This window comes from Myotis yumanensis, unplaced genomic scaffold (genome assembly GCF_028538775.1).
Source record: "Myotis yumanensis isolate MYYU_CA2020_CCGP unplaced genomic scaffold, mMyoYum1.0.hap1 SCAF_1, whole genome shotgun sequence".
Taxonomy (NCBI): domain Eukaryota; kingdom Metazoa; phylum Chordata; class Mammalia; order Chiroptera; family Vespertilionidae; genus Myotis; species Myotis yumanensis.
This window is the reverse complement of record NW_027223752.1, coordinates 121,071,025-121,143,113: the sequence shown is the minus strand read 5'-3', so window position 1 is coordinate 121,143,113 and position 72,089 is coordinate 121,071,025. Positions and strand designations below refer to the sequence as shown.

The window sequence follows — 72,089 nt, the reverse complement described above, 5'->3', positions numbered from 1 at the left end:
GTGAGCACCAAAACCCCATTGAAGCAAGTCTTGCCCCGGAGGGGTGTCTCCAGCACAGAAGGTCTCCCACTGCAGACACAGCTGATTCTCATAGCCAATTGGCCGGGAGGTCAATTCCTCCCAGTGATACCTACAACAATCAAGGCTTAACTACAACAAGACTGTGCACAAAGACCAAAAGGGGGTGCACCAAGAGTGTCCTCCTCAGGTAATTGGGGAGGCTGAATCACTGGGCCCTATAGGACACTTACCACAGAAAACCCCTTTATCAACACAGGGAAGCATTAAAAATGCGGAGACAAAGAAAAAGGACACAAATGACAGAAATGGAGGAAAGCAAACTACTGGATATAGAGTTCAAAACCACACTTTTAAGGTTTTTCAAGAGTTTTCTAGAAACTGCCGATAAACTTAATGAGATCTACAAGAAATCTAATGAGACACTCGAGGTTGTGATAAAGGACCAACTGGAAATTAAGCATACACTGACTGAAATAAAAATATTATACAGAGACCCAACAGCAGACTAGAAGATCGCAAGAATCAAGTCAAAGATTTGAAATACAAAGAAGCAAAAAACACCCAACTGGAAGAACAAAAAGAAAAAAGAATCCAAAAATATGAAGATAGTGTAAGGAGCCTCTGGGACAGCTTCAAGTGTACCAACATCCGAATTATAGGGGTGCCAGAAGATGAGAGAGAGCAAGATATTGAAAACCTATTTGAAGAAATAATGACAGAAAACTTTCCCTACCTGGTGAAAGAAACAGGCTTACAAGTCCAGGAAGCACAGAGAACCCCAAACAAAAGGAATCTAAAAAGGACCACACCAAGACACATCATAATTAAAATGCCAAGAGCAAAAGACAAAGAGAGAATCTTAAAAGCGGCAAGAGAAAGAAAGGCAGTTACCTACAAGGGAGTACCCATACGACTCTCAGCTGATTTCTCAACAGAAACTATTCAGGCCAGAAGAGAGTGGCAAGAAATATTCAAAGTAATGAATGCCAAGAACCTACAACCAAGATTACTTTATCCAGCAAAGCTATCATTCAGAATTGAAGGTCAGATAAAGAGCTTCACAGATAAGGAAAAGCTAAAGGAGTTCATCACCACCAAACCAGTATTAAATGAAATGCTGAAAGGTATCCTTTAAGAAGAGGAAGTAGAAGAAGAAGAAGGTAAAGATACAAATTATGAACAACAAATACACATCTATCAACAAGTGAATCTGAAAATCAAGTGAAAAATCTGATGAACAGTATGAACTTGTGATTATAATAGAATCAGGGGCATAGAAAGGAAGTGGAGTGACTATTCTTGGGGGGGAAAAGGGTGAGGGGGATGCGGGAAGAGACTGGACAAAAATCGTGCACCTATGGATGAGGACAGTGGGTGGGGAGTGAGGGAGGAGGGTGGGTAGGAATTGGGTGGAGGGGAGTTATGGGGGGAAAAAAAACACTTTGATTGCCCAATGCCCACAGAACAGAGTACTATATTTTGGCATTCAAAATCCTCTTCAATGACTTTCTAATCTTATTATTTGTACTTTCCAAAATGAACTGTCTGCTTTAGCCTAATAATTACATTTAAGACCTTTTTCAAATACTTCTTTAATTTTCTCTTCTGTACTTCCCCAAATGAACTGTCTTCTTTAGTCAGTGATAATATTTGTTCTTCCCTACATGGGCCTTTGCTGTTCTTAGTCTTCTAGCTTGGATCCTCACCTCCCAGCCTTGCCTCGGGAAGTTGTGTCTGTTCTTGTTGGCTCATCTTGAGTTCCATCCTCTCTGCTGATCTTCTCAATTCTTAGTAACATCTTCTTTCTCTTATAAACCCCAGTCCTTGATGTATATGCTCTTTTGACTTAGCACAGTGATGGCGAACCTATGACACGCGTGTCAGAGGTGACACGCGAACTCATTTTTTTGGTTGATTTTTCTTTGTTAAATGGCATTTAAATATATAAAATAAATATCAAAAATATAAATCTTTGTTTTACTATGGTTGCAAATATCAAAAATTTCTGTATGTGACACAGCACCAGAGTTAAGTTAGGGTTTTTCAAAATGCTGACACGCCGAGCTCAAAAGGTTCGCAATCACTGAGCATGTGTGTGCACACATGCATGTGCCTCTAGGCTTATGATATTTCTTTTTAAATGTGTACATGTCCTTTTTATCAGCAAGATTGTGAAGTATTGAAGGTATTTTAGTTATATGTATTTTATGGCTCTCAAAATTACCCAGCACAATTCCTTTCTCTATAGATTTTTGTTTACTTATCTGTTATCCTTAAACATTCAAAAGTCTTCCATCCTGCTGTAAGCCAAAGTCCTCACTGGTTTCCCTTGCCGTGTTGACCCTGGGATTAAGAATGATGGCTAGTCCCCTGAGTTTTGTATGGCTCTTCTCTCACCTACTACAGCTGTCTTCTCTTCTTTTTTTAAAAAAAAATATATATTTTTTTATTGATTTCAAAGAGGAAGGGAGAGGGAGGGAGAGATAGAAACATCAATGATGAGATAGAATCAATGACTGGCTGCCTCCTGCATGTCCCCTACTGGGGATTGAGCCCACAACCCGGGCACGTGCCCCTGACCAGAATCGAACCTGGGACCCTTCAATCCATAAAAAAAAAGAGACAGAATTTGGCTGGAGATCCTGGCAAGAGAACCTGGCTAGGCTGCTGATCAACTGAACGCTATCTCTGTGTCATTCCTTCTTCACTGACTCCGTCCACACCTTTGGGAGCCCCTGGACCTGCTGGGGCTGGACCCCAACAGACCACACTTCTTTAGATAATCATGTAATGTCCCTTCACAGGCATACTCCATAAACAGGTATACCTGATGGTTGGTGTTGATAACTTCAAATAATTTTGTGATGTTCATGTGGTTTAGTTCTTTAAGACAATAAATCTCTTCAGCCACGTCTGCGGGATGTTCACAGCTGATAATTTTCACGGCCGCCTCCATGCTGGTCATGACGTGCCAGGCCAGTCTAACCACGCCAAAGGAGCCCCTCCCAATGTTGTTGAGGATGGCATAGTTGCCAATGTGCCACTCCACTTTGGCAGAGGTGTCTTCAAAATAATCACACATGTTAATCTAAAAAAATAGTATCTTTTTCCACTGAAGGGGATCAGTGGGAGGAGGGGAGGAGGAGGAGGAGTGGGAAGAGGAGAAAGAGAAGGAGAAGGAAGAGGTAAAAAGCAACAACCAAACAATCCACCAATCCACTACTACCAATCAATCCAACCAACCATTACTACCAATCAGCTTCCTGGGCTCAGCCAGCACCTTATACAGGAGTAGTTTGCAATCAATCACAATGGTGCCTTATGAGGTCAGAGCAAGAAATGGACTAATCATGGTTGGGGATGGGCCACAGTGGTTTTCTCACTTTTTGGTCCCATGATCCTTATACTCTGGGGAAAAATAAAATGACCACAAAAGAGCTTTTTTAAAATGTGGAATATTAAAGATTGATGTTTACTTTATTAGAAATGAAAATCTGAAGGAAAGGAAGGAAGGAAGGAAGGAAGGAAGGAAGGAAGGAAGGAAAGGAGAGGAGAGGAGAGGAGAGGAGAGGAGAGGAGAGGAGAGGAGAGGAGAGGAGAGGAGAGGAGAGGAAAAGGAAAGGAAAGGAAAGGAAAGGAAAGGAAAGGAAAGGAAAGGAAAGGAAAGGAAAGGAAAGGAAAGGAAAGGAAAGGAAAAGGAAAGGAAAGGAAAGGAAAGGAAAGGAAAGGAAAGGAAAGGAAAGGAAAAGAAAGGAAGGAAAGCCTGACTTATTCTCATGCTCCAGGTCTCAGTTCAAATATCACCTGCTTAGTGAGCTTCCCTGGTCCATCCATTCCTATCTGCCTCACCCAGCCCATCACATTTGTCATCTTCATAGCACTGACAACAGTATGGCTGATTCTTGTTTACTGACTGTCCTTCCCATGAAAAAATATGGCCAACTATTTATTTAATAAAAGTGATTCCTAAAAAAAACCCTAAAAACCATCATGTTCTGTCCTCACTTAGGTTTGGGGGCAGATAAGATAGGAAAGAGGAGGGCTGAAGTCTGGTTTCCCAGGAATGTGGTCGCTCGGTGAGACTGAGGAAGGCCAAGTGGTAGGAGCCTTGCTGTAAAGATGAAAGATGATGATTCGTCCTTCCAGTGGTACTTGCTAAGGATGCAATAAATTTGGAACCGTAATGAGGCTGCAAGTATTTTTACACTTTGAAAATCCAATACCAGATGACACAAAGGACTTGTCAGGTGACCCTGAGTAGGCCATTTAGGTGAATTTCTGTGGTACTTAAATGAACCATCTCTGGGACAGAAGTGATGCTGAGGCTTGTTAATTTACATTTGTGAAAACACTGAAACCTTTGTATGGAAGACATTCTGCATGGGTACAAAGGGTGAGGTAAGATGTTGGGGCAAATTCTACCCTTTATGTAGGCAGAGATGGAGCAGGCAGGCTTGGGGACACTTAATCTTCGAAGAAAGCTCCCTACTTTCAGTACATTGAGTGATTTAACCACATGTATAAGTTATTATTCTAGTAATTACTTGAACATTTCCCTTCTAAAGTCTCAGCTCTGTGTAAAGGGACTCTTTAGAGGGATTAGCCTGTGAGCTTTTCCCTCTACTGCACTTTAGTTTGTTACTTTTACTACGTCAGTGATGCTCAGCTCCTAAGCATGACAGTCTCTCCTGCTGAGCTGATTGGGACCCAAATGGGGTCATTTCATCAATTCTAGACAGCTGTTCACAAGTTCCAGTCAGAGATTAGAATAAGCTCAGAAAGGAGAAGGAAGAATTTCATCAAAAGCTGCCACTCTATGAGTTAATTGTATCCATTTATAAAAAGTGGTATTAGTAGTTAATAAATAATACCAATAGATCATTTTCTTATAATAATTCCTTTCAGCAAGGTTAAGACATTTAACCTTTTGCATACGCAAAGATAAGACATTTAATGTAAAACTGTCAAATCAAAAGCCAAGCTTTTAAAAAACAACAAACAGGCTATCATCTTTTTCAATATGCTACATCAGTTATCTGCTTGTGATTGTGCCCAAATGAGCATATAGTTTTATTATGTTTTTTTTCACCTTGTAATTTGCTTCGTTTTGGAGGGAGGTGGGCAGTAAGTAATTTTACCACTTGTTCTCAGGAGTAAGAAGGATGTTTTGCTTTACTGTGCCTGGCTCTTCCTGAATGAGGACTGCGCTTCCTGACCTTTTCAATGGATTCAGACAAGTCCTAGGAACTGCTCCTTCAGATCTTGATGCTCTTTTCTGTTCATTGTATCTCCTGGGATTTCCTTTACCTGCTTTACCTCTAAAGTCTCTTCTTCCTCAGGAGGTAGCAGGGCCCCTTCTTGCTGCTCAGAGGCCATGCAAGGTTACGTTCTTTCCAGGGCCAGTCCCGCATGTGGCCGTGAGCCTACACCAGCTCATTACGGGGTCCTTCCTCGACCTCAGCCAAGGTTCTGGCTAGATGAGTACCACGCATGGAGCCACAGGAGAGACTGCCCATATCCAGCCTTAGGACTTCGGATTTCTTCTTGTCTCCTCATACATGAACTATGTAAATGCCATGGGGCCATTCTATTCATTGGCCACTGAGTGCCCCAGCTCATATTTCCTCTTTTTGTGCCAAAGTTTTCTCAGTTTTTGAACTAGTTTTCTTAAGGGAGGCCTATCACTCCAGGCTGCCTGGAAAGATGGAATGCAAAGACCCTAGGGACTGATTTGTAAACTCCTGTCCCTCTGATTCATCACCTGACAATATAGAATTAAACATTATAACATAGAAGAAAACAACTGAATCACTAAATTACGCTGGGCAAGGCATCCTAAACAGTGACTAGGATACCAAAAAGAAAATGTTTGGCATTTCAAATTAAGTGGTTTTTTGATGTCTTCAGTGTTTTCTCTAGTTTTTGATAGGGCACCTTTGTGTTCTGTTTGATTTGAAAGAGCCCGAGGTTCTTGACTAGAAAGAAAGCAACTCAAGGTACCATCACTATCACCTACTCAGTCAACATCAAAATTGATTGAGCAACCACTCAGTGTAAAGCATGTTACACTACACATGCTAAGAAAACACTTCTTTCTCTTCACACTATAAAGGATGAACCCAAACAAATGGAAATACTCATTTTTTAGTCACTCCTATGAGCACAATTCAAATAGACAGGTGTGGGGTATATAGAGGGGACTTGTTATAAGGTCTTCAAATGGCCATATCTTTGCATCCAGCTACTGGTTCTATAAATTGTCTCAGAGACTCCTACATGTAATATGGCCTCAAAATCTTGCAGGAACTGTGAAAAAAGGAAACAGGGTTCACCATTTGTTTACAAGAGCATCTCAATATGATACTGATCAGGCAGCATCTATATTCATGTCTAACCTGCTAAGCCATGGACTATCCTCATAGTAATATTCTTAGTAACTTTTTCTCATCAGTAAAAGAGCCAAACATTTTATAGGAATTGTACTTGATCAAAATCCTATGATTGGTTTAGAATTTCTTCTTTGGTACATGTTGGTACAATATTCTTTTCCAAAGTTAAAGTTGATTTGGCCTCTTCACTAAATATCATAAATTCCTTGGGGCAAGAGTCAATACATTCAAAATGAGAAAAAAGAAGGTCTTTTGTTTGAGTTGCCAGTTTTTGCTCAATATCAAGGAAAGTGATTTCCTGATAATATAGTGAGTGTTAGGATAGGCGTTTGCCAACCAGATTGGTTTTCTCCAGAGACCTACCCAGGCCTCAGATACACAGGTCAAGATACAAGTTGTTAACCTAAAGACACCCATAATCAGCCACCTACTTCTTCAAGTCCCAGGTAGGAACCAATGTAATGGTGATTTGGTAAAAGCATAGCAGATAACAACACTCTTTTAATCCCTGAAAAAAACCCACCCAGGAACCTTTATAGGAAAATACTGTTTTCTAAAGTTCTAAATATAAAACATACTTCCAGGTTTCATTAGCATTTCATTTGGTCTTGATTTATGATTTTCCCCCTCACTTAGAGACATTTAATCTCTAGGGTCATGTACCTTCAAACAGCCATGATCTCAAATTATAATAAAAGACACATTTTTAGTAGAGGAAAAGCCTGTTATAAGTCCCTCACCACTCAACAAACATAACATCTTTAGAAAACTACAGAAGATGCCCAAATAGTCCTCTTTTTAAGAAAATGATTGTTATTTTCTATATCCAAATGTCTGCAACCAGTTTGTTTTTGAACAAAAAGAAGGGAAGGGTGGTTCCAAATATAAAATTACACAAAATTGTTTCTTATTTTTTTAAAAATTCTTTATTAGTTAAGTTCTTTATTACAAATGTGTCCTCATTCCCCCCCCCCCCCCCATTAAACCCCCATCCTCCCCTCCCCCCACTCATGCTCTCATCCCCCTGTTGTCCATGTCCATTGGTTTGGCTTATATGCATGCATACAAGTCCTTTGGTTGATCTCCTCCCCTTGCCCCTACTTTCCCTCTGGGAATTAATAGTCTGATCGCTGTTTCTCTGTCTTTGGATCTGTCCCTGTTCATCAGTCTATGTTGTCCTCTATATTCCACAAATGAGTGAGAACATGAGGTATTTATATTTCTCTGACTGGCTTATTTCACTTAGCATAATGCTCTCCAGTTCCATCCATGCTGTTGCAAATGGCAAGAGTTCCTTCTTTTTTTACCACAGTGTAGCATTCCATTGTGTAGATGTACTACAGTTTTTTAATCCGTTGATGGGCACTTAGGCTGTTTCCAAATCTTAGCTATGGTGAATTGTGCTGCTATGAACATAGGAGTGCATATATCCTTTCTGATTGGTGTTTCTGGTTTCTTGGGATATATTTCTAGAAGTGGGATCACTGGGTCAAATGGGAGTTCCATTTTTAGTTTTTTGAGGATGTTTCTTATTTTTGAAGGAGAAAATAAACTTGATAAATAGGCAATCAGCTTGATGAGCAAACTTGTGTAAAGTACCTGCTTTGTGCAAGTCATAATTCTGGGAATGGAGAAGATACAAGAACACATAAAGCATCATAGTCCCTGATAGGGCATTAATTATAGTACCCTCGCTATTTTTATAGATGATGATGATTTTCAGAACTGATGTTTACTGACACCCAGATTCCAATATTACATGGCTAGGAGAGAAGTGATATATGGGATATCTATCCATAGTATATAATTGTTACATAAGTATGTGATGCTAACAGATTGGCTCTACCTGAAACTGGGGCGGGGGGGGTGGGGAGGGATAGGAGGAGAAACCATGCTGGTTTGAGGATAAACATGACAATGAAAGGGGGTTCAATGTGGGAAATTGTGAGACAACTATGCGCCTAATGTGTACAAGACACTGTATTAGATGCTGAGAATACAGTGGCACACTAATCAGATAAGATAGCGCATGGGGCAGGAAGGGGGAAACAATCAATGAATGTATAAACAAATGAATGAGCAACTTCAGAGGATGAGAAAGGCTAAGAAGACAATCATGATTACAAATGAACTTTCTGAGGAAATAACAGGGAGGCTGCAAGCTGACTGATCACACACAGTCTCTGGTACCGAAGAAAAACAGTGGGAAGAGTATTCCAGAAAGAGACAAGAGTAGTAGCAAGTCCCTAAGACCTAAATGGTCTTGACATGTTCACAACACCGACATAAAGGCCCTATAGAAGTAGCATAATGTACGAGGAGAAGAGTGTTACAAGGTAAGTTGGGCAGGTAGGATGTATAGGAAGGGCCTTGGAGAGTGTGGTAAGAAATTATTAGATTTTATTCTATATTCAGTGGAAAGCCACTGGGTAGTTTTAAGTAGGAGAGTGACTTAATCTGACTGCATGGTCAGAGTCTTTGATAGGACCAAGTCAAGAGGCAGAGTCTTTATTAACATTATAACACTGAGGTTTTTTATTTTTGTTTTTAAGAAAGTCAGGCAATATTTACTTTTAAAAAGACATTCCACAATGGAGACTGACATCTCAAATTCAGTATGTCCATGATTGCGATGTCTCCTCAGCAATCCTCCCTCTTTCAGAAATAGAAGCCTAAAGGTTCCAAGCCTAAAGGTTCCTATAAAGGTTCCTGGGTGTTTATAGGCTTCTAGTTTTCAGAACAAAACCATGAAGGCTTCCCTGATGCATCCAATTTGTCAGCAAAGCCTGAGCCCATTTCTCACCTTCTTCATTGCCCAAGGTTGCCTAGGTGGTAGGGTGGCTAAGTGGGGATTTGAACCCCTGCCTGTCTGGCTCTGAAGCCTGGGTTTTGTTCATGACACCCTTCATGTGGCTAGAGTAATTTTTCCCCCTATGGGGCATTTGGCAATGTCTGTAGCTATTTTTGCTTTCCTACTGGGGCGGGTGCTGCTGGCATCTAATGAACTGAGGCCAGGGGTGCTGCTAATATTCTGCACTGCGCCAGACACTCTCACAGTCACCCTACCGATGTCAGCAGTGCTGAGGCTGAGGAAGCCTCCTCTAGAGTGGCAGCAGCCCTGGCAAGACTATGTCCATTTACTCAATGAATAAATGTTGGCTATTTTGCATAAGTCATTGGGATAAAAATAAGCCACATTTGGCTTTGAGCTATATTCATTAAATATTCATTTAAAAAACAAAATATTGGTATATCCAAACAAATAACTTCTTACTTCAATTTAGAATATGAATTTCAGTAAAATCCTAAAAGAGGGAAAAGAAAAAGCCTTATGCATCTCTATAGAATATATTTTGTGCAGTAGGGCCAGGAAGAGCTTAGGGTCTGAGGTGGGAGGATGCATGAATGTTCAAAGAGTAGAGTAAGTGAGCAGAAAACTGGCAGGAAATGTGGGCAGAAAGGTAAGTGGGAAAGATGTTGTCAAGCCTCCCAGGATATTATGAGGACCTTGACTTTGACTCTGAGATAAGAGAACAATGGATGGTTTTAGACAGAGAAATACTCTCCTCTGACTTTTATTTTCACAGGCTCCCTCGAGCAGCTGTGTTGAAAATAGACTGAAGAGAGACAAGGTTGAAAACAGGAAGATGGCTAGGAGCCACTGCAATGGTCCGGGCAGGGGATAGACTCGGGCCAATCAATGCGATCTGAAATTATAGGAAAGAAGACTGAGCCCGTCGCATGTTAGTCACCAAATTGTTTAGCTATAATCACAATGATCATTACCTTTACTGATAAGTCTCCACACTCAGGTCATGATCACCTGTCACCTGTAATGACTACCTGCTGTCTCAAAACAGCCTTCCAGGTCTTTTACATGGAACCTGGGTCAGTTTCACAGCTCAGCCTTCCAGGCTGCTCCCTTAGCCACAATCCTCCCCCTTCACCAGCTGACATAGGCTTCTTGCTGCCATGTACAGAGCCTTGGGAAGCTGCAAGGTCCTCCGGGAGATGCATGGAGTGGCCTCAACCGTCAGGAATAGGCTGCATTATTCAAAAGGAAAAGGAGAACCAAAGTAGCCTCACAGGCCCACCCTGAGAGGGAGTGATGGTGATATGTACCAGTCCAAGAGGATCAGAGCAAACACATACCCCAACTTGATTATTTGGTCAATGCTGTACAAATCACACTCACCTACATTAGCTTACTAATTCTTCCAGCAACTCTGTAGGTTAGGTGTCACTATCTCTATCCTATAGACAATGAAACTGAGGCCCAGAGTTGTCAGGTGACATATCACAGGTCCCAACTAATGGAATGGCAACATGAGAAAGCAAAGTCCCATCTTCTTTCCTTTCCACCAAAGGTTCTCAAACTAGAGCGTGCAGTAGAATCCCCCAGCGGGCTATTTCTGGGTGACGCAGGTTGCTGGATCCTATACCTAAAGTTTCCCATTTGGTAGGTCTGAAGTGAGGCTGGAGAATTTGCATTTCTGAACTGTTCTCAAGTGATGCCATGCAGCTGGTCTGGGGCCACACTTTAAGAACCACTGACCTATATACTACTGAGTCATTGGAAAAGTAAAGCTCTCACACAATTTACAATAGCTAAGATCTGGAAACAGCCCAAGTAACCATCAGTAGATGAAAAAAGCTGTGGTACATTTATACCATGGAATACTATGCAGCAGTAAAACAGAAGAATATCTTACCCTTTGAGACAGCATGGAGGGACCTGGAGAGTATCATGCTAAGAGAAATAAGTCAGTCAGAGAAACACAACTATCCCATGATCTCACTCATATGTGGAATCTAGTAACAAAATAAGCTGATGAACGGAGTGGATCCAGAGACGTGGAAGCATGGAACAGAGTGTGGAAACTCAGAGGGAAGGCAGGGGAGGGTGGGTGGGTGGGAGTTAATAAACCAAGGATCTTGTATGCATATATGCATGTCCCATGGACACAGACAATGGGGCGTGAAGGCCTGTGGTGGGGGGACAGGGAAAGGCTGGAGGGGGTCACTGAGGGATAAAAGGGGACATATGTAATACTTTCAACAATAAAGAATTATTTTTTAAAAAGAAAGTGAAATAAAGCTCTCATTCCTCATCATTTTTCCCCACCTCCTGCTCCCCGAAGCAAACCTTACTCAACCTTGCCCATACAAGGAGAAAATGTTCTCAACTTTTAGCCTCTTTGTCTTTAAGATATTTTTCTAGATAACTAGGAATGAATATCTTGAACATTAAAAGCTGCTGAACATTCTTACCCTTAACACTGAACCCAGTTTCCCAGTTGTAAAATGGGAGTGACCGAGTTTTCTTTATAGAGATGTTGTCAGTATTAACAAAGATTATGTGTGCATACATACACAGTTTTTAAAAGAGGAACAGGCAGTACTGGCATACAGTAGGTGCACAATAAATGGTGATTATGATTTTCAACACATATTAACTCAGTACTTTGTGTCTGATCCTACACTAGGCCTTGGAAATACAGTAGTACAGAGTCTGGCCAGGGAAACAAACAGTAAATAAATCTTAAAATTATTAAACTACAACCGTGTGGCAATGAAAAGCACAGACTATTAGGAGAGACTATTAGGCCAAACTAATCTAGTCTAGGAGTAAGAGAAGGTTTCCTTGAGTAAGTGACATACAAACTGAGACCTCAAGGATGAGTTGGACCAGCCACGTGGAGAGGCCAGGAATACATAAAGTGGAGGAAACAGAGTATGTGCAAGCTATTTGCTAACTATTATAACATTATACCAAACTCTTAAAGGAGTAGTCAAACAGCTAAGAGGTAACTCCAATTCATTCTCTTAATTACCACCCAGACAACTTTCTATTTTGTATACTGAAAGAATCAAACTCATGTAGGAAAGCATGGTTCTAAGAAAAATGGAAACATGCTGAGAAAAGAAGAAAAATGTGAATAACAGACGCAGTAGTTACTGAGAATAGTCTATAAAGAAAAATAACTCCGATAGCATGACTATGCCAACAGCCAGAATTCTCATTTCTGACTGAGACCCCAGCCTGGTGGTCTGAGTGTTCAGCCCTAATGTTCATGGAAGCAGAGATGGTCCCTCCTCTTTCTCTTCCTGGGCTAACCTGCTCAGTGTTGACCAGATGTGAACCTTAGCCACGCACCCTCCAAACACATAATAATCCCTCTTTATCTGACAGTTGCAGAGTCTTTTCTTTAGTGTGAGATAGCATGATGTCCTAAACATCTAGGCAGTCATTATTTGATGTGCTAACAAAACCACATTTAATCCTGCATGCACTCAGATTTCCCCAACAACACAGCTGTAGATAACAGGAAGTTGGACAAGCATGCCCTTTGGGCTGTGGTAAGGGATCCATGGATGTGGCTCTAGCCTTGGAAGCTGAACAACAGTGCTCATGTGGGAACTGGGCTCTCCCCGAGAGCAGGGACCAGCCTAATCTGGTCCTCCAGGCCCCCAGGGGCTTCTGTGTGAAGACAAAGGTTCCGTGTCCTTCCCCATTCACTCCCCTTTAGTCCAGCATCCGCATGTGAGGCGCAAACACTTCTTCCTCCAAAAGCGACACTGAGAAATCACACTGCATTTCGAAACTTATGCCAGCATCTGTGGCTCTGGCAAGATAAAAAATGGCATGAAGGCCATTTATCCTCTGGCCATTCTTGCCAAAGACAATAGAACCCACTCAGAGGACTAGGTTAGTTTCAAATGCACGGCACTGAAGCTCTAAATTGGCTTTACTTTCCAAACATCTACCCATCCTTAGATAAGCTCCCAGGTCAACTTCCTCTAAGAACCTTTTCCTGACCAACTAAAGTATATCTTGTGTGATGCAGCTTTGGGAGAAAGAAAGATAAACAAAAACAGAGAGAGAGCCTAGGAACTACATTCTTATCTGTCTTGGAGAAGGTGCTGGATGAGCAGGTTGACAGGTTCTGTTGCATCCTGGCATGGAGCAGCAGGAAGTCCTGTATCCCTGTGTACTGAGGAAGAGGACAGAGAAACAGCCCACAGGCATGTTTCCCCTTAGCATCCCAGACCTCAGTGGGTTTGTAAAAATGCCCTAAAACTTCTAAGTCAAGGATCCAAATTGTTCTGCCTTCATAGGAGAGGCAGGACTCTTGCTTAGGAATGAATACATATATTATCTCAATGAGTCTTGCACTTCATAGGAGATGAAACTAAGGTTTAAAAATATAAATTGTTCATGTCATATACCACCTTGTGTATTAGATCTGGTTGACCCCAAAGCACTGAAATATCATTTCTCAGATCTGAAAAAGCTGAGCATTTTGGGTAAAGATTCAACAGAATCTGAGTACTCTGGATGAGTCAAAGATTCTCAACTTGCTGTGAATTAATTTCAAATTCCATCTAAAGAAGAAAAAAATATTGCAAAAGTCCCTCTTATTCAAGAACAACTCATAACTTCCACTCCCCAAAATATCTGTTCCTATTCCCATGTTTCCTTTCTCAATGAGTGGTACCAACACCACCTATTTCTGCCAGTCAAGGATGTAGAAGTAATTCTGGACATTTCCAGACACAGACACACACACACACACACACACACACACACCACATCCAGTCTGTCACCAAGACCTGCCAATTTTGGCTCCTAAATATCTGTCAGAACTATGTAATTTCCTCTATGCCTGCTGCTACTGTCTAATCCAGGCTACCATCACCTCCCCTGGACAAGCGCAGCAGGTTCTCAGTACCATCCCTACATCAACCACAGCCTCACCCAGTCCCTTTCACTTCTGCATATTGCAGCCAGAGTCTTCTTTTTGAAATGTGAACCTGGTGACATACCCACTCCACTGCCCCTTCCACAGTTCTTAATACATACCAAAAGCTTCCCATTGTTAATAAGACAAAAACCTTAGCATGATCCTGCATGGACTGACTCTGCTACTTATCTCTCCAGACTCATAGCAAATTATTCTTTCTTTCTGTGTGTTCCAACCACTTATAGTATTATTTGTAAAAATATAGTATTATTTGCAGTCTTCAAACATTCTATGCTTTTTCTCTTCCTAAGACTTTTACCAGTATATAGAATCCACCCAGAATATTTCTCCTCACGGTTATGGCAGAAATCAGGTTGGTGGAAAGCGACAAACCAAACGTGCTCGGAGGTTCAGAGGAGTGTTTAATTGCACCAGTGCTGGCTCAGCGGAATCCTCTCTAGAGGCTGCACTCCGAACAAAGTGGGGATTGGCCTTTTATATTTTCCTAGGCTCTTTGTCTCCCATATATGGCATACATACACATTTTAGGCATTCTTTCTATGTTACACGTTAAGCTTCCAGGTATCTGTTGCAGTTTGGGGAGGAGGACCGTAACCTGAGACAGTAGAAGCTTGACTAGCAGCAGACCCTACTGGAGCAGAAGCAGAAGAAGCAAACGGGATTACAGAAGCTGAGGCATGGTTATGGTGATGCAAGCATGGAGGGGGCTTGCCATCTCCCCCTCCCAACCAACTGGAAACTCCTATCCAACCTTCAAGTCTCAGCTCAAATGCTGAATTCTAGTAGAAGCCTTTCCTAAGTCCCCAGACTAAGACAGGGCCTCTTGTTAGATACCCACAGAGCATCCTGTACCTTCTTTGCATGGAACTTATAAAGGTTTGTCATTAGACATGTATTATATAATTATTTTTTTTCTCTCTCTCTCTCTCCTTCTGTCAGTTGCAAGCTCCCTGAGGGCAGGGCCTGCATTTATCTGCTTCTCTCCTTGGAATCTCTAATACCAAACATAATTCCTGAGACCTATTAGGTGCTTAGTAAATATTTGTAATGTCAGAAGGAAAGATTAAAGGAACAGAAGGAAGCAAGAAGGAAGAAACATGATGAAGACAACTAAGTTGTAGCCTGAATCTCAGGATTGGCTTGGGGAGTGGGGGGGGGGGGGGGGGGGGGGGAGGAGGAGGGTGAGTGAGCCCAGCTGCTAAGAGCAGGAAAAGACTGGGTTATGAGGAGCTGCTACGCTCTCCCTGGGAATCCACCTTCTTGGCCTCCTGTGAGGCTATCCTATGTGAGCCAGAATCTGCCCAATAGGATGTCTTCTAGCCTTTGTCCTACTTTTGTGTCAGGTGAAATCAGACAGTAGGTAGGAGCTGAAAAAACATTACTACCTTGCACTGGCCTACAACCCTGACCACATTTATGTAAGCTGTAGCTGTCCAAGAAAGGTCACTGCAAAGTGCATGGTGAGGTTAGTGTTGTGCTGCTTTTTCCCACTGAGCTGTTCAGATTAGCATATTCTATATTTCTGTATCACCTGGTTGTTTGTAGTGTTTCACAACTGCCTTAGAATTTCTCCCAGAGTCATTCCCTTTCTTCTTCTCATATTTCATAAGAAGTCGGCTGTAAGCTAACCTCATCTAGCTTTACTCCTAACTCCTCCTGAGCTGCTTTCCGGCTTACACCTGTTCCTCTATGAAGTTGGCTCCTGGTGGTGATTTTAGAAACGCTGACTTGCATAAAGGGCATAACAAGCTGCTGGGCTGCCACGTCGGCACCATGTCAATCCTGCTTATGTGCTCAAAGGATTCCTGCGGCGAGTTAGTTACAGTCCAAAAGCTGAAATCCTGAGTTTACCACGGACAGAAAGGAATGTTCTAGGCAAGCTCTGGCACCTGCTGCCCCTGAGCCCTCAGTCCTGCCCAGTTTAGAGGACCACTTGAAAAGCTACTGCCAGTGGCTCCCTACCAGTGTAGCTAAGCAGCACATTTTAGAGACTCCAAAAAAGCTCATGCCACTGGCACAAAGACAATCTTTCTGGGAATCAAAGAGAAAGAGGCTGGAATGATGCTGGCTGTACTCAGGGCCCTTCACTTATCTACTGATTGCAGAACAAATGAGGGCTTAAAAGAGAAGAAAGTATGCTGAAAAGTCTTGATCCACCCTTTAAAGTGGAAATAAAACCTCTTCATGTCAAGCAGAGGTGAAGCAGTAACCCCATTAGATTATAGCCCCACTTTCCTACACCCATCAGTACAACCTGCAGGTGCATTACCAGGAATTAAGAGACCACCTTCAGACTGAATTCCAATCCCAGAAGCCTTGGTTTGAGTAGACAAAATGCAACTGCAGATGCAACAGCTAAAAAGAGTGTTTCTCCTGTACTACAGGCTTGAGGATCTTCCTCAGAAAGAACATTAGGTGGAAGAACGCTCAGGTATGATTTTGGTGAGGCCCCTGCTCAGTTCTGGAGGTGAAGCTACCAGGAGAACATAGACTGAGTAAATGTGTTCCCACTCTACATTGGTTTATAGCCTAGTGCTTACTCCATATGGCCCGAGAAGTAGGACTAACACAAAAGGACAGAAGCTACAAAGAACAGATTTGAATTCAATATAAACAAGAACTAAGAGCAGCATAAAGGTGGGGTTGGCACCCCCTCCTCATGCTAGGACCAAAGCTGGGCCATGCCTGGATGAGTTCTTGCTGGGGTATCATGGAGGTATTCAAGCTTTAGGTGAATAGTTGGACTTCATCAGTTTTCAGCTAGAATTGCTAAGCCCCCAAATTACAAGTCACATTTTATGAGTATGTACCCCTATACTTTTTTCTGGAGAATTGACTACTTTTAACAGATTCTAAACAGTTATGCTCGTTTAGATAAACTTCAAAGCACCTGTTCATTCTATCAGCATGTTTAATATCACATACAGTGGGGCCTTGACTTACAAATTTAATTCGTTCCGAGACCAAGCTCAAAAGGAGCTCGTTAACTCAAATTACTCTGTCAACTCAAAGCAAAAAATTGGCAAAGAGACAGCTGGTATCTCAAAAAAATCGTTAGTCGGGACACTCATAAGTCAAGGCCCCACTGTACATGGATATTTGGAAATCTTTCTTACTTGGTATTAGATAATCAGAACTTTAAAGTTGTATCTAGTATTAGCTCTTGCTCTCTGGGGGACTGGTAGTAAAATAAATGGATAAATGTTCCTCCTACTAAATGATTACACCGTGGCTGTATTCAGGCATTGGAGTGTTATGAAGCCCAAGGAATGAAAACAACTTAACGCCAAGTATTAAGTCCAATCCCAGGGAGGGTTCACGTGGTGTGTATACTGAGCATTTGCCCTTTTCCTTCTCAAACTGCTTTCCACTTTAGACAACTACCTCAATTTTTATTTGGGATCAGCTCCCTCTCACTCTTGAATAACGTGATCTGGGTTGGCTCTTTCTTCAGTTGTGCGGGTGAAGCTCCTTCAGTCAGAGTCATACTTTCCCTGGCCACATGGCTGGGGTAGGGTTGGCAGGACACCTAATCCATTTGAGTCCTGGTGACTCTCAGGGATAATCCTGGGAATACTGGGACAAAGACTCTTGCTTTTTTCACCTGGATTTAAATCTCTGAGTGGCTGACAGGCACCTCAGCCAGGTGAGGTCCCAAAATCAAGCCAACACTGGAGAAGCAGATCCAAGAAATGGATAACAGGAACTCAGTTCTTGGTAATGTGATTTAAGCATAAATCAAGGCACACTTGAGGTTAAATTACATCTCATTCATGTGTGCCAATAGACCCCCTCTTTTAAACAACACAAGACAGTTTGCGTTGGGTTTTCTGTCACTTGCAACCAAACGACTTCTGATTGCAAGTGAAAATGCAAAACTATGGTTTGACAGTTACCACTTAGAGTCCCCATAAAATAAAACTCTATCAATTCAAATGGCTTTTTCTAAGCACACCTAATGGTGAAAGAGTATTTTTACCTGCTTTCTCCTCACTGGTGTCTTTGCTTCCTCTCCCCTCTTCTAAAGTATCTCCAAGATAACACAAATTCCCTCGAGGATCATATTTCCATTTAAAACATGCTCTGAAATGCAACCAGCTCTTAAAATCATTTCACAGAAACCTTAATAAGACAAAGCAGCAAAGGGAATGCAAAATGTAATATAGCCATGGTGTTTGAACATAATGGGGAACATGACTTTATAGCATAATGAGGAAACAGAACTCCTTCCAGTTCCATTTATCCCAAGAAGCTAAAATCAGTGTGAAAGTTAATGTCACCCTTTTTTATGAAAATAAATTAATATTTTCATGGGGGAAAATGGGCTTTATAACCTAAAACCTAATCCTTTGTTTATAATTTGTGAAATTATAATTCTAATAGCAATTAGCAGGTAACCAAAACTTGACACCATAAGACTTGAAAGTTATGTTTTAGCAGGGGCAGAAACAAAGTCAGATCAATGGACAACTCTTTGCCTGGTTTGTTCAATGAGTCCATGGGTACTTGGTAAACCACTATTTAGTACAGTCCCTTCTTTAATTATTGAAACCACATACAATGTCATGGTGGTAAGCCAGGCACACGTAATCAGACCTAATTTGAAATTAGACAAGTAATCAATCAATAAATGAAACTACTTGCTTAATAGAAAAATGATTTTTGTAAACAATTGAAATAGCAGCAAAAGGAGCTCAGGATTGATAAGGTACAGAATTCTGCACATTGTGAAACTGGAAGTAGAAGAAAGGTTATTTGATAAAGTAGCTGTAAATACCAAAAGCAGTTTGAACAAGCCTTCTAAAATGTCTTCAGCCTGAACATAATAGTTCACAAGAAAGTAAATGCCATGTAAGTAAACTTCTAGATATCTAAGAATTTGCCTCAGTTGGAATGTTTTCCCAAACTAACTTATGTACTGTCATTCTAGAAGTAAATAAAAATATATCTGTTAAATGGTTGGGGGTGGGAGCTTCTAAAGTTTATTTAGAGACACTTATTCAGATGAAATAAAGAGTTAAGTCATCCAAGTAAATTAAACTCAAAACTTACACAGTTTTCTAAACTCCTTCACCTCAAAAGGATTTCTTTTATATTTCACTTAATTGCAGAGCTTTTATCTCATAAAATTATTTCACCATCCCTTTAAAAAGACTAGCTCAGAGAAATATTGGTTAGATCCAATGGCTCAAAACCCAAAGATTTGATAAATCATAGTATTAGATTTTGCAACATCCTTGCTTCTCTCCATTTTCTGTGAATTCTGAAGCATTCACATTAAATTCAAACTAACTTAATTTAAAAACTTCTTTAAGACAGCGTTTAGGATAATTGGATAGCCATATCTTGTGATCAGAAGATCAATATCGCAAAGGCTGCTCATAGCAACCCTAACACGCTTCCATAGAGATGCATGGCCGGTCTCAGTCTTGGGGGCAAGTCTGCCTAACTGAAAGTCCAATTATCTTTAGAACTGACTAATGTCAAAATATGATGGCTAAAAGTAATCATTTAAAGTCATTAAAAAATACATGTGTTTATACTAAGTACAAAAGCTTGTGAAATATTAGATAAAAACTTAAGCAGCTCTTTATATGGCTCACAAGTTTGCAGTCCATAAGAGAATATAAAACTAACCACTTGAGATTTAATGTGACAATGGAAATGGGAGATTGGGAAAAGGCAATGCAAAAGCATTTCCAAAATACTATAAGCATTTAAAGCATAAAAATGTGCTAATATACAAAAATAATATTTTATAAATAAGCTCTCAAACCTACAATAAAATGGAAAAACAATTAAGACTAAATTTAGAACCTAAAACACAGTTCAAATAAAATTATTTCATTTTTAAATGCATGCATTCCTTAAGTAGTTTGTTCCATGAAATAACACTCATAAAAGAAACTATCTTTTCTGGAAAACACTAATAACTAATTAAAGCTACCAATTCACACAGCTGGAGCATGAATTATTAATGAACTATGGGTTGGTAATAAGAAAGCATAAGAGACAGCTTAGCACTGTAAAATACCACAGAAATAGGAGAATCAGGAAAGGAAAACCAGCTCTCTGGAGGAAGAGAAATAAAGCAATCTCTACAATTGAATTCAAATATTCATGTTTGAAAACTACAGATTCCTGGTGGAAGTAAGAACAAATAATATATAAATTCTATTAATAAACATTATTAATGAAGCTAACTGCTAGGCAGAGTAATAATTACTTTATACATAGCACAGTGGATACAAATTTTTCTTTAAATTGTTATGCCCACCTACTCATTAAAAATGGGTGCATGAAGGTCAATTTTTTTAAAGCATCATATAAGGATAAGCATCAAGTGAACCAAAATTATTCTAGCTCTGAGTTACAGTTGTTTAACCCCCAAGCCTCAATCTGGAACATTTTTTTAGAAACCAGCACCCCCAAAAAGAAATTGACCATTAGCAGCACAGAAAGGGGTATATAAACACCAAGCAGAGCCACAGATGTAGTCAAACAGTCCAATCTGGGACCACCAAGCAAAAAAGAACAACTGTCTTTCATCACTACTCTACCTTCAAGAAAATTCTCATTTGTATGGATTTATCAACAGTTCCCATTCATCAACTCACCAGCGCAAAAGAAGCCAAATTTATCATCCAGTTTCTGACATCTAGTCTGTTTCCAAGTGTGCAACCAGAGTATGCCTCGGTAGCTCTCTTAATTGAAAGATTTTAAATGAGAAAATAGGTACAGTTGACTATAGTTAGAACCTTCAAGCAGGTAACTCATGAAAGTACTAGCAGGAAAGAGCCACAGTTTAATACTATTGCATTTCCATGCTGAAATTCAGAAAGTGAGTCTTCTTGAAGAATCTTGCTTGAGAGCCTTAGCTCAGTTAATTGTTACCCAGTGTAGCCCTATCTTTACCCCACTTATTCTGTGAGTGTTAAAACAAGGGATGTGACTTTTCCCCTCATTTGTGTGTTTCTTGACTTATCTAATTATTGTAGATCTTCAAGTTCCATAATCTGTGGGACTGAAAAACTCAGGTATATTTGAAATAATAATTATCTGCCCATATGGAAATAACATTTTGCTTAATTGTAAATCAGTTAACATTTAATTAGTGCTTAGTATGTGTTTATACACTGAAAATTCTAATCACAGAGAAGTCCAAAACTTAATTTTAACCAAAGTTGCAACCTAATCACCACTAATTTTTTTCCCAGACCTGTTGATGTTGGGGGTTCTTCTCATGTTCCCTTGCCTCTTTCACTTCTGGTTCAGGGTCTCATGAGCTGTGGCAGAACTGAAAGTCAGACAAAAGAAAGGAAGCAAAGCAACAAGGTTCTACAGATCACCACCCTTCACCTCTTTCTCTGGAAAAATCTTGTCTTGAACTTTATCCACTGCTGATAAAAATTGTATTAGAGAAGACCAGCATAGCCTGAGGCAAAATTCCCATAGATTAATTTTTAAAGCCAACACACTCCTTTCAGCATCTCTTTATCCACAGTAGTGGCTGGTTCTATCTTTGCATAGCACAATGTCTGGCCCAGAAAGAGGTGTTCAATAAATATTTGTAGTATCAACTATTCATTAATTAGTTGGTTGACTATATTCTGGAATTCCTTGGCCACCATCAGCCACATTCTATACCTCCAATGGAACATGGCCTCTATCCTTGAGCTCTTTGTCACAACTAGTCATCCTGAGAAAGTCATCTTAGTTTCAATAAAATTCTTCACAAAAGAAAATATACATTCAAAATGGAATATTCCAGGATAGATAACTCAATCAACAACTTTTTACCTGAGAGCATCCATAAATACAATGAATATGAATCTCCAGGGTTAAATTTACAGATATCAAAGCTGAAGCCAGGGAGAATCTCTTATGTCACCCATCTGCCTCTAATCAATGTGGACCAAGCGCTAAGACTTATGCTAAAGAAAAAGAGGAGGGAGAATTTATTCTTCATTTCCAAGTTTTCTTTTTACTTCTGTATATTTTGTTATGCTCCTCTTTACTACTAAGTGAATATGAAATAGATTATGTCAAAATTATTTAAAAATATATCACAAGGCCAACTCAAGAACATGAAAATAGACCCTTTTATTAATTACTAGCATGTTATTTACATTGAAGCATACATAATAGTACACCGGTTGGCAGCCCAGACTCTGGGGATCTTGGACATGTTGCTTCACCACTCTGTGGTTCTGTTTTCTCATCTTTTAGGAGACAATAAAACTCCTTCTTCATATAGTTGTCATGAGAAAGAATAGTGCCTGACATAAAATGAACACTCAGTAAGGAACAACTTCTATAATTTAAATTCAAGGGAACTGGATAGTAATCATCAGGCTAATGACATTTTGGTTTTTACAACATACAAACCTAGGAATGAAAACAAGCACTAGACTTTCTAACAAATGAGCAGAAACTTGATAGGTAAGGCCTCAAATTAAAACAATAACAGAGGAATTCACATTATAGCTGTGCTCAAACATTTTCAGTTAGCATTATGAGTTATTGGAAGTATAAATTCAGGTATCAATCAACAAATGGAAATTTTGAGAGGCAATGGCCCTCCCAGCAATCTTAAAATATATTAGAGGTAGTCAACCTCTCTATGCATGGATAATAATTAGCTAGGAAATATATTAAAATACTTCCTTATCAGAGATTATAGCTTCTGCCTCACATATGTCCCCACCCCCCTTCCAGCCTCCTCACTAAGGGAAACCCAGACTCCAAAGGGCTAAGCCCTGACACAAGTTCCCAAGGGCTTCCAAGACTTTCCCCCAAGGCTGTGACCAGCATTCATACCAGCACATACCATTTGTTAGAGACTGAATTGGATCCCCAAGAGATGTGTTGAAGCCCTAACCTTTAGTACCTCAGAATATAACCTTATTTGGAAGTAGTGTCTTTATAGAGGTAATCATGTTACAATGAAATCATTATGCCAACTACTAAATTAATATGACTGGTGTCCTTATACATGAGGGAAATTTGGACCCAGAGGCAGATACACAAGAAGAGAAGGTATGGGAAGATTGAAGGCAGAGATTAAGGTGATGCATCTAGAAGCCAAGGAATCCAAAGGTTGCCAGTAAACCACCAGAGGCTCAGAGAGAGGCAGGGACCAGATTCCATCACAGCCCTCAGAGGGAACCCACCCTGCTCACACCTTGACCTCAGACTTCTAGCCTGTAAAACTGGGGGACAATAAAGTCATGCTCCATCAGCCACCCAGTTTGGGGTATTTTGTTACAACTGTCCTAGCGGAATAATACAGCACTTCTAACTGGACCTTTCCCTGAGGTAGCATCTACCTCCTGGCCTTCTCATCAAACAGAAGCACTGTTCCTTCAAATCTTGGGATGATAAAAGTGAGATTGTTCTGCAGCCTTCAGAGTACATTCTGAAAACCCAACAAGGAGTCCAGAGCCTTTAGGACTTCAGGAGATATAAGAATCAAAGATTTTTTAAAATATATTTCTTTATTGATTTCAGAGAGGAAGGGAGAAGGAGAGAGAGATAGAAATCAATGATGAGAGAGAATCATTGATCGGCTGCCTCCTGCACACCCCCTACTGGGGATGGAGCCTGCAACACAGGCATATGCCCTTGGCCGGAATCGAACCCGGGACCCCTCAGTCTGCAGGCTGACGCTCTATCCACTGAGCCAAACCAGCTAGGGCTTAAGGATTTTTTTAAAAGAAGCAGCTAGAGAGCATGACCTCTCAAAGCCTGGGATTAGTTAGATTTTCATGGTTCTGAACTGAAGCCAGGTTTTATTAACAAGGATTACTTGCAGTCTCACCTGCTCTTTAACCTGGTTAACAGCATGTGTGACACCTGAATGACATAAGCAAGTCCCCTGTGAAACCAGGAAAACTATGCAGTTAAAATAAAGATTCCTGTGGGATTGTTCTACCAAGTATGCCTTGAGGAAAATAATAAGAAGGCCTCCTTCAAAAACTCAAGTAGCATTCACAGTCTTCAATCCTCATGATGTAATTAAGAATATTTGTAGTAGAGAACTCAGGATATTATGAAAGGATCTGATACATCCATACTTGAACTTTTCCACTTTTTATAGGCATTTATAGGCAATGAGGCTCAGAGGACCATCGTTAATCAGAAGGGCTGAAACTAGACCATGACTCAATTTTCCACCCACCCACTCAACCCATTATTAGTACCTATTACGTACTGAGGACACAGAGGTGAGAGTGGTGAGGAGTGGGAATGTAAACATCTGAAGAAGTAAAGGACAGTGAGCATGGAGAGAACACTTGGAATAGCAGTAGGTGAGAGTAAAAGGCATACACAGTAGTTGCCCTTGGGGCCAGACCTTTGAAAATAAGTCAGTGTTCACTAAGGCAACATGGAGGCCAGGCAGGCAGAGGAAGAAAGGCCTTTCCAATCAGAACAGTAGGAGAAAAACCACAAATCAGGGAGTGGGAGGTTCCAGTGCAAAGTGCCTGGAAGAGGGCAGACTGCGCCTTGGATGGCAGAAGTTTGGGGCTTTGTTTCATAGGCCACAGATAGATACTGAAGGGTTTACGAAGGACATAATCGGTTGTGTGTATCAGAAAGCTTGCTTAGTGGCAATGTTCAAAATAAACTAGAGCTGGAGATAGGCTGGGCACAGGGAGACTTATTAAAAGGTTATTTCAGGAGTTCATGAGAAATAAGAGGTAGAAAACAATGAATCATTTCAGAAGGGAACTGACAAATCCTAGTGGCCAATTGAACAGAAGGAAGAAAAGCAGGCCAAAGATGGCCCTGAAGCTCTAAGATCATAAAAAAAATAAGGACAGAGGAGGTGATGTTATTAACTGGGAAAAGAAACCCAGGGGAGTAGGTGACCCTGGGGAACTTCCAGATTGTCTCATAGCTTCTTATGGACACTAACAGGATCATAAAGTTGCATGGAATGGGCATAAAACTTTATGATGAAAACACTGTCCATTAATTTAAGGTAAAGACAAGAAACCTTTTCTTCACATTTTCAGCAGCAACAATACACACATTTCAAATACATCCCTGGGAAGTATCCATATCTAACCTAGTTATTGTAACTTTGGAAGACAACTCTCAAATGGGAGAAACACCAAACGTTTCTTCTTGTAAGTTACATTAGTGACACTGTCAACAAACTAAAGGCAAATAATTGATTTTAATGAATCAGGATTTATATTTTAACATAAATAAGTATAATTTAACTTCAAATGAGATTTATGCCTCAATGGATATAGGTATACATTCAATCAATGGGCACTCACAAGAGAAACTTCAAAGATAAAGGTTTATTCCCATCCTCAGGAGCCTCCACTCTTATTTATATGATTTAAAAAATATACAGGACATGCATGGGTATATGTCCAGTAGCACTTTAAACGTGTATCAAGGGCTCTGTAAGACCAGTCATGAATATAGAATTTGAAATTCATCACAGAGGTAGCCTCAAGTCTTCTCATTTTATACACTATCCTCCGAGCATATTTTCTATACAATCTGATGGTTCTAAATATAGTACTCTTTCCTGGGCTCCAACTTTCTTTAGCTGGGTACCATGCCTCTTAGCTCAAACTCAACACAACCAAGACTGAAATCAAATCTTCTGTCACCCTAAACCTGCTGGTACATGGCTCCTTATTGCCTACCTTGGCTAATGGAATTGTCATCTACCTACACTGTCTAAGTCTGAAGCTTAATAGTCATCAAGGAATACTCATCCTAAATACCTCAATCAGTCCCCACATCCATTTTCTAGCTAAGTCTGCCCTCTCCCGTTTCAAACAATGTCAATGTCATGTTTCAGTATCCCATAGTTCTTGCTTGGACAATTTCAATATCCTTCTAATTTTTCACTCTGCCTCAACTATCTACATTTTCCACAAAGTGATCTTTCTGAAGTATAAATCTCTAAAGCACCACCATAATCTGGGCTAAATATGTGTCGATAGCTTTCCTTGCCTTCAGGATGAACCTAAACACCTTATGTGGTCAGCAAAATAATGGTTCTCCAAAGATGCCCATGACTTAATCCCTAGAACTAGTGATTCAGCCACAAGCCAAGGAATGCAGGCAGCCTCTCCAAGCTTAATGGGGCCAGGAATGGATTCTCCCCCAGAGCGTCCGAAAGGAACACAGTTCTGCCAAAACCTTAATTTTGGCCCTATAAGATAATTTTGGACATCTGACCTTCAGAAATATAAAATAATAAATATGTGTTGTTTTAAGCCACTGAGTCTGTGGTAATCTGTTACAAAGCAGTAGGAAATTAATACTCCATTATATGGCATACAGGACTATTCACAAACTGGGCCCCACCTGCCACTGGTATCATGCCTCTCTACTCAAACTCAACACAGCCCAAAGTGAAGTCATATCTTTTGTCACCCCAAATCTGCTGGTACCTCCTTCATTATTTTGTCTTGATTGATGGAATCACTATGAACATGCCTTCCAAGGTCCCTACTCTTTGGTCAAACCAAATATTTATTTTTTCATATTTTTATACCTATGCCTTTGTAGGTCACTCTACCTTCTCTACTCATCTTTCATGAGTTCACTAAAACAGCACCTACTTTGAAAAACTTTCCTGGTTGTTGAGATGGAGTCACATGTCCCCAAGCTCTGTGTCCTTCCAGTATCCTATACATAACATACCTTTGTGTTTATTCCAATCTACCCCATGGGCTGCGTTGTCTGCACCTTCCACTAGACCAGCGGTTCTCAACATGTGGGTGGCGACCCCTTTGGAGGTCGAACAACCCTTTCACAGGGGTCGCCTAAGAACATCCTGCATATCAGATATTTACATTACGATTCATAACAGTAGCAACATTACAGTTATGAAGTAGCAACGAAAATAATTTTATGGTTGGGGTCACAACATGAGGAGCTGTATTTAAAGGGTCAGAAGGTTGAGAACCACTGCATTAGACCATCAGCTACTTGAAAACAGATACCCCATGTTAATTCATCTCTACATCCCCAGTACCTCACACAATGCCTAACTCATAAAGGCAAATTGAATACACTTAATGGTAAGAATAAAAATAGAAAAATAGACCAAAAAAAAGGAGCAAGGTTAAAAGGAGGCCGTGGGAAGTGGTTAGAGCATTGGGTATCAAAGGGTTGTGGGTTCAAGTCATGTACCTGGGTTGCAGGTTCCAGCCCTGGCACCGGTCAGGATGCATGCAGGAGGCAACCAATTGATGTGTCTCTCTCACATTTCACTCTCTTTTCCTCCCTCCTCTAAAAATCAATGGAAAAAATATCCTTGGGTGAGGATTAACAAAAAAGGCGGGGAGGGAATCTAGGATGATGAGAAAATCTTTATTGATAAATGGCAAAGGAGATATTGGAGATAGAGGGATTAGATGTGTAAATGCAAAAAGGGAGATAAACTTATTTTACCAGCCAAAACCGGTTTGGCTCAGTGGATAGAGTGTCGGCCTGCGGACTGAAAGGTCCCAGGTTCGATTCCGGTCAAGGGCATGTACCTGGGTTGTGGGCACATCCCCAGTAGGAGATGTGCAGGAGGCAGCTGATCGATGTTTCTCTCTCATCGATGTTCCTAACTCTCTATCCCTCTCCTTTCCTCTCTGTAAAAAATCAATAAAATATATTTGAAAAAAAAAACAAAAAAAAACTTATTTTACCAGCCTGAAAGATAATTGACAAAAATAGAGGAACTATACTTGAAAAGGAAGAAAGATTTTTTCTCTAAGTAAGAAAAAAAAGATTAATGCACAGACATTAATTGATTAAAAGATTAATATACACATGCACAAAGTCAAAGTGTATCCTTTCACAAGATTAGGGACTTAAGTTTTATTTTAAGACACATTTATGTAGTTCCCTTATATTTCTCCAAAATCTCTCAGTATAATTTTAACAATAGATCAGATAGCTGGTAGCTCTTGGGAATTTTTTAGGGCATCAGATCCTTTTTAAAGTCAGAAAAGCACCTGAGCATTTCCAGCTGCTTTATTTCAAAAAAGAAAAATACCAGTTTGTTTCCAACCAATTCAAGTTCTGCTAACCCATAAAAAATCTCTTTTAGGCCAACTCAAACCCAGAGTTCCCGTACCTTGATCTCTAGGCCGTAGGACCCCAGCTATATTCCCTTAAATGTGTTTTTCACAAGCAAAACACACAAAAGTTTACCAAAATATCCCATCCCTACTGAAGTCAATGGTGATGAGATAACAACCAAAACACCTACAATTAAAGGAATATTGAGAAACCTTTACATGGTCATCTGCCTCAAAGAACAACGATGAAAGGGTCATCACTGACACTGCACTCACCAACCCACTTTTGGAGAAAGAAAAAAAAAAAGCCTCCGATAAGGATAGACTTTAATAACAACCTTACCAAAGGATGTGCTCCAGCGGGCAGCTCGCTCCCCAGTGGAAACAGCTTGGGAAGAAGCCCTCCCTGGTTCCACATTTCAGAGCGTGGCTCTCCTGCCCTGCAGCCCATCAGAGCAGCACTGCCTTTAGCTGAAACTGCTGCTCTTCAGCAGCTGTCAGTTTGTTTGTTTAGTTTTTATCCCCAGTCGCTTTCTCCAATAATACTCATAAGAGTTTGTTTTAACCAATGGGTCAGACTAGTTAAAAAAAAAAACAGCAAACCTCCGGCTTCAAGTGATCAGATCTTCCTTTTCCCATTCATCATGGCTCCAGGAAAGCCATCTTGTCCCATTAAGCTTAAATGTGAAATGCGTCACCATCTCACTTTTTTACCTAGTTTCCAGTGCCCTATACAACTGGCTGCCACCACACTTGACATGCCCCTCTACAAGGCTCATTCCATTTCAGGCAAGTTGGATGCCATTTCTATGATTTTCTTTAAGATAGTATCTCACTTAATTCCATAAACAAACAAACAAAAAAGACCAATCACATCCCGTTCATTATCTTACTCACTTATTCAATTAATTTATTTTAAGCTCCTTCTGCGTACAAGCATCGGGCCTCTCCAGAAAGAAAGCTTCCATAGACTGAATGTTTTCTGTCCCCCTAAAATTTATATGTTGAAATCTAATCTCCCATGTGATGGTATTTGAAGGTAGGGCCCTTAGGACGAGATTAGGAAGTGATGGAATTAGTGCCCTTATAAAAGAGACCCCAGCAAGCTCCCTCCCTCCTTCTACCATGTGAGGGCACAGTGAAAAGATGAATTTGAAGCAGGAAGCAGGTTGTCACCAGGCATGAACTCTGCTGACACACTCATCTTGGACTTCCCAGTCTCCCAGAACTGTGAGCAATAAACTGTGGTTGTTATAAGCCACCCAGTCTACAGTATCTTTGTCATCAGTCTGTAGTATTTTTGTTGTAGCAGCTAAGCGAAGATGAAAGCCAGTGGTATAAGGAACTTAATACCTCTGCTCACACTGGGCTGCAGGATCAGCTGGTTCTGGGAATGTTACTCACAATTAATAAAGATAATTTCCTGAGTATCTACTCTGTTTCCAGGATCACAGAGTTCCAGAGGACTTATAAAACATGGTTCTTACTCCCACAGAGTTTACACAACAGTTATAAAATCAAAACACACAAACCTGAAAGAACAAGAGAGGGTAAGAACCGGTGAAGAGCCCTTTTCAAGGCAGATAAGAGTTAAGGAAACGGAAGGGTTATTTCAGGATAGGCTCAACCAGACAGGATGTGGGAGGTTCAGAAGACCCGCCACTTGAGCTGAGTGTGCTGTTTAGAACAGTTAAGTTTTGGGTTTCATGGAAAGGAAACACATGAGCTGATGGAGAATTTTCACAGCATTTTGAAGTCTGCCTAGAACATTTCCCACTTTAATCAAAGAATCTACTAAAAATATTTCCTTAAACTAAGAAAATACAGAAACTATTCTGAGGGCCTGGATAGAGGTTATAACATGAAAAACTCCTCATGGGGCAACTTTTGGAAAGGAAATATTACTTTCCTTAAAAGAGAGAAATATTAACTTCTCATCTCATTCTCTTATTTTAAAAAACAAGTGTTTTGGAGTTTGGCTCACCTATCCTTCTACAAGCTATCATAGAAAGACAACATCCCCCCACCCTCCCAAATAAAAATGCTCTTTTTCCTGGTATTTACAAACTATATTGTGTGAAAATAGCAATACAGATAAAACACCTGGATTTTATTGAGGTGGGCCAATAAAAGACACTGGAGACCAACAAAGGCACAAAGCTCCATGATTCAGATTGTACGAGGCTCATTTTCCTGATTTATAAAACTTATCATTTCCAGGAATATTACATAATCTTCATAATTCACAGAATGAAAGCAGCCCTGTCAGATTCTAGTGGATATAAAAGTAGTAACACTATCATTGCTATATTTTCAGTAATGTTTGTAGAATTTATATTTCCAACATTGAGTAATAGTTCAGAAAAAAACAAATCAAGCATAAACATCACAACAAAGAAAAGGAGAAAGCGGGATTCATAATATTAAAATGGTGTCGCATTACTAGCTGAAAAAAAAAAAAATCCTGTCTCAAGGAGAATCAAAGGGGAGAGAAAACATTGAAAATAAAGTTAATGGTTCTAACATTCAAACTGAAACAAGAACCACTCTTCACCTTAACAATGTTTTTCTCCCCTTTCAGATCATTTTGGTGACCTTTTATTAATCTCAAGGAAGATATTATATAACAGCCAAAACAAACTGCATTTTGAAAGTGGTCTTTGAAAAAGAAAAATTATCTTATTCAAGGGTGGAATTCAAAATACTGACAAGTTTGTACACTGGAGCAAAGAGAGCTTGGATATTCTTTTATTATTATTATTGAATAAAGAGAGCACTTGACAAGACTTGGCTATATTTTTAAAAGAAAAGAATTACATTGCTTAGTTAAAAGTCCTTTGTACATAGAAAGTGCTCAGAAAAAAAAACTACTTAGTAAAAGAATTTATTAATTTGTTAATTGTGAAAATTTTAAATTAAAAAACAACAACCCTGATTCATCAGGTCAGCCCAGCTATACAATGAGAACAGTGCCTTTTATTATTTTTTAAATTTATCTTTATTGTTGAGAGTATTATGAATGTCCTCCTTTTCCCCACTAACACCCTCCACACCTCACCCATCCCCTCCGCAGGCCTTAACCACACTATAGTCTGTGTCCATGTGTTATGCATATATGCATATAAGTTCTTTGGTTAATCTCTCCCTAACCACCATCTACTCCTGCCTTCTCTCTCAGATTCATCAGTCTGAGAACAACTCTTTTTTAGATGAAATTATTTTCTTCTATCATTTCCAACTCCCCACCCATAATTTCAACCAGGTCTAGCAGGCAATCATTTCAATGACTAAACAGGAACAATGCCTTATTTACAATGACTTGTTATTCCTTTTCCTCTACAAACACTTTTTTTAATGGTAGCAACGGGCCTAGATTATTTTGCATGTTCCATCACTTGGCAGGAATGTATAAAAAGCAGACAGAGAAATAGCTGTGATAAAAAACAAAACAAAAGGCAGTACATATGTATTATTTTATAGTCTTTTTATAAAACTGAAACAATTCTGATGCAAATTTTTAATTTGTCTTAGAAGACACAATGAATATGCAATAGGTTTAGTCATGAAAAACACAGACTTGATATAGAAGGATATCAAGTGATATCTGATTCCAAGCAAGCTATGCTTTATTTTTTTTAAAAAATATTTTTATTGATTTTTAGAGAGAGAGGAAGGAAGAAGGAGAGAAAAGAACATCGATGCATGGGAGTGTGAATGCCTTTTACATGCCCCCTACTGGGGATGGAGCATGCAACCTGGGCATGTGCCCTGACCAAGAATCAAGCCAGCCACCTTTCAGTGCACAGGATGATGCCCAACCAACTGAGCCACATTAGCTATGGCAAGCAAGCTGTACTTTAAATACTGGAAACTTCCCAGGCCCCCCAGTAGCATCTTTTTGGCAAATGAAACTCATCAGGTATTGTCCAGGTTACATTCACACTTTTATTTCACCATGAGAGATATAAAAAATGAAAACAAGGCTGTTAATCTTTGCAGAATTTCCCAATCAGCCTTGAAAAAAACAATAAATATCTGCTAAACTTTTATATGTTTTCCAATAAGGTAATATTATACTGATACCCTCCTAAATAATTAAATCTTCCCAAAAATTGTTGAGCATAATAATTACCTCTTATAATATTTGTCAAAGACTCATTTCAGGGGTCCTCCAGCAAGTCCTGCTGCTTCAGCTGCCAGCCCTGTGCTACCTGGCGCTTGGACACTTCAGCAAGAGCAAATATGAGGAGACAAAAATACATTCCCAAAAGAAAAGAAAAGGAGAAATCACCAGAAAAGAAACTAAATGAAACGAAAGCATGAGATATGTCAGAAAAAGAATTCAGATTAAGGGCTATACAATTCCTAAACCAGCAGGATGAGAGAATCAACAACTTATGTAAGAGTCAAGAGGAAATCAAAAATGATATGGCCACAATAAAAAACACAATGGAAGGTTTCAACAGTAGACTAGAAGAAGCCAAGGACCAAATCAGCAAGTTAGAAGAAAGGGCAGCAAAACACATCCAATCTGAACAGCAATTGGAGAAAAAAATTTAGAAAGCAGGAGAGCCAAAGGGAGCTTTGGAACAACATGAAATGAAGTAACACACATGTAATAGTATAATAGGGGTGCCAGAAGGATAAGAAGAGGAGAAAGGATTAGAAAACCTATTTGAAAAAGAAATAGCATAAAACTTCCCTGATTTGGGGAAGAAAGAAGTCCTACAAGTACAGTGAGTCCCTAATAAGATGAACCCCAAAAGGCCCACACAACACATCATAATTACAATGGCAAACATTAAAGACAAAGAAAGAATCTTAAAGGCTGCAAGAGAGAGACAGACTTACCTACAAGGGATCTCCCATGAGATTATAAAATAATTTCTCAACAGAAACACATCAGGCTAGAAGGGAAGGGAATGAAGTATACAAAGTAATGCAAAACAAGGGACTGAATCCAAGAATACTCTATCCAGCAAGGCTATCATTCAAAATTGAAGGGGGAATCAGGAGCTTAGCAGAAAAAAAAGGTTAAGGGAGTTTATCACTACCAAGCCAGCAATGCAATAAACGCTAAAGGGACTGTTTTAAAAAGAAGAAATAGAAAGGGAAGAAGGAACACAGACATAAAGAATAAAAGTGGCTACAAACAAGTACCTAACAATAATAACCTTAAACATAAATGGATTAAGTACTCTAATCAAAAGACATCGAGTAGCTGAATGGATAAAAAAAAAAAAATGACCCATATATATGCTGTCTACAAGAGACCCATCTCAGAAGAAGGGACTCACACAGACTGAAAATGAAGAAATGGAAAAATATTTTTCAGGCAAATGAAAAAAAAAAAAAGCTGGGGTAGCAATACTTACATCTGACAAAATAAACCTCAAAGTGAAGGCCATAACAAGATATAAGGAATTCCACTTCATAATATGTAATTTGAGTTATGAGCTCCGTCACGGAACGAATTAAACTTGTAAGTCAAGGCCCCACTGTACTAAAGGGATCAATCAATACAACAAGAGAATATAACTCTGATAAATATATATGCACCCAGTGCAGGAGCACCCAAATACATTAAAAAAAAACTACTGGAAGATATCAAGGGAGAGATCAATTGCAATACAATCATAGTAGGGGACTTTAATACCCCATTGACATCAATGGATAAATCTTCTAAACAAAAAATCAGCAAAGAAACAGCAATCCTAAATGACTCACTAGAAAAGATGGACTTAATTGACATCTTCAGAACATTTCAGCAAAAAGCTACAGAATATACATTCTTCTCAAGTGCACAAGGGACATTTTCAAAGGTAGAACACATATTGGGACACAGGCATAGTCTCTTCAGATTTAAGAAGATTGAAATCATATCAAGCATCTTCTCAGATCACAATGGCATAATATTAGAAATAACTACAATAAAAACAATAAAAAAAATTCAAACACTTGGAGGCTGAATACCATGCTATTAAACAATGATTGGGTTATCAAAGAGATCAAAGAAGAAATAAAAAACATCCTGGAAACAAATGACAATGACACACAACAATCCAAAATCTAATAGACACATTGAAAGCAGTCCTGAAAGGGAAGTTCATAGTATTTCAGGCCTACCTCAAAAAACAAAAATGGTATTACATTATCTAAGTCTACAGCTTAAAGTATTAGAAAGAGAACAACAAGAGAAGACTACAGTGAGCAGAAAAAAGGAAATAATAAAGATCAGAGCAGAAATAAATGACATAGAGAGACCAAAAAACAATACAAAAGATCAATGAAACCAAGAGCTGATTCTTTGAAAGGATAAACAAGATTGATAAACCTCTAGTCTGCTCAACAAGAAGCAGACAAATCGAAATAGACAAAATCAAAAATGAAAGAGGTGAAATAACAACAGACCACACGGAAATACAAAGGATTGTAAGAGAAAAAAAATACTATAACCCTGGCTGGTTTGGCTACGTGGACAGAGCGTCAGCCTGCAGACTGAAAGGTACCGGGTTCGATACCGGTCATTGGCACATGCCTGGGTTGCAGGTTCGGTCCCCAGTAGGGGGCCGGCGTCAGGTGACCAATCAATGATTCTCTCTCATCATTGAGGTTTCTATCTCTCCCTCTCCTTTCCTCTCTGAAATCAATAAAAATATATTTTAAAAAATACTATAAATAACTATTCTAAGAAACTGTTCAACCTAGAAGAAATGAATATATTCCTAGAAAAATACAACCTTCCAAAACTCAATCAGGAAGAATAAAAAAAATCTGAGTAGGCTGATAATCAAAAAATCTGAGTTGAAGGAAATTGAAGCAGTAATCAAAAAACTTCCAGTGAACAAAAGCCCTGAGCCAGACGGTTTCACAAGGGAGTTTTACCAAACATTGAAAGAAGAACTAAAACTTATACTCCTCAGTCTTTTCCAACAATTCAAGAGGTAAGCACACTTCCAAGCTCTTTCTATGAAGCCAGCATTACCCTAATCCCAAAACCAGATAAAGACACCACGAAGAAAGAGAATTACAGGCCAATATCCCTGATGAATATAGATGCTAAAATCCTCAACTAAATTCTAGCAAATCAGATCCAGCATTACACTAGAAAGTTCATACACCATGACCAAGTGGGATTTATTCCAGGGATGCAAGGATGATACAATATTTGCAAATCAATAAACGGGATACACCACATAAACAAACTGAGAAACAAAAATCACATAATCATATCAATTGATACACAAAAAGCATTTGACAAAATCCAACACCCTTTCTTGATAAAAAGCTCTCAGCAAAGTGGGAATAGATAGATCAAACCACAATATAATAAAAGCCTTAATGACAAACCTAAAGCCAACATCATACTCAATGGGCCAAAACTGAAATCATTTCCTCTAAGAACAGGACCAAGACAGGGATGTCCACTCCCACCTGGAGGTATTAGCCATAGCAATCAGACAAGAAGAATAAATAAAAAGCATACGAATTGGAAAAGAATAAGTAAATTTGTCATTATTTGCAGATAACATGATATTGTACGTGGAAAACCCTAAATATTCCATCAAAAAACTGCTAGACTTAATAAATGAATTTGGCAATGTAACAGGATGCAAAATTAACACCCAGAAATCTATGGCTTTTTTTATACACTAATAATGAACTCACCAAAAGAGAAACAAAAAAACACAATCCCATTTACCTTTGCACCCAAAAAATCAAGATACCTGGGAATAAACTTAACTAAGAGGTGAAAGACCTGTACTTGGAAAACTACAGGACATTGAAAAAAGACCTAGAGAAAGACATAAACAAATTGAAGAATATACCATGTTCATCGATTGGTAGACTCAACATCATTAAAATGTGCATACTACCCAAAGTAAACTATAGATTCAATACAATCTCCATTAAAATAGCAATGGCATATTTCGCAGACCTAGAACAAACTCTCCAAAAATTCATATGGAATAAAAAAGACCCTGAGAAGCCTCAGCAATCCTGTAAAAGAAGAACGAAGTTGGAAGGATCACAATACCAGATATCAAGCTGTATTACAGAGCCACTATTCTCAAAACTGCCTGGTACTGGCACAAGAACAGACATATAGACCAATGGAACAGAACAAAGAACCCAGAAAGTGACCCAAGCCATTATGCTCAATTAATATTTGACAAAGGAGGTAAGCATACAATGGAGCCAAGACAGTCTCTTTAATAAATGGTGTTGGGAAAATTGGACAGATACATGCAAAAAAATGAAACTAGACCACTAACTTACACCCTACACAAAAACAAACTCAAAATGGATAAAGGACTTAAGTGTAAGATGAGAAACCATAAAAATCTTAGAAGAAGCCATAGGCTGCAAAATATCAGACATATGTTGTAGCAATATCTTTACAGACACAGCTCCTAGGACAATGGAAACTAAGGGGAAAATAAACAAATGGTACTACATCAAAATAAAAAGCTTCTGCACAGCAAAAGAAACCATCAACAAAACAATAAGAAAGCCCACTGCATAGGAAAACATATTTGCCAATGCTATTTCAGATAAAGGTTTAATTTCCAAAATGTACAGGGAACTCATACAACTTAATAAAGGAAGATAAACAATCCAATCAAAAAATGGGCAAAGGACCTAGACACTTTTCGAAAGAAGACTTACAGGAGACCGAGAGACATATTAAAACATGCTCAAAGTCACTAATCATCTGAGAGATATAAATCAAAATGACAATGAGGTACCATTTCACACCTGTCAGAATGGCTATCATCAACAAATCAACAAATGACAAGTGCTGGCAAGGATGTGGAGAAAAAGGAACCCTCATGCATTACTACTGTTGGGAATGCAGACTGGTTCAGCCACTGTGGAAACAGTATGGAGTTTCCTCAAAAAGTTAAAAATGGAACTCCCATTTGACCCAGTGATCCCACTTCTAGGAATATATCCCAAGAAACCAGAAACGCCAACCAGAAACGCCCCTAGATGCTAAATACTCTTATGTTTATAGCAGCACAATTTACAATAGCTAATATTTGGAAACAGCTTAAGTGCCCATTAGCAGACAACTTCATTAGAAAACTGTGGTACATCTACACAATGGAATACTATGCTGCTGTAAAAAAGAAAGAACTCTTACCATTCACAACAGCAAGGTAGACAGGGAGAGCATTATGCTAAGTGAAATAATCCAGTCTGAGAAAAATAAATATCACATGATCTCACTCATTTGTGGAATATAATGAACAACATAAACTGATGAACAAAAATAGATCCAGAAACACAGAAGCATCAAACAGACCATAAACCTCAGAGGGAAGGCAGGGGATGGTGGGGTGAGGGTGTAAGAGATCAACCAAAGGACTTGTATGCAGGCATATAAGCATAACCAATGGACACAGACACTAGGGGGGTGAGGTCATGTGCTGGGAAGTGGGAGTGGCCAGGGAGAGGTCAATGGGGGAAAAACAAGACATATGTAATGCTTTAAATAATAAAGAATTTTAAAAAATATATATTTTATTGATTTTTACAGGATGAAGGGAGATGGATAGAGAGTTAGAAACATCTATGAGAGAGAAACATCGATCAGCTGCCTCCTGCACACCCCCTACTGGGGATGTGTCCGCAACCAAGGTACATGCCCTTGACTGGAATTGAACCTGGGACCCTTCAGTCCACAGGCCGATGCTCTATCCACTGAGCCAAACCGGTCAGAGCTAAAGCATTTTTTAAAATGACTCATTTTAAGAACCGAAATTTAGAATATACTATTTAAGAAAACTTTTTAATCAAAAACCTAGTTCATATCATCACTACCAATATCATTTAAATGAAGCAAAAATATTTCCAACAAAGAAAAAAGATACTCAATGGGAAGAATGTAAGAAAACAAAAAATTCCATATAATATAAAATAATATTTAGGAAAGATAGATGTTACTTAACAGTGCTCACCATGTTAATAAAATAAATAACAAAAGTTAAGCATAGCTGCCTATATCAGTAAAACTTCTGGACTTCTTGCTGATTGCGTGTAATATTTCTTTGATGGCAAGAGATTCAATGCAAATTAAGTGACTTAAGAAGAAAGAACTAAGCTAAAAGTCTATTGAACTCACGGTATTGAGAAACTTCAGACTTCTCCATATTAGATAAATCTCCAATTTACTTAATTGTTGACAGATAAACAAAACATTTGAAATAAACCTGCTCCTTCTCCAGTGGAAGCCATCATTATCTCCATCTTTCAAGACTGTTCACTCACAAACAACCTTAAAAAGAATTGTCTGCACGAAAAGCCATCAGGGCTTTTGCTTGCAAGCGTACAGAAATACAAGAGATCCCTCAAAAATTGTATCCCAACGCAAAAGATATTATTTGTAAATTATATATATATATCCTATAAGTCCCATTTTGCCAGCTTGGAAACCTTCTATATCTTTAAATATTTTATTTTAATATGACTCCAAGGCCCTACTTCTCTAGTGTGAGAGCATCTTTGGTTTCTCAGAGACCTACCTTCTTTAACAATTCTGAGAATCCTAGGGGTCTAGATAATGCAAAGGCCAATCATGATTGTTCTTGCATCTTTCCTGAATCTAGAGCTTTGATTCACCCCATTATTGCTGGATGATTTCATGCTCTCCCCTAGATGCTAAATACTCTAGATTACCTTGTGTATCAGTTTTCTACTGCTGCCATAGCAAATTCTCTCCAATTAGAGGCCCAGTGCACAAAAATTCATGCACTTGGGGGGGTCCCTCAGCCTGGCCTGCACCCTCTTGCATTCTGGGACCCCTCTGGGGATGTCCACCTGCTGGCTTAGGCCTGCTCCCTAGGGGATCAGGCCTAAGCTGGCAGTCAGAAATCCGTCTGGCAGCCCAGGAGCCCACGAGGAGTGGGCCAGCTGTCAGTCGGACATCCTCAGTGCTGTCAAGGAGGCAGGAGAGGCTCCCACCACCACCGCTGCACTCGCAGCTGTCAGCCCAGCTTATGGCTGAGTGGAGCTCCCCCTGTGGGAATGCACTGACCACCACGGGGGCAGCTCTTGAATTGAGTGCCTGCCTCCTGATGGTTAGTGCATGTCATAGTGACTGGTCGTTCTTGGTCATTCCACTGTTAGGGTCAATTTGCATATTACCCTTTTATTATATAGGATTAAGCAGTTAAACCAATCATCTAGTACATCATAGTTTCTGTGGCTCATAATTCTGAGCACAGAATAGTTCAACTAGACTCTGCTTAGAGTCTCACAAGACCAAAATCAAGGTGTTGCAGGACTACATTCCTTCCTGGAATGCTCTGGGAAAGAACACTTTCAAGCACATTCAGGAAGTTGGCAGAATTCTGTTCCTTCTTATGCTTTACACATGTCCTTCCATCTTCACACCAGCAGTTATATGCCAAGTCTTTCTCGCACATGGAATCTCTGTGCCCTCCTTTTCTCCTCTGTTCTCTACTGCTAAGGACTCATCCTATATAATGAAAGGCTAATATGCAAATAGACCTAACAGTGGAACAACCGACCAACCTGTCGCTATGACAAGCACTGCCCACCAGGGGGGCGTGTGCGGAACATGGCGGGCATTGGCCACAGTGGGATGGTGGAGCAGGTGAGCAGGGGTGCCAGAACAAGGTGGGGCACCGGTCGCTGTCATCAGGGCAAGCCTCTGGTGGGTACTAAAAATTCTTTGCTCCCACATGCCCCAGTCCCACCCAGCACTTGCACCCACAGCTGGTGCTGGAGCAGCTGCTCACACCCACTGCCAGTGCCCGGTGACGGTCCTGATCACTTGGTGCCATCAGCAGGTGCGAGCGGCAGCTGCCAGCCCCGATTTCCCCTGAGGGCTTCTCCACCTCCCCCAGCTCCTGAGGGGCAATCAGGGCAGCAGCCACCACTCGCACCTGCTGACAGTGCCAGCCTCACTTGCACCTGCTGCTGGTGCAGGCCCCAATCACTCCACGCCGTCAGCGGGTGCGAGTGGGGCTGGTGCCATCAGTGCATGGAAGTGGTAGCAGCGGGAACGGGCCTGCCAGCAGACAGGAGGCCTGGGGCCATGGTGGGAGGGGCCAGGCAGGGGGCAGAGGATGGGCCGAGATCCACCCCTGTGCCTACCACAGCCTTGCAACCCACAGTTTCTTTCAAGGTGCAAAAATTTGTGCACTGGGCCCCTAGTGTAATTATAATGGATCCACTCAGATAATCCAGGATAATCCCCCTATTTTAAAGTCAATGGATTAGTAAACTAATAACACCTCCAAAGTCTCTTTTGCCATGAAAAGTAACATACTTGTAGTTCCAGAGATTAGGGAGTAGGGTCTTCTTGGAAGCCATGACTGTCTACCACACTCTGCTACACCAAGTATTGTCCTTGGACTAGCAGCATTAACATTTCCTGGGAAGGTTTTAGAATGTAGAATTTCAGGAATTACCCCATTTCCAGTAAAATTCAAAGTCTATATTTTAACATATCCTCATATGGTTCATATACACATTGAAGTCTGAGAAGCACTGGCCTTTTGTAAGTTTAGAACATATTGCCGGAAGCTATTGCTACAACTCAAAAAGTTAAAGACAGTCAAAATTGGGGTAGTCCACTTCTTCCTGTTAAGCCAATTGCTCTAGAGACCTCACTTGACAAACCTAGAAAGCTGAAGATTTATGAATTGAGCTAAGATTCTTGCCCTGTTTATTACTACTTGCTGCTCCTCAGACTCTGCTCCGGTATCAAGTTTCCTCAGGTTGCAAAAGGAGGCCATTTCTTAATGTTATAATCTTTCCTTGCAAATAAGCACTCAGTTTTCTTAGGGCACACAGTAAAGTGGATTGGTAAGGGGAAATGTTGACATTCTTATTCTTATATCATACCTGATACCGTTCCCCCTCCTTAATCCCCAAGGACCTAGTAGAGATCCCAGGTCACTAGTCCAGAGCTACCTTTACATTATGAGTTTTTCCTTAGGAGTTGGTACCTTTTTATGGCTGATCTTAGTTGGAGCTACTTTCATCCATCAAAGATATTTTAATAATTTTAAATTTCAAAAGGAATAGCCTTAGTCCCTATGCAATTTTGCAAAACTAAATTTGATTCCTACAAATCCAAGACTCTTTCATTTAATGTAATTTCATATCGCTCAGTATTAATGGGAACAAAAACTAAATTAGAGTTTAGAGTCAAGGCCCCATGTCACTTTCAATTGGAATAAAAATGGCTTTGTTAAATAATAACATTATAATGTTCCTCATTCTTTAATATACAGAGAGCTAGAAATTGTATTTATATTAAAACTTAAAGGGGTAATGTCATTATCATGGCAAAAAGTGTTTCTTACTGTTTTCCACCTTCCCTTCCCCCCTCCCCACCCTCGCAACCCCCCCTCCCACACACACCCACACCCACACACACACACACACCCACACACACCCCCACACACACACACCCCCACACACACACCCCCCCCCCCACACACACACACACCCACACACACACACACCCACACCCCCACACACACACCCCCACACACACACACACCCCCCACACACACACACCCACACACACACACACACACCCACACACACACACCCCCCCCCCCACACACACACACACACACTCAACATGAATTTACAGCATCACCATGGACAGGGGAGCTTTTGTGGACGTCCAGGCGTCAGCAGAGACGTTCCAGCCCTCCAATGCAGAAACGAAATGTGAGATTGGAAATACTAAAGAAAATGAAAGGCAGTTTCACTTTAACTTCATTCCCCCTCCCTCAAGACAGCAGAGCTCATTGCCAATAAGGTTTTTCTTGGCCCAAAATTTCTCCCATGGGGGAAAGTGAGAGCGCATACGTGAGCCCCTGGCTTCCCCAGCTGTATAGGACCCTGTCAAAGAGACCAACTGCTTTCTTGCTCCATCCAGAACACTGACTAGTGAACCACAGGACTACAGGGCAGAGAGTTGCTTGGAGAACAGCAGCCAAGGGTCAGAACAGAACATAGCAAAGGTGCATGGCCCCTCTGTGAAGTGTGGGGTGCTCACTTCGTCATGTGTCTCTGCTATGTTCTGAAAGAGATGGGGGCAGTTAAAATAGTTCTCTAACACATACTAAGAGAAAGGATATCAAAAAAGAACATCAACAATTATAAATTTCTACAAAGAGTTCAAGGTCAATAAGATAAGAACATTATTTTGGATTTGATGGTATTGGAAACCATTAAGAGAGCATTTTCAGTAAAATTGTGGGTGGATTTAGTTCACAGGCAGGAATCAGGTTAACCCAAATTCTAAATTTTCTGAAACACTGCCAATTTCAATTTATTCTGTCTCATTATACACCATGTGTTTTGACTTTCCATTTAAAACTAGGGTAGCATCATGATAAAGAGAGAAATAATGCAGTTAAAACTTTCAAGATGCTTCTCAATGAAAGGAAAGTGAGCAGCAAGTACTTATAATTGGAAGGAGAATCAAGAGAAGGGGTTTTAGGAGTAGGGAGTTCTCAACACATTTGTAAGCAGTAGGAAGCTTGATATTTGACAAAAGAAAGGGGAGTTATTGGCAGCACTAAGTTTCAGAGGAAGGTGGAAGAAGGTGGGATCGATAGCACAAATGGATGGTAAAAGATACTTCTTTTAAATAGTAGAAAGTAAAGAATAGCTAAAGATGTGAGCGGATAGATATGTTCGTTAACTAGATGGAGTAATCCTTTCACAATGTATACATGTATGTTGTGCACTTTAAGTATCTTACAATTTTATTCGTCAATTATATCTCAAAAAATCTGGAGAAATAAAGATGAAGACATTTTCAAAAAGAAGGGAGTGGGTAATGTAATGCTAGAAAATAAGGCCACTAGAATATAAACTCCAAGAGATCAGGATTATTTGATCATTCTGTTTAGCTGGCTTTCAATAAATGTCAGCAGAATATGTTTTGTGCTCTCAGTCCTACCAGGTAAGGGAGGATGCATCTTGATCTCATAAAGGGTAAGGATATGGCAGGAGCTTAAAGAGAGATTTAGGAAAGTGAGATGACATGACACTGAGATAAAATAATCATTGCTCATTGATGGGGGCCCAGCTGAGGTTATAGCAACAGTTAGCTCTTCACCTCCTCCAGCCCTGTGCAGAAGCCACTTTTGCAGTAAGGTTTTCCGTAAACATTCTAGTTAAAACAACAACTCCTTCTCCACCCATCTCTACCTCCCTACTCCTGCTCCCTCCTTAGTACCTATATTCTCTGTTGTGCTACATATTTCACTTCATTATCCTATTTATTACCTATCTCCCCTCACCAGAATGTAAGGAAAGGTGTGTGCATGCTTATTCACCACTCCGTCTCCCATGCCTAGAACAAAGCACATTGAATAAATGACTGCCTCCATATGAGAGAGTCATCAAGGCTAAATGTGTTTTTTTAATAGCAGTAAGTTATTTGAGGGGGAAGAGCAGAAGAAAAAATAGGTGATGGAAATATTCCAGGGTGAACAGTAACAAAAACTCAAAGGAAGGAGGGGCTCTAGAATACTAACCACTAGTGGAGAGTGAGGTAGTTGGGATCGGAGAGGTGAAATGATTAAGCAGGGTAATTACCACCATGCCAACAGTAGCTACAAATATTACCTCCATCTTAAGACGGCCACAAAGAGGTGGGGGGAAGGTTGTCAGGCTACATGATCTATATGAAAAACAATGTTGCCTGGAACATAGTTATATGCTAATTGTCAGCTGGTGTTAATTTTCATATTTGTCACATTGTTCTGATCCAAAGACAATGAGGGTTAAAGCAACTTCATCACTCCTAAGTCTATATCACACTACTATCTGGTCAGAGGAATGAGCCTACAAAAAAATAGGAAAATCCTCACCTCTTCACTAATGAGGAAGTCTCAAGCACAGAATCTGTATTTGCCAGGTTTGTCAAGATGTAATTAAGTCACCCATCTAACCTTTGCTGAGTTATACCATCCTGGCACACACACACACACACACACACACATACACACCTTTACTGGATCACATACAGTATATCTATTCACAACTTCGAAATTATATGGCCTAAATTGGATTCATATTCTAAAACATGCCTGACACAGGCAAAGAGTGCTGGAAGGACCATGGCTGTGCCCTTTTATATCATGATGTTGCTGACACACTCAGATAACAGCCGATTTTAACCCCAAGAGTGTTCATCCCACTTAGCCTTTCTTTGTATCATATTTGTATTAATGAATTATTGGCCTGTAATTGAAACCATGCCCTATTGACCCTATAGATTACCTCATTGGGGAAGGAGGGTAGAATCCTTGTTCCAATTTGAAGGTCATTTTAAGCACCATCTCCGTGTGAATTGGCAGTGCATAGATCACTATTGTCATCATCCACTGAATTGTTACAGTGAATGAATGGGAGGGGTGCTGCAGATGGGAAAGCTGAGCATCAGTAAAGCTAAATTATTTGTCCAAGGTCATATAACTTGTAAATGGTGAGACTCAGATTACTCTTACCCCAAAGCCAATATCACCACCCAAGGTTTAAGATAGATGGCTTCATCAACACTTTCCATTTCTGAATGCTGAGAAAGAGATTGTGGCACAATAAAATCTCAAAAAGAAACTATACAGTTTTCCTTCAAAAATCTAAGAGAGCCCTGGCCAGTCTGGCTCAGTGGATAGAGCGTCGGCCTGTGGAATGAAGGGTCCCGATTCGATTCCAGTCAAGGGCATGTACCTTGGTTGCGGGCACATCCCCAGTGGGGGGTGTGCAAGAGGCAGCTGATCGATGTTTCTCTCTCATCAATGTTTCTAGCTCTCTATCCCTCTCCCTTCCTTTCTGTAAAAAGGTCAATAAAATATATATATTTTTAAATCTAAGAGAAATCCTTTCCAAATATCTAATATCATTCAATATTCTGCATTAACATTTTGCAACAAATGATCTTTTTTAGTTAAAAGAAAACATATTTCTGCACCAATTTTTTCTGACCAGCAGTTAATTAAAACTTATTTAGCTAAAAACTGTATTTCAGCAAAATTTTAAGGAAAAGCACTAATTGATGATGAAGCAGTTTGAATCTTCTTTTGTACATATTTTCCAGCTGCATGTATGTGATGTGATTTGAAAAGCTATGCCACAGTTGTTAGAGATTGTTCTCTTTCACATACACGCACGCAGGGCCATGTTTCTGCATTCCCCAGATAGGACAAATCCTGTCTTCCACAATGGAACTGAATAGAAAAAGGGAAAGACATCTGGGTATAGAAACTGCCTTGTCCTATCTGAGAACTTTATCATAAAAATGCAGAACTTGTTATCATCATTCATTAGCCATTGATAATGTGCAGGATAGTAGGCATCACAGGATGTTATAAAAATGTAAAAATCTGGTCTTCTCCAAAAAAAAACGAGACCAAATGGAAAACAGAAATTAAAATATGTGGGAATAGATGTGTGCATCTTCATCCATGCAATTTTTCTTTAATTGCTTCCCAGCTAACAGATTTATGAAGCATTTCTGGGTGCCAGATTTCTCCCTATTATAGCTATCTGTTGCTGCATAACAAAGTATCCCCAAACTTAGTGGCTTAAAACAATGATATGTGTTACCTCCGTTTTGTGGGTCAGAGTTCAGCAGTGCCTTAGCTGGGTGATCTGACTCAGGGTCTCCTGTGAAGTTGCAGACACGATGATGACAGGGGCTGCAGGCAGCCAGTGGCTTGATTGGAGCTGGAGGATCCATTTCTAAGCTCACATGTGTGGTTGTTGGCAGGATCTTCAGTTCTTCTCTGGCTGTGGCCAGAACAACAGCTCTTGCCACCGGGGCCCCTCCACAGGGCTGCTGGAGTATCCTCAGGATGCGACAGGTGGTTTCCCCCACTGTGAGGAAACAAAGAGTGAGTGAACAAGGAAAAAGCCACAATGTCTTTTACAGCCTAGACTGAGAAGTTATACCCACCAGTTCTGCCACAGTCAGTTCATCAGAAGTGGGTCAATTAAGTATAGCCCACACTCAGCTGGAGAGAAATAGGGCTCCACATTTTGAAGGGAAGAATGTGTGGGCATCGTTATTATTATTTTTTATTTGAATAAATTTGACTTGTAACATTGTGTAAGTTTAAGGTGTACAGCATGTAAGTTTGATACATCTATATCTATAATAATAAAAGTGTAATATGCTAATTAGACCAGACAACCTTCCGGACGAAGCCAGGGCTATGGGGGAATCCCAGGGCCCAGGTCAGAGGGAAGCCGGTGCCCGCAGCCAGGGGAAGGAAGGCCTTCTCTTGCACAAATTTCATGCATCAGGCCTCTAGTATTATAATACAATTGCCAATATAGGAATACTTATCACATTATATAATTGCTAGTATAGTGCAATATTATTGTTATTTCATTATACTGTGCATTATTTACTAGTTAGTATAAGTTTTTACTCTTAAATACTATCACTCTTATCTCTTCCCCAACCCTCTAGTACCCACTATTTCACTCTGGTATTTTTAATAGGTTATAGGCATTTTTTAAACCACCATACCCTAACACTCATATTTTCTGCCCCTCCCCCAGTCCTTTCCCAGACTACTGTGAATATAACCACAGTTATGTATAATTATTTCAGTATCCACTATGTCTCAGGTACCATTGTATACACAGAAATAAATGAAGCCAAAAAGTCCCTCCCTTTATAAAGCCAGTAGAAGGAAATTGACAATAAACAGATATATCATATGATAGTGATAAATGCCATGTTTAAAAAAAGAATAAAACAGGCTGGGGAATTAGAAAGTTATGAGTACTTAAATAGCCAAAAATGCTACACATCCACATATCATACATTACATAGATACACTGCTTCTGGGCCCTGAAAATTCCAGTGGCTGCAATCTGCAAAAGTCATTATCTTTGTCCCTGACCACATGCTCTGTCCTTTTCCTTAACATTTATGTAAGACCCAGCAGTAAGGTTTGCTTCTGTGTTCTTTCTGCCAGGACTCCACTCTAGATGCCAAGTCTTAAAACAGCCAGAAATTCTCTCTCAGCTTCTCCTCAAGCAGCCATTTCTTCTTTGTTTTGTTGCTGGCTCTCCTACATGAAAACCTGGCAGGTGATGCCTCCCTTCTGGAAAACCACAGGCAGTGCTGGAACTAGTGTCTGCTCTCCCCCTGAGGCACCTCAACAACCAAACCCTCTCCACACCAGGAATAGGGAAGCGCTCTCTCTGTTGGTAGCAGCTCTCTTGGCCATCCTGTCTCACTATCCCTTCATTGTCCTCGCCCAGGACCCAACCCCTCATCACCTGGTCCTCAAAGTTTCCTGCCCCGCCCCCCCGCCCACCTGTCAGGATCCCAACACCTCTCTAAACAATGAGTAATAAAAACAATAGACAAAACACCCTAAGCACTAAATAGCACAAGGGATCTTTCTTTCATGTAACTTTGAGGTGTTTTGTTACCACTTATTTATAGTACTTATCACCATTTGCATTTCTAATAACTCTTGTATTTGGTAAACTATGAGTTTAGGAAAGATTCAAATTGGGAGAAGATGAATTATTTGTAATGGCAGATTTTACATACTGAGCTACAATTGAAATTTTTATTTTTTAAAAAACACATTAATTTCCTAAAAATATCAAGACCTCTTGCCTCTGCTTTATTTACTCAGTTATTTTCCCCATTTCATCTATACCTTAGATGTTTATTTATATTTCATAGAACCCAAGTGGTAAAATGTTTTTTTCTTTTTAATTAAAAGGATTTTTTATTTTAAATGTATATAGTGCCATAATTCACCAAAAAATTTACAGTAGTTAACCACCTCTTAAATATGATCATATAAACAACGCGTGGATTCAGTTTGCTTAAAGTTAACTGTATACTATGAAGTATTCTAAGAAAGAAAATCATGACATGTTCCATTCCATTAAAGGGGATTAAAAAGAATTAAAAGCTAATTTGAATAGACCCAGCAATTGCCTGGGTATTATCCTTCTGTATAAACCTGACTCTTTATATTAAAACTGTATCCTGGTTTCCTACCATTAAGTAAGAAATTCCTTACCAGTGGCCTAGAAATGGCCTTAATGTCACATACTTCTTCACCTCCTGATGGTCACTTGGTGCTCTGATGTAGACAATATAGAATGTCTGCTGTTTCACCTCTGCTAATCTTCCCAGGAAGACAGCATTTCATTCCAGGTGTTGCTTCTACCTTGACATTCCAAATGCCACTGCTGTTCGGAGGAGTCTTCACAGATTGCCATAGCAACATAGCCTTTGTGACTCAGTAGATCAGCCACTTTCAGGCACTGTCCAACTGACACCTGGTATCTTCCCAAAGGTCCACTGCTGAGATCCTCCCAACCCATGGCACTTCATGAGTTGGGGTGGGTCAGATGATCGAGTTTCTGACATATCCAGGCAAAGGAGATTAGTTAAAACCAATTCATGCTCTTCATTATAAATCTAGATCTGATTTGGGTCACTGTAGTCACATACCTTAAGCACTACTAGGCTTCTCTTCTGACTTGGGCAGCTCTGAGCCACTAGACATTTGCCAGTTTGGTGGTGATAAAGCCTTCCATGCTGAAGAATTTTGGGGTGTTTTGGCCCTCTGTTGATAAAAATGGGTTACTGGGGTTTGGCATTGGGCCCAGATAACTGCATCTCTGGGTAAATGCTATCCAAGTGCCATTTAAATAATTTACAACCCAACTTCTTCCTCAATTCAACACACTCACTGACATTTCCATAGCTTCTTGTCCTCAAGTCAGGTCTTAAGGAAAAATACTGCTCTTTATATTCATCCAACCCAGGGGTCCTCAAACTTTTTAAACAGGGGGTCAGTTCACTGTCCCTCAGACCATTGGAGGACCAGACTCTAGTTTAAAAAAAAACGATGAACAAATTCCTATGCACACTGCACATATCTTATTTTGAAGTAAAAAAACAAAACGGGAACAAATACAATATTTGTATTTGCATGTGGCCCTCGGGCCATAGTTTGAGGACCCCTGATCCAACTAAACGTGTGCCAGCCTCAAGGAGTTGTGTCCTGGCCTTCAGGGGAACCATAGAGTCGCCTTTTCCGGAAAATATGTCTGACTCTGGAGTAAGGGATGATGAAGAGCTTACCCCCACACATCCAAATCTGAAATGATCTTTCCAAGTTTTCTCCTCCCCAGATATCCATGCTGCTGTCATACTGCCCGAGTTCACTGAAGTAGCTTCTATTCATGGCAAATAGTCCTCCCGCCATTGCAGGTGGTACAGTAGCTCCTTCTGGTCCTCTGAGCTCAGAAAGGAGAATAAGATCCCATTTGAAGTGCAGTTCTGTTGGGGTCCAGCCCCAGCAGGTCCAGGGGTTCCCAAAGGTGTGGACAGAGTCGGCGAAGAATGAAGGACACGGGCGCCAGAGGTTGGGGTCCAGCTCCAGCAGGTCCAGGGGTTCCCAAAGGTGTGGATGGAGTCAGCGAAGAAGGAATGACACAGAGACAGCATTCAGTTGATCATCATAGCCAGGTTCTCTAGCCAGGTTTTGTCCCAAGTGGTAAAATGTTGATGTAGAAAACCAACTAAGTCTCTTTTATCTGCCATATTACCCCAGATGGAACTACACATTGGCGTATCAATTGGTTACCTTCTGTGCATAGTTGCTGTACCAGTGAAGTACATGAAAATTAAAACGTTCTACCAGTGGCAGACAATATAATTGAATTACAGTGTTCCAAATTTTCTGAATGACATTGGTTGCACTTTGTTATTTTACTTTTTTTTAACTCTGGTCTGAGTCTGCCATACTGTCTTTACATGAAAACAGTACTCAGCACACATCTTGTGGTATAAAGAAAAGAGGTTAGACTTCCTAGTGTCTTTATCAGTTTTTTCCTTTTGGCATTTCTTTCCCTCATTAAGTATATCCTAATCTTATAAGCTGTTGCACTAGCCTAGTTATAAAGGTTATTATTTTGCAGTATCCACATTTGCAGTAAATGACACAAACAAAATCATAACTATATGCTGACACCATATTCTCCATTAGCCACTAACTAGAGGAAATGCAGTAATGGAATTGCCACATGAGTCCCCAAACACCTCTACCAAGATCTCTGTCACTTACTTTAAAAAAAATTTTTTTTTTCAGAGAGGAAGGGAAAGATAAAAACATCAATGATGAGAGAGAATCATTGATTGGCTGCTTCCTGCATGACCTCTACTGGGGATTGAGCCCAAAACCCAGCATGTGCCCTTGCCTGGAATCAAACCTGGGACCCTTTGGTCTGCAGGTCTATGCTCTATCCACTGAGCCAAACCAGCTAAGACTGTCATGTACTTGTATAATGGCACTTCACACACACACACACACACACACACACACACACACACACACCACGAAAATTTAAGGGTGGCTCAGTCCAGAACCAATTTTTTAGAAGTCAATATATCTTATCTCAGGTTGCTGTAACCAATTGCCATACATGGGAGCTTAAACAACAAAAATTTATCTCTCATAGTCTTAGGGGCTGGGAAGTCTGCGATCCGTGTGCAGCAGGGTCGGGTTCTGATGAGAGCTCTCTTCCTGGATTGCAGAGGGCTGCCTTCCGACTGAGTCCTCACATGGCAGAGAGACACGGGAAGCAAGCTCTCTAATGTCTCTTCTTATAAGAACACTAACCCATGATGGGGGCTCCACACTCATCACCTAATTGCTCTCAAAGGTCCCATCTCCAAACACCATCACATTGTTGAATGGGGAAGAGAGGGGGACACAAACATTCAGTCCATAGCAGGTACTAAAATATCAATGGAACATACTGAAAATATTGTACCAATTATATCAAGTTTCCACACATAACTCCTTCTATAACTAATAAAATTGAAAGTGGCCTCCTCTTGCAAAAACAATGACATTAAGTGAAATTTTTTCAGTAAAATTGATTTTTTAGAAAACACTTCTCATTGGTACCAACTGACCTCTATTGAGTATTTTGCAGAGTACATGTACAAGATTCACAGTACAACCACAGGCCACATCAGTACCTGAGGCATGCCGGCTGATAGTTACTTCAGGTCAATACTCTCAATCACCTGAAACTCTGAGGAAACACTAAATGGCATAGTACAGATTCCTGGAAATACTTTACTCATTCTATTCAAATTCTAATGTTCTATCTAATATTTCTCCTAATACATTGTCTTCTTTGAAAAACTACTAAATAAACTTAGAAGGTAAAAAGGATTTCAGAAAAAAATATGAAAAATAAAACAAAACTTCTAACACTAAATGCAGAAAAACATCATTTTTAAATATTTTCAATGATGGTAAGATTTTGAACATTGTTAATGTGCTTTTCTTCTGCCTTTTTTAGTGAGAGACTATCACTTTCATTGACATCTGACTGGGGACTTTTTTCATGGAAAGATTGAAAAGAGAAAGCTTCTTATATGCAAAATAAAATTATGCAGCAAGAAATAGCCTCGAATGTCAGGTATTCATTTTGAAAGACTATAATCTCCCAGGTAACAAGTATTTTCTGTTTTGTTTACTGTTGTATCTCCCATAAACAGCCCAGTACACAGTAGACATTCAACAGATATTGGATGGATGGATGGATGGATGGATGGATGGATGAAGGAATTTGTAAATTCCTTTCTCTTCTCTTTTAACAGCAACCAAGCCTGGAGTTTGCAATTCAGCCTGGAACTGCCAAATTCAGAATTCTCCCCTAGAGTAGAAAACACATTTGTGATAATGAAGGCATGTAGCTGGCTGTTCTCTCAAAGAAAGAGAATGTATGCTGGGAGGCAGGAAGGAGGCTTCTCCATGGCCTCCCCAAGGAGATTGTGGAAGAAGAGACGAGAGGCAGTGAGATCAGCAGAAGTGTGTCCTGATTTCTGTGCATCAGACGCTAACACTGAAAAACCCATTTTCTGTTTAGGACTCCTGAAGAAAGGTTCCTCCTGTGGGGCTCACACCAACCTGAGGAGCTGCCACATCAATTTGTCAGTACAGTTTGGTCAGGTAAAGAGAGGTGCTACAATTTAGCATTTCTGAGCAGCTCTCCCTGAAACCGAGCAAGCACCCCTCTGTGAGCCTCCGCCTCCTCCACCTCCCGCTCCTCAACAATAGGCGGGTGACTTGAGTCCTAAGGCAGGCAACAGTATTGGCAGGTGCTAATTAAAAAGTAGGGATGTGCCAAACACAGCAAGGACCCGATTAAGCAGTAAGCAGTGATAGCCCAGCCACTAATCTGAGACATGGCACAGGGTCACAGGACTCATGCTTCCTCCTTAATAGCTATGGATAATGTCATAACACATGTCTGGAGGTGCTCTTCAGAAAAAAAAGGGGGAAGCTGTCAACAACAAAGCACAGAAGATTTTTATTAACAGATTCAAATGTCTCTTTTAGTTTTTCTGTAATAAGAAGTCAAAAGTAGATACACTTAAATGTATTTGACCTTGTTTGGTAATTACTTAGGAACTTGATTAATTTTCTCAAAAGACTAGGTATACTCGAAGTTAGCTTTTAGTTAGACTTGTTAAATTAGCCCTCACAATGTTATCAGTGGGAGAGGTCCTAGTTTCCACCGGTTGCTAGTGGGAGTATCTTCTTGTGATATCCTGAGAAAAGGAATTTTCTGACACTCGCACGGGAGAATGAGATATTGTCAAAAGCTTTATTTCTGTGGAATCAAACCGCTGAGTTTCCAAGGTCCCGTTTCCCTTTGTCCTGCCAAGGAGGAAGTCCCATTTTGCCTTCAGCAGGACTAAAATCAAAGCAAGTGCCGAGTGTTCACTTCACTTTGGAGCAGTGACCAGTCCAGCATCAGAACAGCTTAGTTTCTGTTACCCGCTGTCGTCCATCAGTTCATTGTGTGTGGTCCACGTGGCCACATGGCCACGGAGGCAACACCGGCAGGTGCAAAGTCAAAGGAATCAGAGAGTCAAGAGAGAGAGAGCCAAGAGAGCAAGTGCCTTTTTTAGGGGATTATGTATCTCCAACATTTTGTGGGCTTGCAATGGCCCTGCCTACTATATCCAATCCAAGTTACCCAGGTTTGACTGTCAGGCACATTCCCTGTGTCACCCCACTCACTGAGCATGCACCCATCTCCCCCTTTGTTGGACCCTTTCCTCCAGTGATCTGTAGGGAATGGGCCAGTGGTTCCCTGTGGAGTGTGAAGTTGCAGCTTCCTGAGAAGCTGCCCAGATGGCCATGCTTATACTGAGTGGCCTCCTTTTTGCTCCTTTCCTGTTACTAACGACTAGCTAACTACATCAGTATCAGGAAGAGGCATGGCTCCTCTGTGAAGGGAAGCATAGTTTGCCACCCCAACATATGCCTTTTGGGATATTAATTTTAAGATGATTATTAAGAAACAAAAGATTCAGGGGGAAAACTTTTAACTGACTCAAAGGAATTTTTTTGTTTTATTTATTTTTTATTTTTTGCTTAATCCCTTCACCTTTTTCATGGACCTGCTTTGGGTCATTTACATGGAGATAGCCCAGCAAACATTTATCTACCAAACATTTGCTTTTCCACGTCTATGTGATGCCTTTCCTATAAAAGCCTAAGAGGCTGAATGACCGAAAGACTAGTCGACTGGTCGCGATAATGCACACTGACCACCAGGGGGCAGATGCTCAATGCAGGAGCTTCCCTCTGGTGGTCAGTGTACTCCCACAGTGGGAGCACCACTCAGCGGACCGACCTGTCCTACTGGCCGGCAGCCACTCACTCCCTCAGTAGTCCTGCAGGTCTAATCTCCGGAGAATTGGCCAGGCACTGACAGACCGGCACCACCAGCATGATCCTGACAGTGCTGCCAGCCTCCTGGAAGTCGGCCTCGGGCACTGAAGCCACTTCCCCTCCCTAGGCACTCCACACGGAAGAAACGATATAAAAGTGGCCGCCAGATGGCTCCCAACAACCAGCGCGAATGTCAGCGGGAGGGATCCAGATCCCAGGCCAGCAAGGGCATCCCACCACCCGCTGGGAGGGCCGATCACGTCCCAGCCCCCCAACCCACCCCCCTCGGGACAGATGCCAGGCACAGGGCTCACGGCTGGTAAGCACCGCTATGGTGGTACAAGCCTCTCCCAGTCAGGACTGACTGGGCGCGAGCTCATGGCAGGCGCAGTGGGACCAGGATGAGCAGGAGCGGCACACAGGAGAGGCAGGCAGTGTTGGACTGCCAGTTTCGGCCCGATCCCTGTAGTCCACTCTGAGGGACCCCACCCGTGCACGAATTCATGCACCAGGGCTCTAACCTTTATAAAATTTCAGATCACAACCCTTTTATCCCTAGCTTCAGAATGGAACATAAACCTCAACAACTCAATATTTCTTTGGGTCTCTATTCTTATGGCCCCCCCAAGTATGAATTCATAAAATAGACTGTATACATTTTCTCCTATTAATCTATTGCTGTTCATTTGATGATTTGCCCGGCCAGAGGAATTTAAAAACAATACCTTTGGCCCTGGTTATCTGGCTGTCATGATTTCCAATTAAAGATTAGGAAAGAATACAGCCATGTCCAGAAGTCTTGAAACCTGCCTGTGAAACAGGTTTCAGGCAGTATATTGCTTGAGATAAGAAAAGGATGTAGCCCACCAAGCATAAGATATATAGATCTGTTTTCCTTCTCTTAAGGTAACATCTCTGACACACAATCCCAAAGTGGGTTGCAGAACTTTGGGCTGCCCGTAAGCATACAGACCTCTTGACCCCAGTAATGAAGTCCTTAGACAGGATGACACCAAGGGAGAAATAAATCAGATTAAGAAGATCATGGAAACTTACATCATAACTGACCAATACACACAGCCCATGATCCCAAACCCCTTACTCATAATTTTTTCCCTCTCCCCTTCTTTTTCTCTTAAAAGACTCAGAATATAAACCATTGGGAAGTTCAGGTCTTTGACCACCAGCTTTCTGTTCTCCTTTCAGCAGTACCTTTGAAATATATCCTCTCTTTTCTTTCAGTGTAACCCAGTGTCAGTTTATTTGGCTGTCTAGATACTGGGCAAACCAGCCCCACTTTTGAGTCAACAACACACCTAGTTCTCCTGTGGCACAGATGAGACACAGAAGTAGCTGAAGAACAGCCAAGGAGACTGGCAGAAGGTGCGCTATCGTGGGGGCAAAGGGGTCCTGAGGCAAGAGCACAGAGCAGGTCAGGTTCCAGCTGAATGAGAGACAGAGCTAACTTCAGAGACAGGAAACTGCTTGTGGGAAGGTAGATATTGCAGGTGTATTAGATTTCTGTTGCCATGTAATAAATTACCACAAATTTAGCAGCTTAAGATAATACACGTTTTATCTCACAGTTTCTGTGGTCAGGTGTTCAGGCATTGGTTACCTGGGCCCTCTGCTCAGGGTCTCACAAGGCGGCAATCAAGGTGTTGGCAGGCTGCGTTTTTCTTTTAAGGCCTCAAAGGATCATCTTCCCCCTTCATTCACGTTGTTGGTAGCTTTCATTTCGTCATGGCCCTGGATTTTTGCTGGCTGCTAGCTTGAGGCCACCTTCAGATCCAGGGCCACCCACGGTTCCTTGCCACATGGGTATCAACGACATGCTGCTTATGTCATCAGATCCACAAGGAGAGTCTCTGCTGCTTGGAGTCTCTGACCTCAGGGAGTGCTGGTCCTTCTTTTAAGGACTTTCACCTGGTTAAACCGGGCTCGCCTGATAACCTTCCTTGTATTTACTAAATCTGATTCAAGATCTTGATTATGTCTGTAATATCCCTTCACCTTTGCCATATAATGTAAGTGGTCTTGCAGGAATTTAAACTCAGACACACAGGCATAACATCCCATAACCTTTGCTACATTCAGTTGGTTAGAAGCAATACACAGGTCTCACCCCAAATCAAGGGGAGAGGATTGCACTAACATATGAACACTGGAATTATTGGGGGTCAACCTTGGGTCATTTCTCCGCACTAGGGGAACTAGCGTGGAAGTCCCTCTTCCTCACAGAGGGAGAAAAGCCAACTCTGAGTCATGTGAGGCAGACAGCCTGCAGGCTAATAATGGCGATCATAGTCCCAGATAACACAGAAGCCACAGACACTGCCCACCACACGGTCACACCTCACTTTCCTCTCCCCAAACATCAAAAACAATCTCTACAAGAGACATGGGAAGAGAAAGGGACGAAAATTTGAAAATTAACCATTTTTACCTCTAGAAATTGAACTTTACTTAAACATACTCTTTAAATCTTGAGGGAAGCATAAAATCATATAAAGTTAACAGTTATTTTTTTAACTGTTAAGGACCAGATTAATTAGAGACAAAACAAAGGGCATATATTTTCCTCCACACATCTCAGAGAGATATGAAATAAGAAATGATTTTTATTTGCTCTATACAGAGTAGGCCAAAAGTAGGTTTATAGCTGTTCAAATGGAAAATAATACAATAATTAATAATAATATGAGAATAACTTTCACATACACACAACTGTAAACCTACTTTTGCCCCACCCTGTTCATTTTTATGAAGATTTTGTAACTAACCCCCAGTAAGGTATCTCTGTCCTTCATGAGTATGGCTAATGCTAGCCAATAATAAATGATGGAACACTGAGAGACTATTTTAAATACGTTTTAAGTGTTGTATAATATTCAGTACATATAAATAGCTTCACATTTTGAACATGAAAAACAAGGTATATAACTTTTGCTAAGAGAAAGCCAGTTTTTGCTAACAGACGGTCAGTTTTTTCTTGTCCCTACTAAAGAATGCCCATTTAAATTGCTGCTAAGAATGAGCCAGTACAGCAAAGCCATGTTATTCAAGCTGGGCTTTTCACAGCAGCATGTAGATGCAGCTATAAGGAAAGTCTCTTCCAGGTGCTTGTTAGAAATTAGAATACATTTACCATATTAACTACCAATTTAACCATTTATTATATGCTACACACGATGCTTAGTGCTTTTGTATACATAAAATATCAGCAAATCATTAAAATGAATGAGGAAGATGTAATTATACCCATTTTATAAAGGAGAGAACTGAGGCATTGAAAGGTTAAGTAATTTGCCCAAAGTCACACAAGGAATAAGTGTTCTTGCAGGAATTTAAACTCAGATCCACATGAGTTCCAGGGGCCATACTTGAAATCCTTGTATTGTACCTCTCAGACTGGTCTACAGAAGCCTGTTAAACTCAGAAGGTAGCTGACTACAATATTGTAGTTTTCCCTACAGATTTCAGAAATGCTACAATGGGAAAAAGCCCTTTGCAAAAGCCATTGCAAAAGCCCTCTTCTCCCCTCTACAGCCCTGCCTGGGTAAGGGGTGGAGCCTCTCCTGGCACATCAAGGTTTCCTATCTCCGAGACAGAAAGGGGATGCCTCCAGCTCCTAGTTGGTGCTGGTTGTTCTTGTAAGCTGAGACAGTTAGTCACGGACACTTGCAGGGCTCAGAGTGGGTGAGCCTGGGAGTCCACAGCCTCCTGCCACATTACAGCCTCAGGTCACTCCTCAGTCTGGGATGCTCTCCTGTCACCCTCCTCAGGCCCCAGAGATTAGCCCACCTCCCTTTTTCCCACTACCATTGTTTGTTGCTTCCAATCAAGGTTTTGTCCCTTCTCTAACTTTCTGCAAAATACATGCTGGTGTTGAGTCTTCGGAATTTTAACCTCCTTATCACAGAAAAAGCAAATCAAAATTTCCCCATTCATCCTACCCTTCCTATACCACATGGAAGCTCACATTTGCATGTAATTTTCAGTGGCGGGACTGAGAGATTCAGGTGAAAAGGAAGTGGATATAACCAGTTGCTATGACAACAGCATGATATAAAATGGCACAGCAATGCATAGAACAAGCTTTCAAAATTACATAAATTTGAATTATTACAAGAAACTTAAAAACCACATATATAGGGTGGGGCAAAAGTAAGGTTTTTATTTTCTATACAAACAACTGTAAACCTCCTTTGTCCCACCCTAAATAAAAATGATTGGCCAATTGAAAGAATAAGGTATATTATACAAATAAACCACTTTGAATTAACCAGGCAATAAAAGATTTATATATACAATTTTAATCTTCAAGAGACTACGAGAAAGAGGAAGAATTACTCAGAATTCTGGCACCTCTCTAAAGTTACTTGTTGATCTGACTATCCAGCTGCATTTATGTTAAATATTCCCATGTCTGCCATGACTCTAAGAATTAAATAACAACTAAATTACAAGGCCAATAGAATGAAACAGAAGTTTGTGCATTCATCATTTAAGACTTAAAGTTTTCTATCCCTTGATTTCTTAACACTGCACTCATTTACAACCCTTCTTTGTTCTCAGATTGTTCCTCCCTTTCTCTTTCTTGTTTCCCCAAAGTTTTGTAGACAGTTTTCATCCCTTTGGTATCTAGTCACATGTCCTGAATTGTTAACTCTTGTCTGATGACTCTCAAATCTATACCTTGGCTCCCAAACTCTTTCCAGGGATGCAGACCTCACATTCCAACTGCACGGAGAAATCTCCACTTGCATCTCAAAATTAGCACTGCTATATTCAAGCTTAAAGATGTTTCTCCCACTCTTGGATTCTCCAGTGAGGTTAACGGCACTCACATCTTCCAGAAATCCAGGCCAAACTCTTTTGAGTCATTGTGTTTCCCTTCTCTTTCATATTCAGGCACGAAGCCTTATTAATTCTACCTCTATCACAGCTAGTGAGCCTATCTGCTCCCGTGCCATCAGGAAGGGCACCGCCAAGTCTGCAACTGTCCACTACCTCTCATTCAAACTATAGCAATGGGCTCCCAACTTCTCTCCTGCTTTCAGGCTTTCCTTATGCTAGGGTTGCCCATACAATCCTAATCATAAGGATCACATGTGTTGTTTGTTTGTTTTTAACACAGGTGTCCAGGCCTTGCCCAAGACCTACTGAATCAGAATAAATGGCAGAAGGACTTATGATCTTATCCTATCTAATAATAGAGAAACATGGTAATTAACTGTAACTTCGCTACCCTTCCCATTGGCTAATCAGCGAGATATGCAAATTAACTGCCAACCAAGATGGCAGCCGGCAGCCAGGCAGCTGAAGCGAACAGGAGGCTTGCTTGCTCCAGTGACAGAGAAAGCCAAGGTTCCCCACCTGCCGCTGCCGGCCTCTGAGCTGCAGTCTAAGCAACTATGTTGCAAATATAGAAACTAAACAAAACCCAGAAACCTGCTTTCAGTCAGCCAGGATCTCAGAGCTGGAGTTGCAACAAAGTTTCAAATACAGAAGGTAAACAAAGCCCAGAAACCTGCTTTCAGCAGCTGAAGTCTCAGAGCTGGAGCTGAGCCTCAGAGCTAAAGCCAGCTCTCAGCTCCAGTGACAGCCATAGAAGGTAAATAAATCCCAGAATAAAAAAAAGAAAGAAAAAAAGGAGATGTTGGGAGCTTCAGTCACCCGCCAGCCTGAAAAAGGCCCTCAGCCCCTCACCCAGGCTGGCCAGGCACCCCAGTGGGGACCCCCACCCTGAAGAGGGTGTGTCCAGCTGCAAACAGCCATCATCACCTCACCCAGACTGGCCAGGCACCCCAGTGGGGACCCCCACCCTGAAGGGGGTGTGACCAGCTGCAAACAGCCATCATCGCCTCACCCAGGCTGGCCAGGCACCCCAGTGGGGACCCCCACCCTGATCCAGGACACCCTTCAGGGCAAACCAGCCGGCCCCCACCTGTGCACCAGGCCTCTATCCTATATAGTAAAAGGGTAATATGCCTCCCAGCACCGGGATCTGCAGAGCCGCGAGGCCTCCCGGCACCGGGATCAGTGGAGCTGCGAGGCCTCCTGGCCCCTGGAGCAGTATGACAGGGGGCAGCTCCCAAACCCCCTGATTGCCCTGCGGCTCTGTGTGACAGAGGGTGGGGCCACAACCTCCCTATCTGCCCTGCTCTGTTCGTGACAGGGGAAGGCGCCCCAACCCCCTGATAAGCCCTGCTCTGTGCCTGATAGGGGGGAACTCCCCAACCCCCTGATCGGCCCTGCTGTGTGTGTGACAGGGTATGGAGCCCCAACCCCCTTGATGGGCCCTGCTCTGTGCATGACAGGGGGCAGCGCCCCAACCCCCTGATCCGCCCTGCTCTGTGCATGACAGGGGGTGGTGCCCCAACTCCCCAATCGGCCCTGCTCTGAGCCCGACTAGGGGCTGCGGGGCAAGCACCTAGGGATTGGGCCTGCCCTCTGCACTCGGGAGCGGGCCTAAGCCAGCAGGTCATTATCTCCTGAGGGGTCCCAGACTGTGAGAGGGCACAAGTGGGGTTGAGGGATTATCCCCCGCCAGTGCACAAATTTTTGTGCACCGGGCCTCTAGTATTTTTATATTTTCAGATGATTCCCCCAATCAGACAAAGTTTACTCAGTACTACCAGATTGAATTAATTCACAGCCCTTGATCAAAATTTCCCACGGCACCCACTGCTGGTAAAATCAAGTCCAAATTCCTGGCTTGGCATTTAAGGCCCTCCACATCTGGTCTACACACATCCTTCCAGCCATTATCCCCATTATTGCTTCTTGCATATTCTACGCCGAAATCGTGCTATGTGTCATTACAGAGCTTTTTCTGCACTTTTCCACCATCGTGTTTTTATTCACAGAGTTCCCTTAGTGCAGACTGCCCTATACCTGTGTTTGTGTTCAAACCCCATTCATCCTTCGAATTTCATCTTAGCTTCATTCATGCCCCTTTTTTGTAGCATCACCATAGCAAGTGGATACATCTATTGCTGTGTTACTATATTGCTGTTTTGATGTGCATGCTTACCTCTCTATAAGATGACCTTTTTGAATTACAGATACTAAACAATACTACAGAAACATGTAACATAAACACATATAGATTAAGAGTTAAAAATGAGCCCCTAGAATCACATCCTAGCTCTAGCATTTACTAGCTACATAACCTTGGGATACTTAGCTAATCCCCATGCCTCCACTTTCCCATCTATTAAATGGAATCATGATGCATCATAGGACTGTTGTAAAGATTATATTGAATAATTTGTAGAAAGTACAAGCTGAGTACCCCAAGAAATGTCAGTCATTATTACATTTGTGTGGGTGTTCCTTAGAATTTTCTATATACAAGATTATTTCATCTATGTCATCTGCAAATATATAGTTTTAATTCTTCCTTTCCAATCTGTATGTATTTTATTTCTTTTACTTGCCTAATTGTCTTGGCTAGAACCTCCAATACAATGTGGAATAGAGTGATGAGAGTGGACATTTGTGAATTGTTCCTTATCTTAGGTAAGGGGAAATCTTTCAGTTTTTCACCATTGACTGGAGTGTTATCTGTGAGTTTTTTCATGTATTCCTTTATGAGGCTAAAGAAGTTCCCTTCTATTCTTGATTTGTTGAATGTTTATATCATGACAGAATGTTGAATTCTGTCAATGTGTTTTCTGTGTCTCCTGAGAATATCGGTGGGTTTTTTTGTCTTTTATTCTACTATTATATGACATTGACTGGATGTCTATTTACTGCTTTGCTGAGGTATAATTGATATACAAAATACTGCACACATTTAATGTATACAATTTGATGAATTGAACATATGCATACACCTGTGATACTGTCACCACAATCAAGATCATAAACTTATCCATCACCTCCAAAAGTCTTCTTCTGTCCCTTTGTGGTTTCTTGTTGGAGGGTTGGATTTTGGGGGGAAGTTTTTGTCTGTGGTAAGAACACAATGTGAAATTTACCCTCTTCACAAATATTTAAGTGTAAAACACCATATGGTTAACTATAGGCACTACGTTGTACAGTGAATCTCTAGAACTTATTTTGTATAACTATAACTTTATACTCATTGAACAATTTTCTATTTCTCCCCCACCGGTTGGAAAACATTATTCTCCTTCCATAAGCTTGACTGTTTCAGATACTTTATAGAAGTGTATGTTTTTTCAGTATTTGTCCTCCTGTGACTAATTATTTCACTTAACATAGAGTGTTCCACATCCATCTATGTTGTTGCAAGTGGTAATATTTCCTTCTGTTTTAAGGCTGAATAATATTCCATTGTATGTATGTATCAAATTTTCTTTATCCATCCATCTGTCGATGGACATGGGGTTTCCATATTTTAGTTATTGTGAATAATGCTGAAATGAACATGGGACTGCAGATATCTCTTTGAAATCACAATTTCAATTATTTTGGATATATAGTCCCAGAAGTGGGATTGCTGGATCATATAGCAACTACATTTTAAATGTTTTATGGAATGTTTATGCTGTTTTCCTTAAATGCTGTACCATTTTACATTCCCATCAACAGTGTACATGTGTTCCAACTTCTCCACAACCTTGCCAACACTTATCTTTTATTAAAAAAAATTAGCCATCCTAAAAAAAATGCGATGTGATATCTCACTGTAATTTTGATTTGCATTTTCTTGATGATTAGTGATTTGAGCAGCTCTTCACACACCTGTCAGACATTTGTATGTCTTCTTTGGATATTCAAATTCTTTGCACATTTCTGGCCAGGTTATTTGGGGCTTTATGCTATTGAGTTTAGGACTTCCTTACATATGTTGGAAATATACTTTCTGCCAGATAAATGGTTTGCAAATATATTCTCCCATTCTATAGGTTGCCTTTCACTCTGTTGTTTCCTTTCATATGCTAAATAATTTCACAACCCTGGAATAAATCCCACTTGGTCATGGTGTTATCCTTTTTATATGTTATTGGATTTGGTTTGCTAATATTTAGTTGAAATTTTTACATCTATATTTATAAGGGCTATGGATCTATGGTTCTCATTACCTCTAATGTCTTTGTCTTATGATATCTGATTAACAGATACCCAAACCGGCCTCATAGAATGAGTTGGGAAGTGATTCTCTTCTACAATTTTGGAAGAAATTGTGATTTGCATGTATTGCTCTTTAACATTCATAGAATTCACCAGTGAAGCCTTCTGGGTCTTATTGAGACATGCTTTATGGCCTAACATATGGGCTTTCTGCAAATGCTCATTGTGCACTTGAGAAGAACTTGCTTTTTTGGATGGAGTATTTTGTATATCTCTTTTAGGTCTAGTTCATTTATATATAGTGCTGAAGTCTTCTTCAGGGACAGTTTCTACTGAGCACTTTTTTCTATGAATGGGCCATAATTCCCTGTTTTTTACATGTCTTATCATTTTTGTTGAAAACTAGACACTTTAAATAATATAATGTGGCAATTCTGAAAATAAGATTGCTACAACCTCATCAGGATATTTTGTTTTTGCTGTTTATTGTTGCTGCTGCTGTTTGATGGTGACTTTTCTGGGTTGTACATTCTGTAATGTCTGTGACCTTCGTCAGGTGCAGCAGCTGGCATCTCAGCTCACGTAACTCAGTTAGTGATCAGCTAATGACTGAACAGAAATTTCTTTGAATGCCTTGAACCAGGGTATCCCCACCTTTGCTGAGGGCTCTGTATATGTGTTGGAGCATGATTTCAATGCTCTGATAGTTTGAAAATCTGCCTCAGCCTTTACTTCCTGCTTGGGCATAGCCTCAAGGTCAACCAAAGGCAATAAATTAGGATGTTCTCAGGTTTTTCCTGGTTATTACAAAGCCCAGCACATGCACATAGCCTGCTACAACTCCAGAAATATGTCAAAGCTTTCCCAAGCCCCCTCTGTACATCTCCTTCCCCATACTATTTTAGTATTCAGATTTTTGGCTAGCCTCTTGTTGACACTGCTTGGTATTATTATCTCAGGCAGCTGCACATTAAATAAGTGCTTCTGATTATTTTATTTTTGACAAACATCCGAGGAAAAGGGCTTTTGTCTATGAGTGAGCTCAAAATTAAGTCAAACAGAGACAACTCCTGAGAAGTGGTCTTTTCCAGTATCCTATATAATAGAGCTAATATGCAAATGGTCATCATGCCCTCACACCCTTGCTCCAGAACTGCTCAGACACTCAACACTAGGGAGAGAGAAATGGGGACCATCCAGGCACAAATGAGCTCACGAGAGAGGAATGGGGACCAGGCAGGCGCAAATGAGCTCGCGAGAGAGGAATAAGGACCAGCCAGGCTGTGGCCCGGGAGAAGGACAAGCAGCATGCCTCACGGTCCTGGGATTGGAGAGGGTGCAGGCCGGGCTGAGGGACACCCCCCTCCATGCATGAATTTCGTGCACCAGGCCTCTAGTTTCACATAAGCTCCCACACACATCCTATACTGACAATTCCCTGGAGATGGAGCTTTTAGGGGAACTCCAATACATTCTTTTTCTTCAGTGGCTGCCAGACTGCTAGTTTCACTAACTACCAGGCTTGTGAGGCTGCTGATTTTCAAGGCTACTGCAGAGCTTGGAAAAGGGGATTGAAATAGAGCGAGTTAAAATGTCATAATGCTTGTTCTTATAGATAGTTGTCATTTTTCTTGAGTAAATGACCCTCAAATTGTTGCATGTCTTTGGCTAATTTTCAGAGTTCTTAAAAAAGTTGATTTTTGAAGATGGCGGCATAGGTAAACACCGGAGATTGCTGCCGCAAACAACCACTTCAAAAATACAATTAAAAGCGGAACGGACATCACCCAGAACCACAGGAAAGCTGGCTGAGGAGACATTCTTCAACTAGAAGGAGAGAGAACAGCATACCGAGGCTCAGAGGAAGCGCAGTGTGGAAAATACAAAAGTGCGGAGGTGCACGCACAGAGCGGGCTGGTGGCTGAGGGCGTGGTTGTTGTTTTCAATCAGGAGGGAGTCTCAGACTCTGAGCTCCAGATCCAGGCGAGTCTCTAGAGACTCAGACTCAAACGGGAGAAGCGGGATTGTCTGGCATCAGTCAGAACGTGAGGGCAGCTTTCTCTCCGAGGTTTGCAGCGGTTGCTGGGGTTCTGAGAAGCAGAGCCTCTGGGAACGAGACTGAGAGCAGCCATAACTGCTCCCTCCACCCGCCCTGTTGATCCCCTGCGACCCTGCCCCACCCAAGCCCTGCACAGAGCCATTTGCTGGATAGCCTCAGGCTAAGGCTAGATTAGCACCTCTCCAGAGGACAGAAGTTTTCCCACGGCAGACACAGCTGATTCTCACAGCCAGTCGGCCTGGTGGTCAAATCCCTCTAGTATTAACTACAACAATCAAGGCTTAACTAGAACAAGACTGTGCACAAAGCCCACTAGGGGTTGCACCAAGAAAGCATAAAAAATGTGGAGACAAAAAAACATGACAGAAATGGAGAATATAGAGCTAAAAAACGCAATCTTGAGGGCTTTCAATAATGTGCTAGAAGCTGCCGATAAACTTGATGAGAGTCTCAAGAAAACTAATGAGACCCTCGATGTTGTGATAAAGAACCAACTAGAAATTAAGCATTCACTGACTGAAATAAAGAATATTATACAGACACCCAACAGCAGACCAGAGGAGCACAAGAATCAAGTCAAAGATTTGAAATGCAAAGAAGCAAAAAACACCCAACCGGAAAAGCAAAATGAAAAAAGAATCCGAAAATACAAAGATAGTGTAAGGAGCCTCTGGGACAGCCTCAAGCACACTAATATCAGAATTATAGGGGTACCAGAAGATGAGAGAGAGCAAGATATTGAAAACCTATTTGAAGAAATAATGACAGAAAACTTCCCCCACCTGGTGAAAGAAATAGACTTAGAGGTCCAAGAAGCGCAGAGAACCCCAAACAAAAGGAATCCAAAGAGGACCACACCAAGACACATCATAATTAAAATGCCAAGAGCAAAAGACAAAGAGAGACTCTTAAAAGCAGCAAGAGAAAGAAAGTCAATTACCTACAAGGGAATACCCTTACGACTGTCAGCTGATTTCTCAACAGAAACGTTGCAGGCCAGAAGGGAATGGCAAGAAATATTCAAAGTGATGAATGCCAAGAACCTACAACCAAGATTACTTTATCCAGCAAAGCTATCATTCAGAATTGAAGATCAGATAAAGAGCTTCACAGATAAGGAAAAGCTAAAGGAGTTCATCACCACTAAACCAGTATTATATGAAATGCTGAAAGGTATCCTTTAAGAAGAGGAAGAAGAAGAAGAAGAAGTTAAAGATACAAATTATGAACAACAAACATGCATCTATCAACAAGCGAATCTAAGAATCAAGTGAATAAATAATCTGATGTACAGAATGAACTGGTGATTATAATGAATCAGGGACATAGAAAGGGAAGGGACTGACTATTCTTGGGGGGGAAAGGGGAGTGGGAGATGCGGGAAGAGACTGGACAAAAATCATGCACCTATGGATGAGGACAGTGGGTGGGGAGTGAGGGCGGAGGGTGGGGCAGGAACTGGGAGGAGGGGAGTTAAGGGGAGAGGGGGAAAAGAGGAACAAATGTAATCTGAACAATAAAGATTTAATTAAAATTTTTTTTTAAAAAGTTGATTTTCACACTTGTCACTGGTGTTTTTGTTGCTTTATGAACAAGATTTTTGAAGGTCTTATTACACTGTCCCCAAAGTATATCTTTCTAATAGCCTTTTCAAAAAAGAGTGGTTAAAATAACTTATATTTCAAGATACATAAATAACACTCAAAACTCAATAATAATTAAAAAATCCAATTTTTAAACATGGGAAAGGATTTGAACAGACACTTCATCAAGAAATATATATATGCCCTAACCGGTTTGGCTCAGTGGATAGAGCGTTGGTCTGCGGACTGAAAGGTCCCAGGTTCGATTCCAGTCAAGGGCATGTACCTTGGTTGCGGGCACATCTCCAGTAGGGAGTGTGCAAGAGGCAGCTGATCGATGTTTCTCACTCATCAATGTTTCTAACTCTCTATCCCTCTCCCTTCCTCTCTGTAAAAAATCAATAAAATATACAAATAAATAAATAAATAAATAAATACAGTTCCTCTTGTTGTGACCCAACCATAAAATTATTTAAAAAAAAAAAAGAAAGAAAGAAATATATATAGATGGGGCAAGAAAAAGTACCTGAAAAGGTGTTCAACATCTTTAGTCATTACAGTGTTTAGTCAAATTTAAACCACAAGGAAGTACTATTACACAACTATTAGAATATCTAAAATTTAAAGAGAAAAGATAAATTATAAACTGACAATGCCAAGTGTGGGTGAGGACAGAGAACAACTGGAACTCTCATACATTGTTGATGGTTATGCAGAATGATGCAGCCTGTGTGGAAGTTTGGCAATTCCTTATAAAGTTAAAAATACACTTCCATACAATCCAGCAAACTTAATCCTAAAATTTTACCCAAATGAAATAAAAATATATGTCCACATAAAAATCTGTATGCAGCCGAAACCAGTTTGGCTCAGTGGATAGAGCATCGGCCTGCGGACTGAAGGGTCCCAGGTTTGATTCCAGTCAAGGGCATGTACCTGGGTTGTGGGCACATCCCCAGTAGGAGATGTGCAGGAGGCAGCTGATCGATGTTTCTCTCTCATCGATGTTTCTAGCTCTCTATCTCTCTCCCTTCCTCTCTGTAAAAAAAAATCAATAAAATATATTTTTTTTAAAAAATCTGTATGCAAATATTTTAACAGCTTTATTCATAACTGCCAAAAACTGGAAACAACTCAATGCCCATCAACTGGTGAGTAATATAAAAAGTAGCAAACTACTGATACATGCAGTGATGTGGATGAATTTCAAGGGTATCCTGCTACATAAGAGAAGCCAGACTCAAAAGGCTATATACTGCATGGTTCCATTTTTATGATAGTTCTGAAAAGGCAACACTACGTAATAGGAAACTAGATTAGTAGTTGCCAGGGGCTGAGGTTGGGATAGAGGAATGACTACAAAGAGGGCTGAAGGGACATTAGGGTGAGGGAAAGGTTAAAAAGATGTTACCTGATTATGTGAATGTATCAACATTCATGGAGTCATACACTTAAAAAGGGTAAGTTTTACTGCATATAAAGTATACCTCAACAAACTGACCTGAAAGGGAAAAACATCCTCTCTGCTCTAAATATTATTTTTCTTGGTTAACTTAGTTTCATTTATGACCACCCAATCCCCTTAGACAACTTCTAATAATTATTTGTTAACCAGACTGCCCAGAGTTAAAATTCACCCTTTATGAGGCATCTAACATTGTTAAGAGTTGCATTCATACTAAATGTGTAAAAGAACTTTATAGGAGAGAGGAAAAAATTAATTTGGCAACATACCTACCTAAAAGGTATAACTACAAGGAGATTCAACATAGCAATCTTGTAAAATAAAGAGGTAATATGCAAATTGATCATCATACCCTCACACAAGATGGCTGCCCCCATGTGGTCACAAGATGGCCGGCAGGGGACGGCAGTTGGGAGCAACCAGGCCAGCAGGGGAGGGCAGTTGGGAGCGACCAGGCTGGCAGGGGAGCAGTTAGGCATCAATCTGGTAGGCAGGCAGGTGAGCGGTTGGGAGCCAGCAGTCCCGGATTGTGAGAGGGATGTCCCCCGAGGGGCCCCAGATTGGGGAGGGTGCAGGCTGGGCTGAGGGACACACACCCCCATGCACAAATTTTGTGTACTGGGCCTCTAGTTTTATAATAACAGAAGGATTAAAAACATAAATGCTAAAACATATCATAGAGCATTATGCAGTCATTAAAACAATTACATAATTGTAGACCAATATTTATTAATGTGAAAAGAGGTCAATAATATTTTATTAAGATAAAAGCAAGTTATTAAATAGTATCCTAGTATGATTTTATTTTGGAACTACCTGAGAAAAATATGCCCCAAATGTAGGTTCTGGATATCTCTTGGTTGATTGATTACAGTTAATTTAGATTTTCCTCTGGGTTTATGGTGGACATGTATGGGTAATCCTACTAATTATCTCAAGACCTTTAGCCTCAGTCTGGAATTATCTGGGTAACTGACCCCATCCTTGTTTTGTACTCTTTCTTCAGGAAACCAGGAAGCACAGGTTGTACTAGTAAGAGCTCAGGTAGCCTAAGGTGATAAATGAACATTGTGTTCAAGCCTAAGTGTGCTTTACTGAAACATACGCAGAACATCATTTGTATACTTTTTAACACAGCAGTTCTCAACCTGTGGGTCGCGACCCCTTGGGCGGTCAAATGACCCTTTCACAGGGGTCGCCTAAGACCATCCTGCATATCAGATATTTACATTACAATTCATAACAGTAGCAACATTGCAGTTATGAAGTAGCAACGAAAATAATTTTATGGTTGGGTCACAACATGAGGAACTGTATTTAAAGGGCCAGAAGGTTGAGAACCACTGTTTTAACACCATCATGAATGAGATGCATCTGGCTCAGATGAGCATTCCCAGCTTACGTCCAAACTACATTTACCTGCTGCTCCAGCTTCAGGTATAAAAGGCTGGGCATGGGAGGAAGCACTGAGCTTCTAGAAGTTTTGATGTAACCAACAGTCACTCCAACTTCTCATCCACAACAGTGTAGCTGCTGGGGAGGTCCTTTTTAGGTGACCTGGAAACTTGTGCCTCCATCTGTCATTGGATAATGTTGCTATGATCTGTTTCTGTAACATCCAGAAAAATCAACCTTGTTAGATTTACCCAAATGTGATCTGTGTCTGGTCAAACTGAACCTACTATAATTGACATTTGTTAATTCAGCTCATTTCTCTAGGGAAAAAACTATTTAGTGACTCTGTAATATCATTCATAACAAATAAAATGAAATCTCTTGGTAATAAGATAAAAGTCCTTATTAAATAAAAATTGACACTTCTCTTTGTACTATGGATTCTGAGTTCTTTCAAAGATATGCCTTGGGCTTATTACTTATCTGGCATAAATCATTATACTTTTTTATTGGAGAATTTATTATTATACAATACTTATTTAGCAAAAAATACTTGTATGCAATGATCTCTGGATAAAATATTTTTAAATAATATTTTTCTAAGCCATTATAAAAGCAAAGTATAACTTAAAGATGGATATGGATGACTGGTTATAAAATAAGCAACTAAAAAGCTATTGAAAGAACTACAATAAATCAGTTGATAAATGGGAAAAATCCCTGAGCTGTCATGGTAGGATGGAAGTTATCTTCTCTTTTAGTGTCTGCTTATTCAAGTAAGTATTGGGAGGAAAACTGAAAACACACAAACGCACGCACCAAAACAAACACACAAAACCAAATTACAGATGCCTACCCAATTACACTTCCCAGTGGAACTGAAGAGTAATCAACTCTAATCAAATAATTAGGAACATGGGACATAAAACATGCAAAATGTGTCTCTATCTCAGATCCAGCTCCTTTTAAAGTGCAGACATGATTACTTCCTCATTTACATATTGTGAGTCATATTATGACTGAACACAAGCGCTAAAAAACTCCTCTGAAGTTTGAGTGCATGGCGTATTTAACAAAGGCAACATAGATACTGATCCCTTTGCATAGTAGAGTAACACTTGAAAAGACTCTTTGTCTCAATCAACAGAGTAATTTTGAGCTTTTATTTGCCTAGAATTCACCATACATAACACTTTAGCCATAGCAATCATACATTCTAGATTTTCAAAATACATTCTAAGAGTTACGTTATTACATACGTTGTCTTGCCTTTTAGACTGAAAATTATAGTCTTCCTAATAATAGAAAAAAGAGGGGGCTGTTTCTGGCAAGGGAGCCTCTTGGGAAGAGCAGGCACACACAGCTGAACAATATAAACAGTTAGAGAAGTAAATTGTAAGTGATTCGGTGCCTGGAAGCTCAGAGGAGCAATAAGTACCCCAGCCTTATTGTAGTCAAGGCTTCATAACATACGTGTAATTTTCTCTAATAGAACTGAGAGTTGTAATCTAAGTACCTTAATAACTTTAAATAGGTGTTGGAAGGTTGAAAAGCACACTTGAGTATTAACACTACAGAAATAATGGAGAGGAGTGATCTCCAAACTTTTTAGCCACATATGCATCCCCTTGGAAAAAAATTTGGAGTACCCACTCCTAATCCATGTATACTTATTTATTTATAATATATACATGTACTACTGTCCTTCCCTATTATTATTTGGCATAATATGTACTGTGAATGAGATTGGTTAATTGTTAATGAGATGGTTCATCTACATTAACAATTGTAGATTAGTAGTTCATTTTTTATACTGTTCTTGATGGTTTCAAACTTTGTGATTGTTTTATGATGTGATTGATAAAGAGTTAAAATTATGACTAGGAGTGTCAGCTTTGTGATTTCCTTGTTATTCCCAGCATAACTAGTTTATCTTCAAGCCAAAATTCTTTGATAAGATTCTTGTTAAACCACATGTCCATTTTGTGGGGGTTCTTATTTACATCTGGACTATAATCCATTGGTCTACATAAGCAATGCATATGAATTGCAAAACATCGCAACATGCTGAGAGTGAGGACTCACTGGACTGAAGAGCCCCCACGTCTCTCATCTCATCGTTTGTGACTCTTGACATGTGACACATCTGCTAAGGAAAGGAGCCACTGCCAATCTGCATATTAACTATTAACACTACGGTGTCGGGTGAATTTCCCGCCAAAATATAAGATGGCGCAGGCAATTATTTAGGTTTCCCGCGCAAAATCAGGGATTTTTATGATACCTATTACCCCAATGGGTATGAAACGGTTCGCATACGCAGGTAGGTATCTTTGTGAACGGCAAACAAACAAATATTTGGTAATACGCAGTTTCAATCGGCCCGAGTTTACACGTATCCCACACTCCACCGCAAATCTATATGAACCGAGTTAAGACGGCTCCCGCGGAGTACGCGCAATTCACGCGAGCCGACTTAACTCGTTTCCCGCACTCCAAGTGTTAATAAAGCTTTCCAATGTTCATTCCACATGAACCCTAACAGATTG

General features: G+C 40.5%; 1 pseudogene; it reads right to left on the bottom strand.

Annotated features, from left to right (window-relative positions):
* Positions 1-48,399: 48,399 nt before the first annotated feature.
* LOC139012755 (polypeptide N-acetylgalactosaminyltransferase 11 pseudogene) lies at positions 48,400-49,855 on the bottom strand (annotated as a pseudogene).
* Positions 49,856-72,089: the final 22,234 nt, after the last annotated feature.